The sequence below is a fragment of the Hippopotamus amphibius genome, chromosome 15 (genome assembly GCF_030028045.1).
Source record: "Hippopotamus amphibius kiboko isolate mHipAmp2 chromosome 15, mHipAmp2.hap2, whole genome shotgun sequence".
Taxonomy (NCBI): Eukaryota; Metazoa; Chordata; class Mammalia; order Artiodactyla; family Hippopotamidae; genus Hippopotamus; species Hippopotamus amphibius.
In genome coordinates this window covers 20,637,672-20,709,760 of record NC_080200.1, presented here as the reverse complement: position 1 = coordinate 20,709,760, position 72,089 = coordinate 20,637,672, and the positions used below count along the sequence as shown (strand labels likewise).

General features: G+C 42.6%; 2 protein-coding genes across 2 annotated transcripts in view; one reads left to right on the top strand and one right to left on the bottom strand.

Moving 5' to 3' along the window:
* LOC130836680 (olfactory receptor 2M5-like) overlaps positions 1-76 on the top strand; it is a 933-nt gene extending 857 nt beyond the window's left edge. Inside the window, exon 1 of the mRNA XM_057709106.1 lies at positions 1-76. This exon is cut by the window's left edge and continues 857 nt beyond it. Within this exon, the coding sequence (XP_057565089.1) occupies positions 1-76 (76 nt within the window).
* A 32,803-nt stretch (positions 77-32,879) lies between these two features.
* BTNL9 (butyrophilin like 9) lies at positions 32,880-70,871 on the bottom strand. The gene is made up of 13 exons (XM_057709082.1): positions 70,842-70,871; positions 60,278-60,336; positions 50,225-50,345; positions 47,458-47,592; positions 45,344-45,691; positions 42,659-42,940; positions 39,630-39,758; positions 39,416-39,448; positions 39,119-39,139; positions 37,921-37,941; positions 37,636-37,662; positions 34,915-34,941; positions 32,880-34,035 (listed from the first exon to the last, which is right to left on the bottom strand). Exons 4-13 carry the CDS (start codon positions 47,564-47,566, stop codon positions 33,410-33,412), a joined length of 1,623 nt encoding a protein of 540 aa, XP_057565065.1. The 5' UTR covers positions 47,567-47,592; positions 50,225-50,345; positions 60,278-60,336; positions 70,842-70,871; the 3' UTR covers positions 32,880-33,409.
* Positions 70,872-72,089: the final 1,218 nt, after the last annotated feature.

The window sequence follows — 72,089 nt, the reverse complement described above, 5'->3', positions numbered from 1 at the left end:
CCCACTCATTTACAGCCTGAAGAACAAGGAGGTAATAAGGGCCCTGAAGAAGGTGCTGGGGAGATGGAGAGTGTAGACATGCCCACCCTTCTGGGGCTTCCTCTCTTGTTCTGGTCCTTCCTCTTCAAGCTCGGGTTCTCTTGAGGCTCATCTTCTTCCTCTGTACTCATTGGACCCTTCTGGATGGTGGGGTGAGGCTATAAGCTGAGCAACCTCAAAGCATTTGGATGGAAGTTGTCCAGGAAACAGATGCTAGTGATCAGTTTCACAATGAATCTTTCCTCCATGAGCAACCCTATTTCCATCCAATGAAAGCCCATAGGTACATTATTTACTTTTCCCCCAGAATTGCTACGGGCAGTCTTTCTTCTGAATTGCATGTTAAAAGTGAGCCATGCATTAGAACCTATTCAGAACTCATTGCTCACTGAAATGTGGTGCAAAGGTGAGAAGTGGAGTGTGACATTTAGGAGCTGTGTGACCTCGGACCATGTTACTTCATTCTCTGGGCTTTACTTTATCCCCATACCATCATAGCTACCAATAAAGTAAATCCAACATTTCCTGACACTAACTACTAGTTACTTACTGTAGCACAAACTCCGTTTCAATCTCTTTTTTGTTATTAAGCAATGTAAAGAGTTTTGTGCCTTCTTGAAATTGTACCTTAAATATGTGTCAAAGTATAAAATCTCAGAGAAAAACAGCCAGAACATTTTTATATTCTGTCTCTCAGTATAACACTGTCGAAGGAACAGAAGACACAAAGGTGTCACTCCATGCAATCAGGGAATTTGTGGAGCCCATTAATTCTTGATCATTGAGACCAAAGGTGGAATGGGAGTGAAGTCAGTGTAAGATCCTAGCAGAAATTGGCTTCTATCAGGTTTCCATCACAGGGGCTCTGGAGAGTTTTGGGAAATAATCTCTTGACCCATGTCCCCTACAAAGATCTCCTTGAACACACTGGACCAAAAATCACTCAATCATTCAATCACGCTGTTCCCAAGAGACCTGAACTCATATCCTGAGAGCCTGTATGGTTTTGGGCACCAAGTGGGTGTGCACATAGAGTGGTGAAGGACAGGGCATGTTCCAGCCCTTGGAAATTTTGAAGTCTGGCTACCGATACAGAGTGTTGCAGGCAGAGGGGACAAGTAAGCAAAGACTGAGGACAGTGTTCTAAAACACAGAGACTCAGTGACAGCGTTAGAGCTGGCCAGAAAACGGAGCCCACGTCTTGTAGAGCCTCATTGGCTAGTACGAAGAGGTAAGGCTTTGCCCTTTTTGGGGGGCGGGGGGAGTTTATTTATTTATTTATTTATTTATTGGCTGCATTGGGTCTTTGTTGCTTCACACAAGCTTTTCCTCTAGTTGCGACAAGCAGGGGCTACTCTTTATTGTGGTGCATGGCCTTCTCATTGTGGTGGCTTCTCTTGTTGTGGAGCATAGGCTTTTCGTGCATGGGCTTCAATAGTTGTGGCATGTGGGTTCAGTAGTTGTGGCACACAGGCTTAGTTGCTCCACAGCATGTGGGATCCTCCCAGACCAGAGATTGAACCTCTGTCCCCTGCGTTGACAGGTGGATTCTCAACCACTGTGCCACCAGGGAAGTCCCTGCTCTTTTTTTTATAGAACTGAAAAGAAATGTACAACCTAAAAGCTGAGAGTTATGTTTTATTTGGTGGACAAAGCTGAGGACTTATGCCTGGGATACAGCAGCTCAGATAACTTTGCAACAAAGACCAGGTAGTCGGAATATCAAAAGATTACTGTTAATTAAAGAAAAGCAGATATCTCAGTTTAAGGAACTTAGTACTTTTCTATGTATGGGAAGATGCAAATTCTGGACTCACAGAAATCATTCCTTTCATAAGCACCTCAGCTATTTGGGGCCCGTATCCTGTGCTTCTGAGTCTCCTCAGGGTGCACCTTCAGGCTTGACTGCAGTGGCTGACTGCTAGATGGTGGGCAAAGCCTGCCTATATCCTGAGTTCCCTCAGGTTTACCATTGGGGCAGCTATAATGTGATGGCTTGATGACTCCAACATCCTTTGTTTACTGGTGTAGCAGGTGGCATTTTTAGTTCACGGAACCACCCTGGCAGCTCTGTAGGGTCCACCCCTAGGCTACTACAGTAATTCATGTGAAAAATGATGGTACTTGGACCACAGTGGAAATAAAGGAGGTAGCAGAAGTGGATAGGTTCTGGATACATTTTGAAGGTCAAGCCAACAGGATTTTCTAGCTTTCAGTGGAGCTGATGTTATTAGCTCACATGGTTTTAGGAGGGATAACATGAGAAACTGCACTTACCCTGTTTTGCACTTTGAGCTCTTTGTTAGCTCTTTCTATTTAAAAAATGCATATATACTTGAGTAATCAAAGCATTTATTAAAAAACAATATTGTAAGCCATTAATGAAGCAAGTTTTCAAATGATTCCCTATAATGTCAATGAGTTTGGGGGTGGATGCATTATATACCAACACAAGTGTTGCCCACATCCATATTGGAAACTTTCCGGGATCCTATCTGGTTAGGGTGTCTTCCAGGTCCAATCAGACCTCTGACCCTTGTTCGCATCTCTCTGGAGCCCAAAGTCTCACATACCTTTCTCCTTAGGGACCAAGGCAGTGCAGCCTGGGCCAGACCCTCCTCCCGTTGTTTGCAGTCTTAAGGGCACAGGCCACCCCACCCTGGATCTCCTCTTGTGCCCTCTGGGGCTCTAGAGGTAGGGGTTTCTGACCCCTGCCTAGGGCTAAAGCTGCAGTGTGCCTGAAGATAAATGGGTGGCCTAGGGGCTCCCCGCCATCCTAAAGCAGGCAAATATATCTCCAGCCCCCCAGGGCCAGGCATAGGGCAGAGCGGGTAGTTCTCCAGCAAGAGGTGCTCTCTGACTTAGTCAGGAAGGTGGGGGATAGGAGTGGAGACCCAAGATGTGGTCTCTGCCTCCTCCTCCTCCCTGGGGCCCTGAGCCTTGCCCAGGTATGAGTGTCTGGGGGCTTCGACCTCTGCTGACCTCCGCTGGAACTGAGGCTGCAGCTTCACCAAAGGGTGGTGTTCCCTTGGACAGAAAGGCTTAGGTGTTTATTTATGGGTAATTAGACGATAACCTAATTACCCTTAAATAAAGTATCAAGTGGTTTCCAGGCACCAAGAATCATGGGGAAACTTCCTAACATACCTTGTCTGGTATCACCTCAGTCTTGGTGGTAGAGAACTGACAAGACAGTGGAGTGGTAAGAATTTGAATTTGGGTTCTACATGTTCCTCATTTCATTTCCTTCATGTTTTCTGAATATAAGAACCCCATTATGTCTTTTTTTTTTTTTTTTTTTTTTTTTTGTGGTTGAATATGATATCCATATGTGTGGGTTTGAAGATATCTTTTCTGCTTGGTATTCTCTGAGCTTCTTTGATCTCTGACTGTTTTGGTACCTGATGTTAATTTGGGGAAATTCTTGGTCATTACTGCTTCAATTATTTCTTGTGTTTCTTCTCTTGGTACTTCCATTGTGAGTGTGTCACAGCTTTTGTGGTTGTCTAACAGTTCTTGGATAGTCTGTTCCTTTTTTTCTGTCTTTGGTTTACTTTTCAGTTTTGAAGTTTCTATTTCTTGACCTATCCTCAAGGTCAGAGATTCTTTCCTCAGCTGTATCCAGTCTATTAATGAGACCATCAAAAGCACTCTTCCTTTCTGTTAGTGTTTTTGAATCTGGTGTTCACTTTTGATTCTTAGAATTTCCATCTCTCTGCTTACACATTACCCATCTGTTTGCTCTTGTCTGTTGTCTATCTTTTTCATTAGAGCCCTTAGCATCTTAATCATAATTGTTTTAAATCCCTGTCTGATAATTCCAATGTCTCTGACATAGCTGAGCCTGGTTCTTACCCTTGCTCTCTCTTCAAGCTGTCTTTTTTACCTTTTGGTATGCCTTGCATACCAAATTTTTTGTTGTTGCTGCTGAAAGCCATACATGAGGTACTGAGTAAAAGGAACTGCTGTAAATAGGACTTTAGTGATGTGATCTTGAGGTGTGGGGAGGAGAAGCATTTTATAATCTTATGATTAGGTCCCAGTCTTTTAGTGAGTCTGTGCCCCTGGGCTATGTATATAGTCCCTAGTGCTTCTCAGTGTTTTCCAATCCTTAGATGGGACTGGATGGCTAGAGGGATGGGATTGTGTAGTTACCTTCACCCAGGTTGGTGAGACTCTGGTAAAATTTCTCTTCAGGGCAGCCTTTGAAGAACAGACTGTTGGGGTGTATTTCAAAGTGGTTACTTTTCTCCTAACCCCAGCCAGGATTAGGAGGGAATTTTTCTTGAATCTTCACTGTGAGAATCTGGTAGAGCTCCTGGAGGTAAAACTTACAAAAGTGTGGGGGCCCCCTATGACTGGAGCCCCTGCAGTTTTTAACTTCCAGACTTGACCTCACTGGGCCTCCAACAATTTGTCAATTACATTTCAGGTTTTTCTACCTCAGTACCAGTGCCTAAGGAGGTTTCTGCTTGTGAGGAGGTTTTTGGCTTCATTAAGTTGTGATTCTCTGAATCTGCCTGTCTCCTCAATTTGGGGGGCAGTGGTTTGCCCTGTGACCTCACTTCTCTAACAGATCTAAGAGGAGTTGTTGATTCTTCAGTTTGTTCAGCTTTTTATTTGTTGGAATGGAGTGATGACTTCTAAACTGGAAATCTGGAAATCTGGCTCCACTCTCTCTAGTCAAGGTAAGACATCATCACCAAAGGCTGAACTTCAGGAGGGTCTGAGGGTGAGGTGAGCAGAGTCCTGGGACTGTCAGAGCATAAGGTGGACCCTGCCTTCCTCTGGGTTTGGCTATAACAAGTTTTGTTAGCACAAATGTGTGAAGTGTGTATATGGGGAGGAGGGTTGCAGGAATGAGTGTTCTAGGGGGTGGGTACAAATATCTTGCTTTTTCCTTCTTTTATTTCAGTATCAGAGTGGCCTTGTCTAATATTGGTATTCTGTGAAATTGTTTATGTTCAACAGAACACCAAGTCCTTGTTATAAGCTGGCTGATGGTGTCAGACGACTTTCAAGTTCTCAGGGGCTGCGTTTACCTTTCCTGGCATTTTTCACCATAATGAATGTTTTGTTTTGTTTTGTTTTAATCTTTATTTCATGTTGGAGTATAGTTATTTTTTTATATTTATTTATTTATTTGGCTGTGATGGGTCTTAGTTATAGCACATGGGATCTTTCACTGTGGCAAGTGGGCTCTTTGTTGTGGCTTGTGGGCTTCTCTCTAGTTGTGGTGCATGGGCTCCAGAGCACGGGTTCAGCAGTTGAGGCACGAGAGCTCAGTTGCCCCACAGCATGTGGGATCTTAGTTCCCCTACCAGGGATTAAAACCACGTCCCCCGCATTGGAAGACGGATTCTTAATCACCAGACCACCAGGAAAGTCCCTAGAGTATAGCTGATTAACAATGTTGTGTTAGTTTCAGGTATACAGCAAAATGATTCAGTTAGATATTTACATGTATCTATTCTTTTGCAAATTCTTTTCTCATTTAGGTTATTACAGGATATTGAGCAGAGTGGCTGTGCTGTACAGTAGGTCCTTGTTGGTTATCCATTTTAAATATAGTAGCATGTACATGTCAATCCCAAACTCCCAATTTATCCCTCGCCCCCCCACCCACCCCACACTTCCCCTTTGGTAACCATAAGTTTGTTTTCCAAGTCTGTGAGTCTGTTTCTGTTTAATAAATTCATTTGTATCATTATTTTTCAGATTCCACATATAAGAAAAATCATATGATATTTGTCTTTCTTTCGCTGACTTACTTCACTTAGTAAGATAATCTCCAGGTCCATCCATATTACTGCAAATGGCAATATTTCCTTCTTTCTTATGGCTGAATAAAATTGCATTGTATATACAAGAGTGAGTCAAAAATTATCCGCACTCTGGCTGTAGAATTTATTTTCATTAACTTTTAGAAAAGACAAATACGTCATTTTCAACATAATCTCCTTGCTTTTCAGTACACGTTGCCCGTCTGTCAACAAGCTTTTGTATTCCCTCATTAAAAAAATGCTTTAGGCTGAGCTGTGACCCATGAATGCTCTGCTGTCTTCACTTCTTCATCAGAAGTGAATCTTTGTCCTCGTAGAGCTGCTTTCAGGGGACCAAACAGGTGAAAGTCTGATGGAGCAAGATCAGGACTATAGGGAGGATGCTTTAACACCTCAAAACAAAGTTTTTGCGGAGTGTCAACAGTGTGGGCAGAAGTGTGTGAACGTGCATTGTCATGCAAGATCACAACATCCTTGGATAGCAGTCCTCAGAATTTAATCTGAAGTTTAGGCTTCAGCTCTTCAATAAGCATCTCACTTTAACAAGCGTTGTTGACTGTTGAACATTTTTCCTGATAATGTTCCAATACTGGCCCTTGAGAATCCCAAAAAACTATAAGCATCAATTTTCCAGCTGATGGTTGACATTTGAACTTTTTCTTGGTCAGCAATTGAGGATATTTCCATTCCATACTCTGTCATTTACTATCAGGATTGTAGTGATAAATCCATGTCTCATCACCAGTAATGATCCTCTTTAAGAAACTTTCACCTTCCTTAGAGTGTCAGTCCAGATTTTGTTTGCAGATATCCAAATGCTTCTGTTTATGCTCTTCTGTGAGTTGTTTTGGTACGCATCTCGCACAAAGTTTTCAAAACCTAAGTCTGTCATGGATTACTTCATTTTGAGGTGTTAAAGCATCCTCCCTGTAGTCCTGATCTTGCTCCATCAGACTTTCACCTGTTTGGTCCCCTGAAAGCAGCCCTACAAGGACGAAGATTCACTTCTGATGAAAAAGTGAAGACAGTTGTGCGTTCGTGGCTTGCAGTTCAGCCTAAAACATTTTTTAATGAGGGCATACAAAAGCTTGTTCACAGATGGGCAACGTGTATTGAAAAGCAAGGAGATTATGTTGAAAAATAATGTATTTGTCTTTTCTAAAAGTTAATGAAAATAAATCCTACAGCCAGAGTGTGGATAATTTTTGACTCACCCTCATATGTGCCACATCTTCTTTCTCAATTCATCTGTCAATGGATATTTAGTTTGCTTCCATTACCTTGGCTATTGTAAACAGCACTGTAATAAACATTGGAGTGCATCTATCCTTTCAAACCATGGTTCTCTCCAAATGTATGCACAGGAGTGGGATTGCTGGATCATTTGGTAGCTCTACTTTTATTTTTTAATTTGTATTATTTTTTATTTTTTTAAGCTCTTTATTGGAATACAATTGCCTTACACTCTTGTACCAGCTTTTGAGGTACACCAAAGTGAATCAGCTGTATTTATACATGTATCCCCATAACCCCTCCCTCCCACAACTCCCTCCTGCTCTCCCTGTCCTGGCCCTCTAAGGCATCACCCATCATCGAGTTGATCTCCCTGTGTTATATAGCAGCTTCCCAATAGCTATCTATTTTACAGTTGGTAGTGTATATATGTCTATGCTACTGTCTCATTTCATCCCAGCTTCCCCTTCACCTCCTGCCCCCCCAACCCCATGTCCTCCAGTCCATTCTCTGCATCTGCATCCTTATTTTTGCCCTGTCACTGGGTTCATCAGTACCATTTTTTTTTTTTTTTTTTTTTAGATTCCGTATGTAAGAGTTAGCATACAATATTTGTTTTTCTCTTTCTGGCTTACTTCACTCTGTATGACAGACTCCAGGTCTATCCACCTCATTACATATAGCTCCATTTCATTCCTTTTTATAGCTGAGTAATATTCCATTGTGTATATATACATGCCACATCTTCTTTATCCATTCATCTGTTGATGGGCATTTAGTTTGCTTCCATGTCCTGGCTATTGTAAATAGTGCTACAATGAATATTATGGTACATGTTTCTTTTTGGATTATGGTTTTCTCTGGGCATATGCCCAGTAGTGTGATTACTGGATCATATGGTAGTTCTAGTTTTAGTTTTTTAAGGAACCTCCAAACTGTTCTCCATGGTGGCTGTACCAACTTACATTGCCACCAACAGTGTAGGAGGGTTCCCTTTACTCCACACCCTCTCTAGCATTTATCGTTTGTAGACTTTTTGATGATGGCCATTCTGACCAGTGTGTAGTGATACTTGTAGTTTTGATTTGCATTTCTCTGATACTTAGTGATGTTGAGAATCTTTTCATGTGCCTCTTGGCCATCTGTATATCTTTGGAGAAATGTCTATTTAGATCTTCTGCCCATTTTTTCATTGGGTTGTTTGTTTTTTTGACCCAGAGCTGTATGAGCTCTTTGGATATTTTGGAGATTAATCCCTTGTCTGTTGCTTCATTTGCAAATATTGTCTCCCATTCTGTGGCTTGTCTTTTTTTTTATTTACAGTTTCCTTTGTTGTGCAGAAGTTTTTAGTTTAATTAGGTCCCATTTGTTTATTTTTGTTTTTATTTCCATTACTCTAAGAGGTGGATCAAAAAAGATCTTGCTGCAATTTATGTCAAAGAGGGTTCTGCCTATGTTTTCCTCTAAGGATTTCATAGTGTCCAGCCTTACACTTAGGTCTTTGATCCATTTTGACTTATTTTTGTGTATGGTGTTAGAGAATGTTCCAATTTCATTCTTTTACATGTAGCTGTCCAGTTTTTGCAGCACCATTTATTAAAGAGACTGTCTTTTCTCCAATGTATATTCTTGCCTCCCTTGTCATAGAGTAATTGACAAGTACCATGCTGTTTTCGTAACTATAGCTTTGTAGTGTAGTCTGAAGTCAGGGAGCCTGATTCCTCCATCTCCATTTTTCCTTCTCAACATTGCTTTGGCTATGCAGGGTCTTTTGAGTTTCCATACATATTTAAAATTTTTTTGTTTTAGTTCTGTGAAAAATGCCACTGATAGTTTGATAGGGATTACATTGAATCTCTAGATTGCCTTGGATAGTACAGTCATTTTGACAATACTGATTCTTCCAATCCAAGAAAATGGTATATCTTTCCATCTGTTTGTGTCATCTTCAGTTTCTTTCATCAGCATCTTAAAATAGTTTTCAGAGTACTTTTGTCTCCTTAGGTAGTTCTATTCCTAGGTATTTTATTCTTTTTGATGTGATGGTAAATAGGATTGTTTCCTTAATTTCTCTTTCTGATATTTTATTGTTAGTGTATAGAAATGCAACAGATTTTCGTGTTTTAATTTTGTATCCTGCAATTTTGCCAAATTCATTGATGAGCTCTAGTAGTTTTCTGGTATCATCATTAGGATTTTCTATGTATAGTATCATGTCATCTGCAAACAGTGACAGTTTCACTTCTTTTCCAGTTTGGATCCCTTTTATTTCTTTTTCCTCTCTGGTTGCCTTGGCTAGGAATACCAAAACTATGTTGAATAAAAGTGCCATTCCAAAATTTACAAACAGGGACTTCCCTTGTGGCACAGTGGTTAAGAATCCACCTGCCAATACAGGGGACATGGGTTCAAACCCTGGTCCGGGAAGATCCCACATGCTGAGGAGCAACAAAGCCCATGAATCACAACTACTGAGCTGGCACTCTAGAGCCCATGAGCCACAACTACTGAGCCCACATGCTGCAACTACTGAAGCCTGTGTGCCTAGAGCCTGTGCTCCACAAAAAGAGAAGCCACTATAATGAGAAACCTGTGCACCACAACAAAGAGTAGCCCCCACTCTCCACAACTAGAGAAAGTAGCAATGAAGACCCAACACAGCCAAAAAATAAATTTATTAATTAATTTAAAACAAAAACAAAAACAAAATTTACAAACAGATCATGTGGCTTAATATCATCAAAACAAAAAACCCAAGCAAAAAATGGGCAGAAGACCTAAATAGACATTTCTCCAAAGAAGGCATACAGATGGCCAAGAGGCACATGAAAAGATGTTCAACATCACTAATGTTTAGAGAAATGCAAATCAAAACTACAGTGAGATATCACCTCACACCAGTCAAAATAGCCATCATCAAAAAATCCACAAACAATAAATTCTGGATAGGATGTGGAGAAAAGAGAACCCACCAAACAAAAAGTGGTGAGGGGGGACATCCTTGTCTTATTCCTGATCTTAGAGAAAATGCTTTCGGCTTTTCACCATTGAGTATGATGTTAGCTGTAGGTTTGTCGTATATGGCTTTTATTATGTTGAGGTAAGTTCCTTCTGTGCCCATTTTATCATAAATGGATGTTGAATTTTGTTGAAAGCTTTTTCTGCATCTATTGAAATGATCATATGGTTTTTATTTTTTAATTTATTAATATCATATTGATTTGTTAATATCACATTTAAGTTATTAATATCACATTGATTTGCATATATTGAAGAATGCTTGGATTCCTGGAATAAATCCCACTAGATCATGGTGTATGATTCTTTTAATGTGTTGTTGGATTCTGTTTGCTAGTATTTTGTTTAGGATTTTTGCATCTATGTTCATCAGTGATATTGGCCTGTAATTTTCTTTTGTGTGTGTGTGTGTGTGTGTGATATATTTGTCTTTCTTTGCCTAATTCATTTTTAAAAGTTATTCATGTGATGGATAAAGAAGATGTGTTGTGTGTGTGTGTGTGTGTGTGTGTGTGTGTGTGTGTGTGATGGAATATTACTCACCCATAAAAAGGAATAAAAAATTACCATTTGCAGCAACATGGATGAACCTAGAGATTATCATACTAAGTGAAGTGAGTTAGGCAGAGAAAGACAAACATATATCACATCATTTATATGTGGAATCTAAAAACAGTAATACAAATCAACTTATTTACAAAACAGAAGCAGGCTCACAGATATAGAAAACAAACTTATAGTTACCAAAGGGGAAAGGGGAGGTGGAGAGGTGAATTAGGAGTATGGGATTAATAGATACACACTGCTATATATAAAATAGATAAGCCACAAGAGTTTACTGAGTAGCACATGGAATTATATTCAATATCTTGTAATAACCTATAATGGAAAAGAATGTGAAGCTGCATACCTGAAACTAACACAATATTGTAAGTCAACTACAGTTAAATACAAAATTAGTAAATACAAAATATTCATGTGATTCTGATATGCAGCTAAAGTTTGGAGCCACTGCTTTCAATGAACTCTTCTTCATCCCCCTCAAATCCTGGGGCAGAGAGAGCAAATTGAAATGACCCAATAATCCTACTGGGAAAGCAGCAGAGTACAGTGTAGACTTCTCTCCCCAGTACACTGTTAACAAACTGGAGAAAGGCCCAGACAGATGCTCTGGGCCTTGATCAGTGGGTCTTTTCAAGTTGATTGCTTAAAAGTCACCCAGGTTGCTTGTTGATGAAGCAGACTTGGTGGTCTACCTTCAGAGCTTCTGATTTAGTATATCAGATGTGGGATCAGGAAGTCATTTTTCCAAAAAGCTGCCAGGAGATAGTGGTGCAGGTGAGCAGCCCTTATTTGGAGAAGCACTGTTTGGGGGTGCTTTTCTCTCCCTTTATGCTTGGTTCAGCTCCCCTGCAAATCCTGCCCAAGTGCCTGCTACTAAGTAGGCACCTCTCACTCTCACTTGGAAGCTGAGTCCCTCCCATGACCATGCTGACTCAGTTGTCTCTCGACAGCTTTTGGCTGTCTTAGGGTATGGGGTGCCTGGAGAAAGGAAAAGTACTAAATCCCAAGGGAAAAAAAAACCCATTCACCACCCCTAACTTTTAGTAAATGTTAAGGAAGGTACAAAACTAAGTTCTTCTATCCTCTGACCTCTATCTAGCCCAGCTGAATAGCTCCTTGTCCTTTGCCTCCAGCCCCTCCCATCTCCTCCAGCCTTGCACTCAGTGACCACTATTCCACCCTCTTCCCAGTGGCCCTGTGATCTGCCCTCTACTGTCTGCCATGTAACTGGCACGTGTCTTTCATCGGGCATTGCCAGTCCACACTGTCAGTGACCTCAGTTTCCTCCACCTTTATCTTACCTTCCACTGTGTGGCTGCAGAGCCGTGTTCCCTTGCTGACTAGCAGGAGCAGTGGGTATCCTTCCCAACTGTTTTCTGGAGAAGAAAACTCATCAATGGGGCAGTGGAGCTGGGGAGGGGAGGAGTCAGCTACTATCCCTGGAGTTTGAGATCCAGTAAGTTTTGGTTGTTGGGTTTTCTTGTTTGGTTTGCTTTTTCGGATTTTTTTGCTGCATTATGGGGCATGTGGGGTCTTATTTCCCCAACTATGCATCAAACCTGCACCCCTCTGTAATGGAATCGTTGGGTCTCAACCACTAGGGAAGTCCCACATCCAGCAAGTTTTGACTTCATCTGGCCCTGGGGGTGTCTCAGATTTTTCTATTCCTTATTCTGAACCTCTCCATACAGGTTAAAAAAAAAAAGTTAAAATCTTGAAGGGCCATCATCTAAGTCCTTCTTGTAGCTCAAAGAGCAGCAGCTGGTAGTTCTAAGGGTGAGGCAGGACCAGCTTTGGAAGTCAGTGAGCCTCATGTTTGTGCTGAAGTTGGGAAGCCAGTGCAAATGGAGAGCTGATGAAAACTGAGCACTGGACTGTTGGGTCCCCAGGAGGGACATGAAGGAAGAATTAATCTGTTCTAGAGAAGTGATTGGGAGATCAGGTGTCACTGTCTCCTCTGGAAGGTGTATGGGACTTTCACTCCTAGAGAACATTTGGGACAGTATTCTCCTTTTACACCCACCTTGGGACCTCTGTTGAGCACAGCTGCCCTTTAGCCTCTCCTGTCCTTCCCCATCTATACTCCTTGCACATCCCATATGCAGCCCAACCAGAGCTGCTAGGAAATATACTGGGGCTCCAAATCTTCCCTGGCAGCGGTGAAGACCATCAACCCATTGCTCCCCTCCCCACAGCAGTCTGCTTCTCCAGGCTTCTAAAATAGATTCACCTGTGTCAGAATCACCCAGGCCCTGTTAAACCTGTGGGTTCTAGAGCTCCTCTCCCAACTTCCTGAGTCAGAGTATTTTGGGGTGGGGCTTATGAATCTGCATTTATGACAAGCCCCTGAGAAGTTCTGAAGCATCCTAAAGGGTAAAGACCGGCTCCAGCACTGCCTGCAGTGGGGGCTTCCAAAGCTCTGCCTGCCCTGCCTTCACCTGTCTTGGAGCCTTGCCTACTGATTTGCGATTGTTTCCAGCTGTCTTTTTGTAGCTCGGCCTCCTTGAGAATAGCATTCATCTTTGGTCTGCAGTGCCTGGCCCTTAGTGAGCTCTGATCCATGCTCCTTTCCACCCACACCAATGGTAAATGCCTGATAGGGTCTCTCATGGAGGCTTGTAGAGGAGGTAGGAAGAGAGGGCTGCAAGAGAAGCACAGGCCACGTATTTGTCACTGGTTGATACACACAGTGGCTCAGGGTCCCTCTGAGGTGGAATCTCCAGGAGCCCCATCCACTTCCAGAGTCTGGAGGAGCTGCTGAGCCTGCCAGTAAAATGTGAGTGACCATAACTGGGATGGGCAGGGCCCCTCTCAAGAGCAGAAATAGAAATCCTGTGAAAACGGTTCAAGTTGGAGATAGGATGTGATAGGATTCAGTTCGAGGGTCCACGTGGCCAAACACCACCTGAACATCTCCAGGGTGGTGGGAAGACAGCTAAACAGGGGCCAAGGTAAGCTTTGGTATACAAGCTGTACTTAAGCTAGGTGACATGCTTCACTATTCCCCAGACAAAGCACAAAGCTTCCCAGTGTAAATCTGGCTGCATTGGCCAGAGCACATTCTGAATGGTTTTGGAATGAAGTGATGGTGATCTTACTTTATCCTAGAGGCTGCAGGGGAGGAGCAGGCATTGGGCTCTGCACTGTTTTTCAGCATCCTGAGGGACAGCTTGTCAAAATGGACAAGCCCTAAAGGCAGGCTAGGAGACAGGGGGAGCTACTGCCACAATCCAGGTGCCAGTAATGGTGTCTCAGATCAGGTGATAAGAAGTGGTGCAATTCTGGGTTTATTGGTGGGGAGGTAAAGCTGACAGAATCTGCAGAAAGACTAGGCTGAAATGGGACAAAGATGGCACCAAGGACTTGAGCAACAGGAAAAATGAAGTGAGTGAGCATTACCTGCAAGGGCAGGGAACAAGCTGGTTGGGGAGAGGGTGGGACATCAGAGGCCCACTTGTCTTCAGGTTATGTTTGCTGTGCCTCTCAGGTGTCCTGGTTACTCTCACCACCCATCCATGCCACCATGCCCTTTTGCCTACACCTGAGAAATGATCTCCTGACCTGTCTCCCTACCTTCATGTTAAATTTAATTATTTATTTATTTATTTATTTATTTATTTATTTAATTGACTGTTTTGGGTCTTCGTTGCTGCATGCAGGCTTTCTCTAGTTGCAGCAAGTGGGGCCTACTCTTCATTGTGGTGCACAGGCTCCTCATTGTGGTGGCCTCTCTTGTTGCAGAGCATGTGCTCTAGGTGCATGGGCTTCAGTAGTTGTGGCACACAAGCTCAATAGTTGTGGCTCACGGGCTCTAGAGAGCAGGCTCAATAGTTGTGGTGCATGGGCTTAGTTGCTCCTTGGCATATGGTGTCTTCCTGGGGCAGGGCTTGAACCCATGTCCCTTGCATTGGCAGGTGGATCCCTACCCACTGTGCCACCTAGGAAGTCCCCCACCCTCACTTTAAAAAAATATTTTTTAATGTACAGTTGATTTAAAATGTTTCCTTGGTTTCAGGTATACAGCACAGTGATTCAGATATATATATATATATATATATATATATATATATATACACACATACACACACATATATCTATATTTTTTTCAGATTCTTTTCCCTTATAGTTTATTTCAAAATATTGAATATAGCTCCCTGTGCTACACAGTAGGTACTCATTGTAATCTATGTTATATACAGTAGAGTGTATATGTTAATCCCAAACTATATTTTATATATAGTAGTGTGTATATGTTTGTCCCTCCCCCCCTTTCCCTTTGGTAACCATAAGTTGGTTTATATGTCTGTGACCTACTCTCACTTTATATTTTCTAACTTACCCTGAAAGAACACTTAAAATGAAAAACTTGCTTTTAATTGTGGGTATGACCTATGCACCATTGTCTCCTATTGCCCCTTGGGGAACACCTAGCTCTCTTGTTATGTCCCCAAGACCTCTCTGTCCTGCCCCTAAAGCTCCTCTCCCTCATCTTTCCCCAGCCCTGCTGTAATTTTCAAGTTCTTTTCAACCAATTTTCAACCAAGGGCTCCCTCGGTTCTGTGGCACGGACTGGGCCTTTCCTTCTCACTGACCCTTTCTTCTGGGCCTTGATGAGACATCTTTAAAGCCTTTCTTCCTTTCAGATGTCTTCCTTGTCCCTGCCCCACCCCCATGCTTAGGTAGGGATCCTGTCATGCACCCATCTGGCTCCTCAGTTTTCCAGTTCCTAGCTCTCATGCTCCTGCCACATATAAGTGGTTGATGTCTTCACCACCTGCTAGGCCATAGACCCAAACTGGATCCTCAGCCCTCAGCGTAGCACCTGACATCTTCTAAGCTTTGAGCACATTAGTCAAGCACCTGCAGCACATGAAGCTTCCTGTTCTCTGAAAGTAGGACCACAGTGGCCAGAGACCTGGTCCATCTGTGCCTCTGTGAGGTCTTCTGAAGGGCCAGAGGCACTCCACGTCTATTTATCCTGCCTGATTTTGCAGAGGTCCTTGTGCTGCCACATGGGTCTCTATTGTCCCTCACTTCTTTTCTTTTCAGTTAAGATCACTGCCATCTTTCTCTAGGAATTCTGCTGTGGCTGCCTCACCCCATGGTTCTGGAGCTACTAACTGTGCATGAGTGTGAGGCCACAGGTCCTAGCCCTCCTTTCTCTGAGTTTTTGGAAACCTACTTTCTCCAAATCTAGGCTATCTTTTCCCATTTTCTTTTTCTTTTTTTAATAGATTCCACATATGAGTGATATCATACAGTATTTATCTTTCTGACTTATTTCACTTAGCATGATGCATTCAGGATCCATCCGTATTGTCACAAATGGCAGGATTTCCTTATTTTTTGCAGCTGAATAATATTCCATTTTCTTTATTCACTCATTGATGGATGCTTAGGTTGTTTCCATATGTTGGCTATTGTAAATAATGCTGCAATGAACAGGGCAGGTGAAGATATCTTTTTGAGTTAGTCTTCTCATTTTCTTTGGATAAATACTCCAGAAGTAAAATTGCTGGATCATATGGTAGTTCTGTTTTTAATATTTTGCGGATCCTTCATACTGTTCTGCATAGTGGTTGCACCAATTTACACTCTCACCAACAATGCACAACTGTTTCCTTTTCTTTACATCCTTGCCAACACATTATTTTTTTTCTTTTTGATGATGGGAATTCTGACAGGTGTGAGGTGATATCTCATTGTGGTTTTGATTTGCATTTCTTTGATGGTTAGTGATTTTGAGCATCTTTATCAGATATGATTTGCAAATATTTTCTCCCATTTACTAGATTGCCTTTTCATTTTGTTGATGGCCTGTTTTGCGCTACCTTTTTTCTTATTAATTTATCTTCTAGAGCAGTTTTTTATTTTGTATGTGTATATTTTTATTGAATAAATTTGACATATAACATTGTGTGAATTTAAGGTATGCAACATGTCACTGATACATTTATATATTGTAATATGATTGCCATTGTAGTGATACTTGTCACATTACATAATTATAGTATATTACTGTCTATATTCATTATAATATGCATTAGATTTCAAATGCTTATTTACTACTCATTGCAAGTTTGTACCCTTTAAATAACATCAATCTTATGCCCCTTCCCACCCCCCCATCCCCTGGTAATCACCATTTTACTCTCTGTTTTTTACCTATCAGACTTTTTTTAGATTCCAAATATAACTGATTGTCATATAGTACTTGTCTTACTCTGTCTGATTTATCTCACTTAGCATAATGTGGTCAAGGTCCAATTATATTGTTTCAAATGGCAGGATATCTTCCTTTCATAGCTGAATGATCCATGTGACTATATACCACATCTGTTTTATCCATTCATCCATTAATGGGCACTTAGGCTCTTTCCATATCTTTGCTATCATGAATAATGCTGAGATAAATGTGGGAGTGCATATAGCTCTACAAAATAATAATTTTGTTTCCTTTAGGTATATACTCAGAAGTAGAATTGCTGAGACTTATGGTAGATCTACTTTTAATTTTTGAGGAAACTCCATATTGTTTTCCATAGTTTTTGGATGAGTTTACATTTCCACCAACAGCAGGATTTCCTTTTTACCACATCATCACCAGCACCTGTTGTCTCTTGTCTTCTTGATAAGAGCTATTCTAACAGGTGGGAGGCGATATCTTACTGGGGTTTTGATTTGTACTTCCTTGATTATTAGTGATGTTGAGTATCTTTTCATGTGCCTATTGGCCATTTTGATGTCCTCTTTGGAAAAACACCCATTCAGTTTTTCTGTGCATTTTAAAATTGGATTGTTTGGGGGGGATTTGTTGTTGTTATTAAGTTGTATGAGTTCCTTATATATTTTGGATATTAACCCTTTATTTAATATATGGTTTGCAAAAATTTTCACTCATTCTATATGTTGTCTTTTCACTTTCTTAATTGTTCCTTTTGCTGAGCAGAAGCTTTTGAGTTTGATGTAGTTCTATTTGTTGATTTTTGTTTTTGGTGTTTGTTTTTGGTGTCATGTACCAAAAACAAAATCATCGCCAGGACCAATATTGAGGAGCTTCTTCCTTACACTTTTGTTTCCCCTAGGAGTTTTGCAGTATCAGGTTTTATGTTGAAGTCTGTGATCCATTTTCAGTTAATTTTTGTGAGTGATGTGATATAGGGGTCCAAATTCATTGTTCTGCATGCATTTCTCTAGTTTTCTTAGCATGATTTGTTGAAGAGACTATGCTTTCCCCATTGGGTGTTCTTGGATCTCTTGTTGAATATTAGTTAACCATGTATTCAGGGATTTAATTCTAAGCTCTCTATCCTATTATATTGGTCTATGTGTCTATTTTTGTACTAGTACCATATTGTTTTTATTACTATGGCTTTGTAATATAGTGTGAAATTAAGAAACATGATACCTCTGGCTTTATTTTATTTTCTCAGGATTGCTTTGGCTATTCAGGGTCTTTTGTAGTTTCACACAAATCTTAGGATTATTTTCTCTATTTCTGTGAAGAATGCCTTTGGTGTTCTGATGGGGATTGTGCTGAATCTGAAGGTAGCTTTGGGTAGTGTGGCCATTTTCATAATATTAATTCTCCCAATACATGAACATGAAAAGTCTTTCCATTTGTTTGATAACCTTTGCTTTCCTTCAGCAAAATCTTGTAATTTTCATTGTAGAGGGCTTTCACTTCCTTGGTTAAATTTACTTCTAAGAACTTTATTGTTTTTGGTGCTATTGTGAATGGGATAGTTTTCTTTATTTCTTTTTCAGTTCCTTCATCATTAGTATAAAGGAATGCAACTGATTTCTGAATATTGATATTGTACCCATAACTTTACTGAAACTATTGATTAGTTCCAATAGTTTTCTCTCTTTTTTTCAGTTTTTGTGTTTTGTTTTTATTTTTTATTGAAGTATAGTTGATTTACAATATTAGTTTCAGGTATATAACATAGTGATTCAATATTTTATAGATTATACTCTTTTTAAAGTTATTATAAATTAGTGGCTATATTCCTTGTGCTTTACAGTATATCCTTGCAGCCTATTTATTGTATATTACATAGTAATTTGTACCTCCTAATTGTATATGTCTATCTTGCCCCTCCTCCCTTCCTTCTCTCCACTGGTGACCACTAGTTTGTTCTCAGTATCTGTGAGTCTGTTTCTGTTTTTATATTCATTCATTTGTTTCATTTATTTTAGATTCCACATATAAGCAAAAATATACAGTATTCATCTTTCTCTGTCTGGCTTACTTCACTAAGCATCATACCCTCCAGGTTGATCCATGTTGCAGTTGACAAAAATTCATTCTTTTTTATGGCTGAGTAGACCACTTTTGCCACTCTTATTCAATGTAGTACTATAAGTCCTAGTTAGAGCAATTAGTTTTTTGATTGACTCTTTGGGTTTTTCTGTATATGAGAACATATCATCAGCAAATAGCAACAGTTTTTCTTCTCCGTTTCCAGTTTGAATGTCTTTTATTTCTTTGTCTTGCCTAATTGCTCTAGCTAGGACTTCTAGTGCTAAATGGGAGTGGTGAGATTGGACATCCTTGTCTTGTTCCTGATCTGAGAGGAAAGCTTTCAGTTTTCCTCCATTGAGTATGTAGGCTTGGTATATATATAGCCTTTATTATATTGAGGTATGTTCCTTCTATACCCAATCCATTAAGGGTTTTTATCATGAAAGAATGTTGTATTTTGTCAAATGCTTTTTCTGTGTCTATTGAGAAAATCCTGATTTTATCTTTCATTTTGTTGATGTGATGTGTTACAGTTATTGATTTGTATATTGAACCATCCTTGCATCCCAGGGACAAATCCCACTTGGTCATGGTATATAATCCTTTTTATGTGTTCTCAAATTCAGTTTGCTAATATTTTGTTGAGAATTCTTGCATCTATGTTAATCAAGGATATTGGCCTATAGTTTTCTTGTGGTATCCTAATCTGGCTTTGGCATGAAAGTCATGCTGTCTTTGTAAAATGAGTTTGGAAGTGTTCCCTCCTCCATAGTATTTTGGAAGAGTTTGAGGAATATTGCTGTTAATTCTTCTTTAAATGTGTAGTAGAATTCACCAATGAAGTTGTCTGGTCCTAGAGTTTTCTGTGTAGGGAGTTTTTTGATTACTGATTCAATTCCTCTTTTCTCATTATTGCTCTGTTCAGATTTTCTATTACTTACTGAGTCAGTCTTGATAAAAATTATCCATTTCTTCTAGGTTATGCAATTTGTTGGAATATAATTGTTCATAGCAATCTCTTATTCTATGTATTTCTGTGGTATCAGTGGTGATGTCTCCTTTTTCATTTCTAACTTTATATATTTGAGTCTTCCTCTCTTTTTCTTAGTATAGATAAAGCTTTGTCAATTTTGTTTATCTTCTAGAACAGTTCTAGGTTTACAAAAATTTGAGCAGAAAGTATAGCTATTCCTGCATACCTCTTGCCTCCCCTACTCACAGTTTCCCCTATTTTTAACACCTTGCAATGGTGTTGTACATTTTTTACAACTGATGAACCAGTATTGATACTTTATTATTAACTAAAGGCCATAGTTTATATTAGGGTTCACTCTTGGTGTTGTATATTATATAGGTTTTGGCAAGTGCATAGTCATGTATCCTCATTACAGTATCATACAGAATAGTTTCACTGCCATAAAAATCCCCTGTGCTCCACATATTTATCCCTCCCTTTCTCCCCCCAAATGCCTGATAGCAATTTTATCTTTTCCCTGATTCTATATATTTGCCTTTTCTAGAATATCATAATAGTTGCAATCTTACAGTATATTGCCTTTTTAAAAAAAATTTATTTGGCTGTGTTGGGTCCTCATTGTTGCATGCAATGTGGGTGAGCAGGGGCTACTCTTTGTTGCAGTGCATAGGCTTCTCAGTGTGGTGGCTTCTCTTGTTGTAGAGCATGGGCTCTAGGCATGCAGGCTTCAGTAGTTGTGACACGGGCTCAGTAGTAGTGGCCCACAGGCTCTAGAGCACAGACTCAGTGGTTGTGGCGTACGAGCTTAGTTGCTCCACAGCATGTGGGATCTTCCTGGACCAAGTATCAAACCCATGTCCCTTGCATTGGCAGGTGGATTCTTAACCACTGCACCACCAGGGAAGTCCCTATATTGCCTTTTAGATTGGCTTCTTTCACTAAGTAATATGCATCTAAGGTTTTTATGTCTTTTGTGGCTTGATAGGTCATTTCTTAAAAGAAATTGCTGAATAATATTACGTTGTATGGATGTACTACAGTTTGTTTATCCATTCACCCTTTTAGGAACATCTTAATTACTTCCAGATTTTGGCAAGTATGAATAAAGCTTCTATAAGCATTCACATTCAGGGCTTTTTTTTGTGTGTGTGTGTGGACATAAGTTTTCGATTCATTTAGGCAAATACTGAGGGGTGTGATTGCTGGATCATATGGTAAGACTGGATCATATGGTAAGACTGGATCATATGGCAAGGCTGGATCATGGTTGTAAGACTGTTTAGTTGTGAAAGAAGCTGAACTGTCTTTCAAAGTGACTACATCATTTTTGCATTCTCAACCAACAGTGAATGAGAGTTCTTGTAGCTCCACATCCTTGTTAGTGTTTTGTGTTTGTCAGTATTTTGGATTTTAGCCATTCTAATAGATGTGTGGTGATATACTGATTTTTTTTTTTTTTTTTTTGCAATTCTCTAATGGCATATGATGTTGAGCATGTTTTCATACACTTATTGGTCATCTGTACATCTTCTCTCATGTGTCTGTTTGAGTCTTTTGCCCATTTAAAAATTGGATTTGTTGCTGTTGAATTTTGAGCATTCTTGGTATATTTCGGATACAAGTCCTTTATCAGATATGTATTCTGCAAATAGTAATATTTCCTACCAGTCTGTGGCTTCTATTTTTATTTTTAACAGTGTCTTTCACAGAGCAGAAGTTTTTAATGAAGTCCAGTGCATTTATTTTTTCTTTCATAGATCATGCTTTTGGTGTCTATCTAAATCTTATTACCAAACCAAAGTCTCCTAGATTTTTTCCTATGTTATCTTCTAGAAGTTTTGTAGTTTCACATTTTACATTTAGCTCTATGATCCATTTTGAATATTTGTGAAAGGAGCAAGGTCAATGTCTAAATTCTTCTCCTTCTTCTCCTTCTTATTCTCCTGCATGTGGATGTCCAGTTGTTCCAGTACCATTGCTTGTCAAATATCAGTTGGCTATATTTGTATGGGTTTACCTCTGGATTCTATATTCCTTTACATTGATCCATTTATTCTTTTGCCAATACCACACTGTCATAATTAAAATTATAGCTTTATAGGAAATCTTGAAATTGGATAGAGTCAGTCTTCTGACTTTGTTCTTCCTTACGATTGTGCTGGCAACTCTGGGTCTTTTGCCTCTCCATATAAGCTTTAGAATTAGCTTTTTGATATTCACAAAATAATTTGCTGGGATTTTGATTGGGATTATATTGAATCTATAAATCAATAGGAAAAATTAACAGTTTAACAATATTGAATATTCCTTTCCATGTACATCACATATCTCTCCATTTATTTAGAGTTTATTTGATTTCTTTGATCAGACTTCTTAGATTTCTTCATATAGATTTTATATCTATTTTGTTAGGTTTATGCTTAAGTATAATACTTCTCTGTGTGTGTGTTTGTGCTAATGTAAATTGTATTGTGGTTTTAGTTTCAAATCCAACTTGTTCATTGTTGGTATATAGGAAAGCATTTGACTTTTGTATATCAACCTTGTAAACTGTAACCTTGCTTTATTCACTTAGTTCCAGGAGTTTTTCATCAATTATTTGGGATCTTCTATAAAGATAATTAGAAAAAATGTCATCCTTGAACAAAGACATTTTTATTTTTTCCTTCACAATCTGTGTACCTTTTATTTCCTTATCTTATTGCAGTAGATAATTTTACTGGCTATGAATTTCTAGGTTGATGGTTTTTTCTTTCAATATTTTCAATACTTTACTCAATTCTTGCTTACATGCTTTGTGACAAGAATTCAATGTAATTCCTATCCTTGTTCATCTATAGGTAATGTTTTCTTTTTATCCTTCTGACTTTTTTCAAGATTTTTTTTCTTTGTTTTCTGCAATTGGATTATGATATGCCTAGATGTAGGTTTTTAGTACTTTATCATGTATGGTATTCTCTGAGCTTCTTGGATTTGTAGTTTGCTGTCTGTTATTAATTTAAAGAAATTTTTAGCCATTATTACTTCAAATACTTCTTCTGTTCCCTTTTCTCTTTCTCTTCCTTTTGGTACTCTTATTATGTATATGTTACACCTTTTGTAATTGTCCTATAGTTCCTGAATATTCTATACTGTCCATTTTTTTCTGCATTTTTCTCTTTTATTTCAGTTTGGGCAGTTTCTATTGACATATTCTCAAGCTCAGAGATTCTTTCCTCAGCCGTGTCCAGTCTACTGGTAAGCCCATCAAAGGTATTCTGCATTTCTGTTATAGTTTTTTTTTTTTTTAAGCTCTTTATTGGAATATATTTGCTTTACACTCTTGTACCAGTTTTTGAGGTACACCAAAGTGAATCAGCTGTATTTATACATATATCCCCATATTCCCTCCCTCCTGCAATTCTCTCCCACCCTCCCTGTCCTGGCCCTCTAAGGCATCACCAGTCATCAAGTTTCTCTCTCTTTGTTATACAGCAACTTCCCACTAGCTATCTATTTTACAGTTGGTAGTGTATTATAGTGTTTTTTATTGCTAGCAATTCTTTTTGATTCCTTCTTAGAGTTTCAGTAGCCCTGCTTACACTAACCATCATTCTTATGATGTTGTCCACCTTTTCCATTAGAATTCTTAGCATATCAATCATAGTTATTTTAAATTCCCAGTCCAATCACTCCAAAATCATTGTCATATCTGAATTCAGTTCTGTTGCTTCCTTTTTCTTCCCAGACTATTTTTTTTCTCACCCTTTAGCATGTTTTGTAATTTTTGTTGAAAACTGAACATGATGTATTAGGTAATAGAAACCAAGTAAATTGGGTTTTGTGTGGTGGTGTGTGTTGATCTGCCTTGGAGTTACACTGTGTTTGCTGTTTGCTATAGCTGTAGTTGTCTGAGATGTCAGCTTCCTCTAGTGTCCTTGTTTTTGTTTCTCCTAGCAAGTCCTTCTTAGAGTCTGAGACTTTCAGTTTTTTTCAACTATAACCCTCTGTTAGTGTGCAAGGCACTGGGGAGAGGGAACATTCTATAGTCCTATGATTATATCTCAGTCTTTTTGTGGGTCTGGGATATGATCTTCACAAGTACTTCTTAGCTTTTGCCTCCCCCCTTCTATGTGACAGGAAGGCTAGAGGGGCTGGAGCTGGCTAATTGCCCTTCTGCAGGTTAAAGTAGTTTCCCTTGAATGCTGGCCTTTGTTACAGAGATTTGGAGGAAGAACAGAGTGCTTTGGCAGATTTCAAAGTGGTTGCTTTTACACTGTTCCTGCTAGAAGCATGAGGGGATTTTCCTCCAATTTTCACAGTGAGAACTTGATGGGCCTCCTGGAGGTAAAACTCAAGAAAGTGGGTGGAGGGGGTAAAACTGGTGCCCCCTGGAGTTTTGAACTCTCAAGCTATTACATACTCTGTCTCTAGCAGTTAGTTAATTACACTTTGTGTTCATGCTGGTTACTGGCTCCACAAACAGGCTTCTCCTCCTGGGGTCCCTGTGAAACAAGAGGGAAGGGGGCAGGGCACAACCTTAAAGAATGACATAGCTGTAGAGGTTGTGACATAAACTGGTTAAAACAAACTAGGCCCAAGATGGTAGAAGATTCAACTTTCAGTAGACCTTGAGCCTCATTAGATGCTCATTGTAATACCTTAGCATTTAAATTATACACCCACAGGCACCTTGACACTTCCAAGGCCAACCATAAAAGGCCAAAAAGTGGGTGGTGCCCCAGTTCCTGGAAATCTTCGCCCCTTCTCCAAGAGAGTTGGAATAATCCTCCAATTTATCAATCTATGAAATTATGCAGCCCATAAAAATTGACCACCCCATATTTCTGGGCCACACTCACCTTTTTTGAGATGGACTGCATTCTGTCTATGGAATGTGTATCTCTAAATAAATCTGTTACTGAGTCCAAGCTTGCTATGCTCACTGCACGACAGGGAATAAATCAGGAAATGAGGAGATGAGGCAAGGAATATGACTTCATGCAGAAAACCAACAGACTGAGAAGATGGCAGACTAAAGTCCACCCCCCAAAAAAAATCTTATCGGGGTCTGGATGTCAGTTTCTTTTATAGAATCAGAAAAGAAAGGAAAGGAAAGGAAAGGAAAGGAAAGGAAAGGAAAAAGGCAGAATTGAGAAGGAGAGGTGGGGTGGAAGTAAAGTAAAAAAGGCCATCAGTCTTGCAAAACATCTCCTGGAATGGCCAGCCTCCGATTCTTTCTTGCAGCCAGTCACAGGTAGGTAGGGTTCCCTGAGGCAGGCCATTATGTATGATTATAATAACAAAAGCAACAAAAAGCAAAGGCTAAAGCCAAAGAAACAGATCCAACACGGAGTCAAAATTGGCTCTTCCCTTTATCAATCCACTTCCTTTTTTTTTTTAAGCTCTTCATTGGAATATAATTGCTTTACACTCTTGTACCATTTTTTGAGGTACACCAAAGTGAATCAGCTGTATTTATACATATATCCCCATATCCCCTCCCTCCCGTGACTCCCTCCCACCCTTCCTGTCCTGGCCCTCTAAGGCATCACCCATCATCGAGTTGGTCTCCCTTTGTTATACAGCAACTTCCCACTAGCTATCTATTTTACATTTGGTAGTGTATTTCTGTCTATGCTACTCTCTCACTGCATCCCAGCTTCCCCTTCGCCCCTCACCCTATCACTTTGTCTCTCACTGAATTCCTTCCGCGTTGAGACATAACCTAAGCTTCAGTAAGTCCTGACACTGAAACAGAGTGGGGCCCTGTGGGGCTCCAAGGCACTGAAACCAAATGGAGCCTGGGCACAGAGTCCTCCTTTTGTCCATCATTTATTATAGGCAAGATTCCAGCATCCATGACCTTCCCTGAGTTCCAAAGGGTGGATTTGAACTGTTGCTAATCAAGGAAAGAGCAACCAAAAAACCACCCAAAGCAAGATTAAAGTGACCAGAGAAGCTCATCAGAGAGACCACCTGAGACAAGATTAAGGAAGTGCAAGCCCTGCTCATACCCTCATCTTGTCAGAGACCCCCCCACATTTGAACCACTGTTATAAAGCCCCTCCTCAAATCCTCTGGGGTTGAGACCCACAGTTTTTTGAGGCAGAAGCCCAGCGTGTCTCTCTTTGCCTGGCAAAGCAATAAACCTATCCTTTTCTACTTCACCCAAAAGTCTGTCTCCAGGATTTGATTCAGCACCGGTGTACAGAGAGGCCAAGCTTTTGGTAATAACACCAGGTGAGTTATTTAATCTAAAAGACAGTGAATTCAAGTCCCAGCCCAAGGGTTCAAGTCCCAATCAGGGTTTTGGCTAAGTAAAAGTCTCAGCCTGTGGGTTTAAGACCCAATCTGAGTGTTGGCTGAGTTTGAATCTCATCTGAGTTGTGCAGTTTCACCTGTAAGCAGTGATTCTCTGTAACTACCTTTCTCTCTAGCTTTTAGGGTAACAGTTTGCCTCATGACTTCAATTATCTGTTGGACCTAAGAAGAGATATTGTTTTTCAGCTTAGTCAGTTATTTTCTTATTGTAAGAATGGGAATCATGCTTCTAAGCTTTTTATATTGCAGAGCAGAAATCTGAAATCTAGGTTACTGTGCCCAAGATTCCTTACCATGGCCACCAACAGAGGTACCTAATTCCACCCAAATGACCCATTTCTTTTCACTGACTTTTTTTTTTTTCATACTACTGTGTCTTCTCTTGCTTGTTTGACCTACGGAGAGCCCCAAGAAGGTGACAATTAAAACTGTGCTCAGTATCTGGCCCTACAATGAGGTTGTAAGCTTCCAAATTAGTAGAAGGCAGATGACAGGTGGGCTCCAGCTTGTGTGGGGTTTACTATTCTAACACCAGCTGCAGGTCCAACAAAGACTCTGGCCAGCACCCCCATGCTACTCAACTCACCTGCTACTTCTCTGTTTCCCAGTCCTAGGGTTCTCCCAGGTCTCTCACTGACAAGATCTTCTCCAAGGGCCCCCTCCAGGGAAAGTCTAGAGAACATCTAGGGAGGCAGTAGCAGTGACATAATCATAACCAGAGTGCCAGCAATGATGAGGTTTTGGACCTTCATCTACAATATCTTCTCCAAATTATTTCTGGGAAAGAAGGTAACGGTGAGATTTCCTCGGCCTGATGTGGACTGTGGCAACCAGTATACAGGGGTCCAATGGCTGGAGGAGGAGGCCCCAAAGTTTCATCAGTGTTGGGGGGGTCCTGAGCCTTGGCCCCAGCAGGACTGAGTTTCGGACCAACAATTTGGGAGCAGGCACAGTGACTAGACACAAAGCTGCCTGGAGCCAATATGGAACTACAAGTAGAAGAACCAGGGAAGGATACAAGCAGAGTGATGGGAGTGTGGTGAAGGCTTAGCCCAAGGTTGCAGATGCAGAACCAGAGATGCCCATGCTGGAGTAAGGCTGGGAGAGCAACAGCATTATCGTTTGCAATAATTCTTTTAAATTATTTTTGAAGATACTTGTTTAACCTTTAAGAATCAGAATAGTTACATTTGGAACATTTTCTGTATCAGTTAGTTTTTAGGTATTAGAAACTGGCAAGAAGGCTGAGAGGAGGCTTAATTCTGGGAAGTGCATCTTTTACAACAGTTTCAATGTGAGAAACATTTTTACAAATGAATTTTGGCTCTCGTGGTGAACACACACTGATAAGCTGAGGCATTCTAGTATCTGATATGGGCACAGTCTTCAAATGAAAAAGCAAGCATTTGCTGTTCTTTGAAAAATCTGCTGCATCGCGTGTTGATATGTGAACCTGCTTTTGTGGTTGTATTTTTTGAGTTGAATATCTATTTTGAATTTGCATGATTATGCTTTGATTATGATTATTCATAATTTCTCATTTTATAGAACCAATACGTATTGACAATAAACTGTAAATACAAGAAATAAATATGTGGAATAAGTGGTTAAAAGAGATCATTTCCTTTGGGTGACAGAGGACGGGAAGGAAATTGGAGAGGGGGGTCATCGAAGTCTTGGGAGTTTGAATACATATAGTGAGAGGCAATTACCCTGTCTGAGGGTGAAAGTACTTGCCATTCCCCTAAGCCAACCCTCAAAGAATCATGTAATTTTCAGTGATGCCTGCAAAAAGAGCTCGGCATCTTGTTTGTTAGGATCGTTGGTATGCCCAGAGGAAGAGGAAGCTGGCAGATGTGGTCCCTGAAGAGAGCATACCCAGACTGCACTCAATATGCACACACATGTGAATTTCCAATGGGTCAAAAGAACACCTGAGAAGTTAGCCACATTGAGCCAGTTTGCTGCATCCTTTCCAAGCATGCTGTCTCCCAAGTGAGTGGATCCAGAATCAAAGGAGCACTGGGCTGTCCTGGCATGAACAGGATGGAGCAGAGATTAGGGGTTCAGCCTGAGCTGGGGGAACTGAGGAATAGGGAGGATCTGGGGAGGCTGTGGCTGCACCATTTCTCTCACCTCCCCTTCTGGCCTCAACGCTGAAGAAACAGCAAGAGCCTGTGAGATGGAACAAAAGGAAGTTTCCAGAGGAAGAATAGGCCCTTCCCCAGGGCACACCCCCAACCTGCTGGGGTCAGAATTGGATACAAGCTCAGAGTTTGCAAGCTGAACAGTATAATAAAAGTTGCTTTGGACTTCCATGGTGGCTTAGTGGTTAAGAATCCGCCTACCAATGCAGGAGACATGGGTTTGATCCCTTGTCTGGGAAGATCCCACATGCCATGGAGCAACTAAGCCTGTGAGCCACAACTATTGAGCCTGCACTCTAGAGCCCATGTTCCACAACAAGAGAAGCCACCGCAATGAGGAGCCCATGCACCGCAACGAAGAGTAGCCCCTGCTTGCCACAACTAGAGAAAGCCCACATGTAGCAACGAACACCCAACACAAGGCAAAAAAAAAAAAAAAGTTGTATGAAAACAATGTGCTCTGTTTAACATGCTATTGAGGGACAAAAAGGAAGGATTCCACAGAGGAAATCAAAAGAAGTGATTTGAAAACTCTAACAGACATGACATGTCATGTTACTACCTTGTGGTGTTAATTAAGACTGTTCAATCAGGTTGACTCAATTGTACATTTAAAAAATCACATTTCTTGTGATTTTTTTTCCCATTGAGATGAGGCAGAAGGAAAAGAATCATCAGTTTACTTTTCAAACTACAGAAGCAATATATGCTCCCTGTAAAAATTTACAAGTATGTACACCATAAAAATTTATAGTTGCCATAGTCCCCCATAGTATGAATTAATTATATATATCTGTTCTCCTAGTAACAAGTGGGTGGTTCCAAACCTCTGCTTTCACACTGCTGCAGTGAGCATCCTCTGGTATCATTAGATATTGGCATGAATATTTCTGTAGAACAGATTCCTGGATGTGGAATTGTTGGTCAGAGGATGTTCATGTTTAGACATTGGTAAATGTTACCAAACTTGACCTCAAAATGGCTGTGTCAATTTATAACCCATGGGAATCTTTGTCTTTTCATGTAAGACTCCTGTGGACCCAATGATGACTTATATGATGCTGTCAAAGTCTAGTCCTCTCTCAGTTCTGCCAGTCTTTGTGAGCTAACCATAACAAAGGCTGCCTCAGGTAGGGAGAGCCTCACATCATAGGTGTATTTTGTACACTGGATTGGGATCCAGACATAAGTACTGTGTTCAGCCTTTCCCAGGTTTGAGGGATAGCTGCATAGACGATGTGAACAGTGGGGAAAACTAAATATACCATGTCCTATTTTTAGAAACTTGCCAGAGGATCACTGGGTGTGGGCTGGAAGGAGATGGGTGTGTATTCTGAATGTTCAAGCCTGCTAGGTGGCCTACAGCATTGCCTTTATGGGTCACAAAATATGTAGCTGAATGTCTAAGATCCCTTTCAACCTTAAGTTTGGGCTTCCCCATTATTTATAATGGAGCTGATGGAACTACTGGTTTTTTAAACAATTTAATATTGCCTTTTGTACCAGCTATATATTTGCTTTTCTTTAATACACAAAAATCTTTTAAAGGAATAGATAATGATTGCATATGGTCAAGAAACATATTTTTAATCACAAAACACCTGTGAGTAGGACTCCAAAATATCTGCACACTAATGTAAATGATTAAAGAAAAAACTTCCTCTCTCTGAATATCACTCATGGTATGTAAATAAGGCTATCATTTTATTATAACAGGGGACCGAGCATATTTTCATAAGCTCAAAGATGTTCTACTTGTTAGAGAAACCACAATAGGTGACCAAATGCCTTATGCGAAATTGTATAAACTCAGTGATGTGCTAGAGCTGGTGTCTCATGAGAGCTGATTGAGGGCATCTCTTCCCAACTCCACCAATGAAGTCACATCAGCAGCTTGAAATCAGCCACAGTGGGAGTCAAAAACTGCTAGATTTTCCCCCAGAAAGTCAATTATTAAATATTTATCAGACACCACTGCATTCCTTTATCACTCTCTATATATTACTATATTTTTAAATAAGGCATTTGGGAATAATTATGTTCCTTTACTCCTTAATACATGTGTGTATTTTCTTAAAATAAGGATGCTCTTCTACATCAAAATCAGGAGATTAATATTTGTCCAACATTAACATCTGTTCCATAGCCATTTTTCAAAATGTTTCTTTTTCTCCAAAAATGTCTTGTGTAGGTCTGGGATTCCACCCAGAGTCACCTATTGCAGTCAGTTGTCATGTCTTAGTCTCCTTTAATCTGAAACAATTCCTTAGTCTTGCTTTATCTTTTTTATGACTTTGACATTTTTGAAGAGTATCAGCCAGTTTGTCTGATGTTTCCTCCTGATTTACGAATTTGGGGGGGGGGGGGAAGAATACCTTGAAAGTGATGCTGTTGTGTTCTTCTCACTATATTGTATCAGGAAGCACATTGCGGAAATTTATGTCATATCTGGTGATGTTAACTTGCCACTTGGTTAAGATGGTGTTTGCCAGGCTTTTCCACTGTAAAGTTAATAATTGTTTTGTACTTCTAAAATAATTAGTATTTTGTGTTGAGATACTTTGAGATTTCTATTGTTGAGTAAAGCTATCTCTTCTCCCCCATTTATTTACTCATTCATTTATTTTATGTATATCAATATAGATAAACCTAATCTTGGATTCCATTTTTCTCAATCTGTAACTCCTATTAATTACTTTGATGTTCAAATTTGGCTAATGGGAGTCCCTTCATACTGGCATTGCTGTCCATTTGATATCGCCCCACTATTCTTTGAAGATTTCCTTGCATTCCGGTAAAAGATGGTTTAGACTCATTCTGCCATGTGTTTATTCAACACCCTCAAGCAATTAACTCAATTCTGACACTATTTACCTAGAGATATTGTCAGATCCCACAGTGATTTTTCAACACCCTCAAGCTCTTAATTCAATTCTGACACTATTTACCTAGAGATAGTGTCAGATCCCCTAGCTCAGTGCTACAAGACTCCCCTCTCTCTTCATGTCAATTGCAAATCCAGGTTGCCTGTGTTTCTGACCCACCCACAATATATTGGTGATTCCCAAGACCCCTGTGGTTCTGTCAATTTGCGAGAATAGCTCACAGAACTCAGGAAGAGTTTACTAACTAGATCACAGGTTTTTTATAAAATGATATAGCTCAGGAACCAGATGGAATAGATGCATATAAGAAAGTATATGGGAAGGGGCACAGAGCTTCCTTGCTCTCTCTGAGCACCTCTCTCCCTGCATCTCCAAGTGTTCACCAACCTGAAAACTTTCTGAACCCAGTCCTTTTGTGGTTTTATGGAAAAGCTTCATCACATAGGCATGATTGGTTACATCATTGGCTCTTGATGATTGAACTCAATCTCTAGTCCCTTTCCCCTCCTGGGGTGGGGGGTGGGGGCGTCGCTAAGTTACAACCCTCTGGTCATACAGTTGGTCCCCCAGCAACCAGCCCCATTCTTACTGGCTTTCCAAAAGTTATCTCATGAACATAAACTCAGGTGTGATTGAAAGGGGCTTCTTATGTATATCCAAAGACACCCTTATCATTCTTATCGCTTAGAAAATTCTGAAAGTTTAAGAGCTCTGTTCTAAAATCTAGGTCGAAGACCAAATAAATATTTCATAGTGGAAATCAGAATATCATACCTATCTTGTATTTTCCTTGCTCCAGTCATGGAGTCCACCGTTTCTCCAAGGAGACTTGGTTCCTTTCAGTAGTAAACAGTACTAAGTTCTTGGTGCTGGTGCTAGTGCTAGTGTCTTCATTGGTACAGGGGTGTTATTGTTTTTCTAAGCCCTCAAAGCAAACAGAGCTAGGAACTACATATATGTGCACACACATCTATCTATCATCCATCATATGTGTTTCATCTATTACATAGTAAAAGCCATGAGTTCATAATTATTCTTTGATTCTCTCCTTTCCCCTGTCTGTTTTATTTATTATTATTATTATTTGCATTTGTATTTCCTTTCTCTGACTGAAGAAATCTCTTACCACACAGTGAATTTTCTTCTTTGATCACCGCTTGTTGAGTAATTCTTGTCATTATTCATTTTAATGTGCAAATTGTCCCATAATTGGTCAGTGGAGCCCCTTCGAACTAGCTCCTATGTCTTTTTGCTATGTCCCCATCAGTTTCTGAGCACGTTTATAGATTACAGCAAAAGATGTTTCAGATTTACCTGTACTTTTCTACTCCAGCCCTAGAACCCACCACTTCTCCAAGTTCATTTTAGTGGGACTTGACAGTGAAAACTAGGATCTGAGCCCTAAATGAACTCACTGCTTATGAAGTGTCATTGTTTCTAAACCTTTCTAGAGCTAGAAAATATATACAAAACTATTAAAATACACAAATTAACTGATACCTCTAGTCTTATCCAGTAAGGTTTCTCCTCGTTTTCCCCCATTCCAGTTTCTTTCACGTCTTCCACAGTGAACACCCTGACTCTTGGCAACACGGATATATTTTTACTCATTAGCTCAATCCTACAACACACACAAATAAGCTTTGGAATTGCCTCTTTTTTTTTTTTTTTTTTTGCTTGGGTATCAGTGTTTTTATTTTTTAAAGAACTTTTGAGATACAGTTGACATACAATAAACTGCATATTTAGAGTGTACTATTTGGTATTTTTTTTCTTATTAGTAATGTATATATAGCAATCCCAATCTCCCAACTCATTCCCCTCCAACCCTCCCCACTTTCCCCACTTGGTGTCCATATGTTTGTTTTTTACATCTCTGTCTCTATTTCTGCCTTGCAAACCGATTGATTTGTACCATTTTTCTATATTCCGCCTATATGTGTTAATATACGATATTTTTCTCTTTCTGGAATTGCCTTTTCTTCAAAGAAAATCATATTCATACACGTGCACATACACATCTGCATAGACAAAGGTCTCTCTTTGCCCCCCTTCTGCAACACTGAGCCTTTTAACCTTTGCTGACATTTTTGCGCAGACACTGGGATCGGTGTATTTGTTTGCTCTAGAGGAAGCAAGAAGTGGGAGAGCAAAGCACTGAATGGGTATCCAGAAAGCCGCCCAGGACCGAGTCCTGTGGCCATGAGGGAGCCTCACCACAGGCCCAGGGCGGGGTCCGAGGGCTTATAGGGCTGTAACCAGGTGTCACTGCCCTCCTCTTCAGAGACGCGTTTCTCTCTCACTGGCAATGGGCAGATGGTGAGTGGATCCGGGTGTTTGCTACCGTCGTGGGCTCTAGGCCTGAAATACGCGCAGAGTGCCCCCGAGAAGGTGTCAGTAAAGGTGAAGATGTGGGAGCCGTCGGATACGTTGAAGAAGGACAGCTTTCCCGCCTCGCAGTCCAGAAAGATGCCCACGCACCGGGGCGGCACGCGCAAGGTGAGCGCGACGCGGTGCGGGTCCAGCACGAAGTACTCGCAGCCGTTCCACAGCCCCATCACCCAGTATCCACACGCCGGGCTCAGGCGCGCCTGTCCTGAGCGTGGCACTGCTGCCAGGCACACGCCCAGGAACCAGCGGCTACGGCGGCCCACGTGCACCTCCCAGTAGTGGCTGCCCGAGGAGAAGCGCTCCCGGCTCAGCACGCACATCTGCTCAGAGAACCGCTGAGGGTCACCCGCCGCCGAGCCTGGCACCTCTCTGCAGGAGGACACGCTCTTGCCATCCTCCGAGACCTCCAGGCTGGGGTGGGCGGAGCCAGGATCCAGGGTCACATTCACTGCATAGAGGCACAGGGTTAGTGCCTGCGAAGGACGGTTCTGCCCCCACCCTGTCCTCTGCCCCCTCCCCCGACAGGCAAACCTCTAATTCTCCTGATGGACCACTCAGTGGAGTAGTCACCCCCTGTCCTGAAACCTCCCTCCCACCACCCCGGGACTGAAGGGGCATGGAAGTCACTCCCTAGTTTTTGAAAGTGATAAGTGGAATTCCATTTCTTTCCTGAACCAGAAAGTTCTTGAATTCCACGGTGCCACGCAGAGCAGAGACAGCAAATGAGGTAGGTTTGTGGGGATGGAGGCAGGCTCACTTTCCCCAAAACCTGGTCAACAGGAAGGAGCTTAGGGCTGGTCCTGTCCTGGCTGCTCTCACCACCCTGTGTGACCATGAGATCACAAGTGAGCTCGGGGCCTCTTTTACAGCCATTTTAGGATTTTAAAACTGAAGGAAACCTCTAAGATCATCTAGTCCAGTATCTTGCACTCCAACACCGCCCAAAAACCCACACCGATTTGATGGATAGGATCCCTAAGGATCCTTCTGTCAGATGATGTGGGAGGTTCCTTGCAAGCTCTGTATTCTCTCCTTCAAAGAGGCCCTAGTAGCAATCTTTCTGCCAAATGGACACATTTAGTAAAACCCAGAAAGTGATGTGTGTGTGGGAGCATGTGTGTGCAAGTATATGTGCAATCATATTTGTGCATGAGAGAATGTATGTGTTCAGGCACACGTGTCATGTCATGTGTGTGCAGGTGAGCTCGTGCGTCTGTATGCAGGCTCCTGGACAGACCCTTCCTCTGATCTCAATTCTAGATACCTCCCTTCTGATTAAGATCCAGCCGACCTAATTCATAAGACACAGTTCCTTGCCGTCAGTTACCTGCATGTTGTTGGGCTGCCTTCCACTCTGAAACCAAACACAGAGAAAAATGAGGCTCAGAGATCTGAGTCGGTAACCCTGGAATCTTGAAGGAGGTTCAAGATGCAAAAGGGATGCCAACAAAGTAAATAACCTCATTCCCACTGTGATAGCTGGTTTGGATGCAGACTGGCCTGGGTCCACCATGTCATCTTCCCAGGAATTTGGGATTGGATAGGGGGCTGGTGTCAGTGCTGGCTTGTACCAAAGCTGTGTACAGGCTGAAGTTGTGCTGGGAACAGTGGGATGACAGAGTAGGGGCAAAGAGAACCAATACAAGCAAGTGGGATACCTTGAAGAGTGGAAAAGAGCCTCAATTTCTGACTGGCTTAGTCCCCAGGAGTCCCTGCTGAGCTTGGCTCCTGTCCTAACACATCCTCTAGACACCTGTCTTGCCCTCTTTCTTACCATGAACAATTCTGTGTGAATTTCTGTTTTGTTTTATGTTGTTCTCTTTTACAACAGAGTACCAAAGCCACAAAATGCACAAGCAGTAGAAGACATTTTCAGAGCTCCATAAATTTACAGCAAGGCCTTTCAACCCTGATTTTGCATCAGAAAACCAGTAGAACTTTAAAAATATAGAGCTCTTGCATAGAATAACCCAATTAGATAGAGATGTCAATTCTCCCTAAATTTATTTATAAATTCAATGCAGTCGCATGTAAAACTACTTTTGGATTTTTTTAGGAACTTCATAAATTTATCCTCAAACTTATATTTTAAAAAACTCCATTAATTTTAAAAAGGAAGGGGAAATGGAGGAGGACTTGTACTTTCAGGTACTTTAAAAGCCACAGTAACTGAATATGCACTAAAGGTGATGCCCACATCAATGGGGAAATCACAGATGGTGTAGTAGGTGCCATTGGGAAAACTGACTTTTTATATGGAGAAAAATGACTGAATTCTCACCTAACACCACATAGAATGGTGAATTTCAGATGGATTAAAAACCTATACATAACACATATAAGTGAATAGAAGAAAATGTAACAGAATATCTTTGTGACCTAAATGAAAGAAAGATCTTCTTCAACAGAGCTTCAAAAACACAAGCCATAAGGTAAAAATGTGATGAATTAGATTTTATCAAAATTATTTCTTTTCAATAAGGGGCACCATTGGACAAAGCTAATAGCAGGTGACGGAAGAGAAGGAATTCACAATGTGTACTAACAATGAGGGATTCATATCCTGTATGTATATATCATATACAATAATAGTAACAACATTGCATGAAGGAGGCCTACAAACCAAAAGGCTCCATTCCCCAGCACTGACACCAGCCCTGCCTTGTGAATCAACAAGAAAAAGATAGCAATGCCATGTGGAAAGTAGGCAAAGGACAGGAACTGGCAATTTTCAGGAGAGGAAGCCCCCAAAGCCAGCTAGCATGTAAAGAGATGCTCAAACTTGTCAGTGTCCAGAGGATTGCAAACCAAAAGAACAGCTACTTATCCCCATTGACTGGCAAACTTAGAAAGCTGGCTCACATGGGACGTGGGCACATGGAGCCTCCATGCCCTGCTGGTGCAGGATGATGGCACTACCTTCAGGGGATCCTTCTCTCCCACTTAGGGACACATCCCCCATGGGCCAGCAGTTCCCCTCTTGGGAATACATCCCAGAGAAATCTCCACACAGGGCCAGAAGGCAACACATTTTTTGGCTCTTTATTTAGCATTGCTTGTGGTGGTTTAGAGTTAGAAGCAGGCTGGACGTCTACTCCAGGAGGGTGGCTGGCTCAAATGGAGTGCTCTGAAGCAAGGAGATATTGACTAGATTTACATGCAGAAGCAGGGATGGATATTAAAACACAGTGCTGAGTGAGAAAAGCAAGGAACAGCATGAGACTGTAAATGTCTTTACAGAAACTAAAGTGCATGTGCACAAAACAGAAATTCACCTCTTGCATAAATACATACGAAACAAAGACATGCATTAGACTGTTCACTTTCTGGGGGAAATGGAAGAAGGTATACGGAGAAATATTTACATATAAGGTAACATGTCATATTTACATTTAAGGTAACTCTCACCAGGAGTAGTGAGGGTCTTTGAGGGTGGGCACCGGAATCTACATGATTCTGATGTGCAACCGGGATCAGCACCAAAGACTTACCGTATGCTTACACTTCAGGATAATATAAAAATAAACATAAAAATAGAACTCAAGGGACTTCTTAGGTGGTACAGTGGTTAAGAATCTGTCTGCCAGTGCAGGGGACACGGGTTCGATCCCTGCTCCAGGAAGATACCACATGCCGCGGAGCAACTAAGCCCATGTGCCACAACTATTGAGCCTGCGCTCTAGAGCCCATGAGCCACAACTATTGAGCCCGTGTGCCACAACTACTGAAGCCCACATGCCTAGAGCCCATGCTCCACAACAAGAGAAGCTACTGCACTGAGAAGCCTGTGCACCACAAGGAAGAGTAGCCCCCACTTGTCACAGCTAGAGAAAGCCCATGTGCAGCAACAAAGACCCAATGCAGCCAATAAATAAATAAATAAATTAAATAAATAAATCTCAAATATAACTTATACCAAATGACATAGATTAATACATGTGTGTAGCAATGGAATAAACCAGAATGAAGCATAGTCAGTTAGTCAGAGCAGGTGACAGGGATGCTGAGATGTAAAGTGGACAGTGGGAGGAAAATTGGCTTCACTCACCAGCCTGGCCTTCAGCCCTTCTCCACTCTGAAGCAGCCAAGGAAAAACAGAATTAGAACACCAGAAGTCCCTGCAGCTTCCTTGTTCACATGTCAAATTTTGCACCAACCCCCCACTCCTTTCCCCTTTCTCCTGCCACCCACACAGCCAGCAGAGTTCCAGCCTGGCCATCATACCTGGTTGGGAGATGAGAAGAACATATAACCAGATGCTATCAATGGATAACCAGATGCTACAAGGTGGACAAGAAGAAATAGTTCTAAAGGAGGAGGGGATGTCACTTACCCAGCTCCACTTGAAGCTTCTCTGTAAGCAGAACACACAGAGAAAACAGCAGCCTTTAGATGAGTGGAACCACCTTCCCATGGCAGTTAGGCCACTGGGAAGAGGTTTCTTAGTTCTAAACCACTGCTCACCCCAATCCCATCCTAGATGCTGCATCAGCCATCTGCAGGATTCTTATGCCTCATCCTATTCTTTGCTCTAAGGTAGAAGTCTGCGCAGGGCTGGGAAGGGGAAACATGTCTCGATACTGAGGAGCCTCTTTCGAGGGTTCTGGTCTGGTTCGAAGAGGCTACCGCTCACTTGCCCTGAAATACAAGTTTTTCCTGGGGAGGAAGTCCCATGTAAGTTCAGGCACTGAGATACATTATTTACTGGGTGCATTATTTACTGACCTGGGAGGACATCACACTCAATTATTTCCCCTGGCCAGATATCAAAACTGATATTTTGCCACTAGAAATGTATTCCTCTGATTTGTCTAATCTTTATCCTCTTCTAAAAGTAGGACTGGGAAAGGCAACAATAATACACTAATTCAGACTATGGTGTTAATGACTTATTGTGGCTATTTTTGTTGTTTGGTTGACTACCTTTCTTATTTGTGTGTTTTCCCTTCCATGACTAGGTAGACTGCAAAGCTTCAACTTCACTATTTTGTCTGGTGTTTTACTGAGCCAGGCAAGGTGGTTCTCAAAGTCTTCCCCCACCTATGGTGGCCTTCTCTTGTATCCCCTCTTCCTTTAGATTCACTCTTCCCTCCTCCCCCTACATGGTTTCAAGGTGCTGAGTTTCCCTGGGGAGAAAAGTGGATTTGATAAATTACTTTTACTTTGGTGCAAATTAAAGATGTCTTCCATCCCAGTGACATTTGCATTAAAAAGAGAAGGCTATCCTAGGAAGATAAATGAGAGGGCGTAGACCTTTAACAGTACAATTGTAACTGAATCGTATAATTTGCAGGAGACAGCCTGGCAGAGTCTATCCAGAGGGTCTTAGGTCAGACTTCCTTGGTAGGTGCACACAAGTTGGTTTGGGAGTGGAAAGGCGGGAGGTGCAGAGGGATGGATTTAGAATTAGATTGCTGCCATCCTTTCCTCTCCAAAGGGGGCTTAAAATCACTGAACCCCTGCTTATGCTGTGCGCCAGGCTACCCACCTAGCCCACAGCCAGCACTGTGGGCATGGCACCCAGAACGTACCCAACTCCGCTTTGAGTTTTCCTAAAGAAAGAAACAAAGAAAACAGGAAATTCTCCATTAATCACTGAGGCCTTGCTTCTCCAAAGTACACAGACTTGGAACCCCATGTGCTCTGGAGAGCCAGTTTGAGCTGGATGCAGGCTCTGAGGCAGGAGAGGTGGAAGAAAACCTCTGTCGCACCCCCTCTCTGCCCTCTTCCAAGCCCCCCAGTGTGACCTCAGGGTCTTCTTTGACCCAGCGCCCCCACTTCTGCTAGTCAGTGATGTGGGCGAAGAGTGTGTCTTTCCCCCTGCTTACCTTTGTCCTTCTCTGCCTGCTTCTTCAGCTTCTCTGAAAGGAAGGAAAAAGTGGAGTGCACGTGAGTATGTGCCCTCCCCTGCCTCTTTCCACCACCCACTCCAGCCCTGCCTCCGCAGGTTGCCCCTCAGCAGTGCCCCACTATGGCCGCCTCCACCACTTTCCTCTCGCGCAAAGCCAGCTCCAGGAGGGCAGCCCCCAGCCTGCCTGGTACCTTGGGATCTCCGTTGCTTCCGAAAGAAGTACAGCACCAGCATTGTGAGGGGAGCCAGGAGGAGCAGCAGTCCTACCAGAGTCCCGAGGAAAGCTCTCTTCCAGGGGGAGGTTCCCGGTAAAAATATGTCTAGGAAACACCCCACATGGAGTTGTCTCGATTTAGTCATCACTAGACACTAAGTGAGAAGACTAGTCTGGACACTGCGTGTCAGAAAATCTTCCCGGTGATTGGTTGTCCTTTTCTTGCCCCCACCATAGCCATCTGTAAAACGGATATAAGAGCACCATTGCACAGTGCTCATGAGAGGTAGCATCCGAGGAACAGAGGGAACTTGAACTTGCTCGGCCCAAAGGGGAAAAGACTGCAAACTGAAGGATGTGAAAAGAAGGAGCTGATGGGCTCTGCCCAGTCCTCCAGCTTAGAACTTCTGTGACCACGGCCCTGACCTCCCTCTACTTCTTCCCACTCTTGCTTTACATCTAATGACATGAGAATCCAAGGTGTTGATATCTGAAACCCAGTGAATAATTGCTCTCTACTGCTCTGATGAATCCACACGTCCTCTCCTGTTTCTTGCAAACGCCTGGCTTCTACTTCTCGACATACCTTTGGAAGAACTGATAGCAAAGCCTTGCAGGGCTGACTGACAGTTCCCCTCTTCCCTCTCCAGGCTTCCTAGTGAGGATATGCCTGGAGGCAGAATGTGGTGCAGGGCTCACAAGGACAATGGTCGGAGAGTAAAGAAATAAATGCAAAATACAGAGCAACCTTTTAGAAACTCTTGTGGCAATTTAATAGCCACAAGGGACTTCCCTGGTGGCACAGTGGTTAAGAATCTGCCTGCCAATGCAGGGGACACATGTTTGAGCCCTGGTCTGGGAAGATTCCACATGCCTTGGAGCAACTAAGCCTATAAGCCTGTGATCTAGAGCCCACGAGCCACACCTACTAAGCCTGCGAGCCGCAACTACTGAAGACTGTGTGCCTAGAGCCGGTGCTCCAAAACTAGAGAAGCCACTGCAATGAGAAGCCCGCACACCACAACAAAGTGCAGACCCCACTTGCTGCAACTAGAGAAAGCCTGCACATAGCAACAAAGACCCAATGAAGCCAAAATAAATTAAGTAAATTTAATTTAAAAATAAAGAATAGAGAATAAAAAATTTAATAGAATAATTTTGTGTTTGTTGAAGATAATCATAAGAAATTGGTGCTTTTATCTCAGTGGTGTTTAAATTTTTTTCTCTTTTTATCGTACTAAAATATACATAACATTTACCATCTCAATCGTTTTAAGCTTATAGGTCAGTGGTATTAAGTACATTAACAATGTTGTGCAACCATCACCACCAGAACTTTTTTCATCTTCCCAAACTGAGACTTAGTACCCATTAAATACTAACTCCTCATTCCTCCCGCCCCTCCCCCCCCTCCGGTAACATCTATTCTACTTTCCCTCTCTATTCTGGTACCTCATATAAAGAGAATCATACAATATTTGTCCTTTTGTGTCTGGCTTATTTCACTTAGCATAATGTGTTCTTTTGATTTTTAATTTTATTTTTCTAGCAGTGCATTTTCATTGTCTTGGTTAAAAGTATTGAGCCACAAAGGACTGGTCCTTCACTACAGATGTTTTTGAAGCACTGACCTAGGAGTTAAGAAGCTTGGGGTCCTATGCCTCCCTGACCTGTAATCTCCACCTTGCCTTTCTGTTACAGCCTCTCCTGCATATTTCCAGCTAATCAAATAGCTAGACACACTTCCATCTCAGGACTTTTGCACTTGCTGTTCCCTCCACCTGAATGTCCTCTCCTTGAATGGACTCCTTGGAGATATCCATGTGGTCCACACCCTTTGTCAGGTAGACACAAATTTAAAAATTGGGTTTCTCCTAGTGCAAAAGGGGAGGGAGATTCCCTTTCCCTTCTCTCAGAGTATTTCCTTTAGAAAATTTGTAAATTCTTTCTTTATCCCCTCGGGACGTATCTAAGTCTTTGTGAAAGTTAAATAAGCCCCTTCCTTGCCAGTTTTACAACCCAGGAATGTTTTTTCTTAAGGAGCTCAGAGCCATCTCTTTGAAATGGAAACATCAAGGATAAAGTACCCCTCTCTCCAGGTCTCCTGGGAGTTTCACTTAGGCACCTGGCTCCAAGTTGTAAATACATGCTTGTCATAGAGATAAGAGATATATTATTTCTCCTTTGGATAAAGACAGCTAACACAGATGTTACTAGTTACCCAATTACCAGGTGAATTTCAGGTGAACTATGTGTGACATATGGTGCTATGAAGTCCTCTTACCTGAGGACAAGTTATCACTTATAAGGGTGAGGTTTCTTTCTGTTATGGTAATATAATTATTGATTTGGACTGATGTGAAACATGGCCCATAGATTGGGTTTGTCCTCAAGACTTAAAACAATTAGAGCCATGAACATCAAATCCTTCAGATGCCTCACAATAAAACTTTGATCCTAGATAATGGCCTCACTTTCAACTCAATGCCTAATGGCCTTCTTCCCTGATCCACCACTTTTAAATCCATAAACACATCCCACCCCACCTTAGCATGCTTCCCTGTTTCCTGTTTCTCTGTCTCACCTAACACCTTCTAACGTGTGCTGTAATTTACTCTTTTGTGTATCTGTTCCCCCCCACTGGAATGTGGACCTGAGGACAGGGGTTTAGAGAATATTGTGGGTGCTCAATAAATATTGTTTGAGGGATAAAATTAGGAACACATGGGCTCTCATGATGCCCTCCAATCACTAGAGTTTCTGGATTTTAATGCATGGCCATTGGTTCATAATGTTGGCTTTCTGGGGCTTCCCCCGATTACTGCTTAGGTTATCAGTCGTACTCTCAGTAGGTTCCTGATATTATGGCTTTGAAGGTGTCAAGTTCAGCCCACCCCATACACAGCCAGGCTCTAGTGCCATTGTGCCCTAGTAGATGGTCTTTGGGATAATGGGCATGAAGAACTTGAGGACCAGGAAGATGAGGGTGAGCTGGCACCCACTGACCTGCTATCTGGACCACAAACTCTTTCTTCTGGCTCAGAAGGAGGTTCTGGATGGAGCAGGACACGTTGCTGTGGGCTCCCTCTTGGACGACCACAGAGGTTTCCAGACTGAACAGGCCTTGGGCATCCTTGACGATGGCTTCAGTCTCTGGAGACAGGCAGCGTCCCTGATGGTCTCTCCACTGAGCCTGTGGCTTGGGGTACCAGCCACTGGAGCTGCACGTTAGCTGAATGCCTCCCTCCTTGAAGCCCTCAAGGGAGATGTGAGGGTCAGAGCCCACCCCTGGGAGAGGAAGGAGGAGTGGGAAAGATCAGGCTCCTTCCCAGAAGTTGTATGTGAAGTTCATGCCACCATTCACCATTTGCAGTCATCATAAGGCATTGTGACTGTGGCCACTCTTAACACACTTGTGGGCTTGCAGCCCTCCACCATGGACTATAAATGACAGGCTAAATCATTGGTGGCATGTGGGGACAGCACTTACCTCTGAAGGGCATTTTAAAATAGGGAAGGGCAGCTGATATTTAGTCATATAATGCAAGGGACAATCCCCTTAGAATGAAGAGCAATCACCCCAAATTTCAATAGATTGTCTCCTCTCTCTCTTGAATCCCACCAACACTCAAGTGCCTCTGCTATATATACTTCTTTATCTCTCTATCCAGGTAAGCTAGCTTTATACGAGGATGAGTCAAAAATTATCTGCACTCTGGCTGTAGAATTTATTTTAATTAACTTTCAGAAAAGACAAATGCATCATTTTTCAACATGATCTCCTTGCTTTTCAATACACTTTATCCATCTGTCAATAAGCTTTTGCATGCCCTCATTAAAAAATGTTTTAGGCTGAGCTGAGAGCCACAAATGCACTGCCATCTTCACTTCTTCATCAGAAGTGAATCTTCATCCTCATAGGACTGCTTTCAGGGGACCAAACAGATGAAAGTCTGATGGAGCAAGATCAGGACTATAGGGAGGATGCTTTAACACCTCAAAATGAAGTAATCCATGACAGACTTAGGTTTTGAAATGTTTGTGCGAGATGGGTACTGAAACAACTCACGGAAGGGCATAAACAGAAGCATTTGGCTATCTGCAAACAAAATTTGGACTGATACACTAAGGAAGGTGAAAGTTTCTTAGAATCATTCCTGGTGATGAGACCTGGATTCATCACTACAAGTCTGAGAGTAAATGGCAGAGTATGAAATGGAAATATCCTCAATTGCTGACCAAGAAAAAGTTCAAATGTCAACCATCAGCTGGAAAATTGATGCTTATAGTTTTTTGGGATTCTCAAGGGCCAGTATTGGAACATTATCAGGAAAAAGGTTCAACAATCAACAGTGCTCATTACAGTGAGATGCTTATTGAAGAGCTGAAGCCTAAACTTCAGATTAAAAGCAAAGGACTGCTATCCAAGGGTGTTATGATCTTGCATGACAATGCACACTTCTGCCCACACTGTCGACACTCTGCAAAAACTTCGTTTTGAGGTGTTAAAGCATCCTCCCTATAGTCCTGATCTTGCTCCATCAGACTTTCACCCGTTTGGTCCCCTGAAAGCAGCCCTACGAGGGTGAAGATTCACTTCTGATGAAGAAATGAAGACAGCGGTGCATTCGTGGCTTGCAGTTCAGCCTAAAACATTTTTTAATGAGGGCATACAAAAGCTTGTTGACAGATGGATAAAGTCTATTGAAAAGCAAGGAGATTCTGTCGAAAAATGATGTGTCTTTTCTAAAAGTTAGTTATAATAAATTCTACAGCCAGGATGCAGATAATTTTTGACTCACCCTTGTATTTTGAATATGCAAAACATTAAGATGGTTTAAATGTCAATACTGTAAAAAGAAAAAGTAGATCCAAAAAGCCCCAGCTCTTACTCCATCCTTTCCATTCCATTGCACCCTCTCCTCCCTTAAGTAACCAATGTCATTAGCTTCTAATTTATCCTTTCTGTTTCTTTTGTGCCATGTTTCTCCTTTCTTACACAAAATTTACCATGCTATAGAACCTATTTTGCATCTTGCTTTTGTCTCTTAAAAACATCCTAGAAATCACGTCACATCAGCTTAGAGCTCTTTCTCATTTTTTCCACTCCATAGTATGCTTGGATATTTAGGGAGTCTCCACTGTTGTATAATGTAAACTTATACATATGCCTTTTTTCATATTGGAGCTGTGGGAGGTATATCTTCAGGGTTAACTCCTAGAGATGGCATTGCTGTTCATAGGGTAGATACATAGGCAGTCCTGTTAGCTATTGCCTAATCCCCCTGACCTGCAGCTGTAGGACTTTGAACCCCATCAACAAGGTAGGAGGGGGCCTGCTTCCCCACACCTCCAAGAGTGTGTGGCCCAACTATTGAATGTTTGCCAATCTAATAGGTAAAAAAAAAAAAACAAAAAACAAAAAACAAAAAAACTGAATCTCTGTAGCTTTCTCTTTTTCTCACTAGGAGTAAAAGTAATCACCTTTTCTTATGTTTAAGGGCCATTCGCATATCTTTTCTGTGTGAATTCCTTTTGTTTACTTTCTAATGAATCTTTCTTTTTAATACTTTTTTTTTTTTAATTAGAGATATTTCCCCTTTTTTCTGTGCTTTTCTATCTATCTACCCTTGAGCTCTCTCCAAATGGAAACTTTTCTCTGCTCTACTGGGCCTTGACCAGGTCGCTCACCTGCTACCTCCAGCTCCCAGACGGCTTCCTCAGCGAAGTCGCTGGAGAGGAAGCGGCACCCGTATGGACCCTCGTCAGCGGGGACCACACCGCGCAGCCGCAGGGTCACGCTGCCATCAGCGATATTTTCAGTGAGGAGTTCGGTCCTGTTCTGGAACTGCGCCATCTGCTGGTCGTAGAACTCCTGCCGCTCCCGGTACAGGTGCACCACGTCTGAGGTCTGGCTCCGGAACCAGAGGATCTCCATGTGCTCGGCGTCCCGGTACGGCGACAGGTGGCACGAGAATTCCACCTCATCCCCGACGTGTGCCAGAATAGGTTCCCCAAGGCCTACCACCCTGACCTCCTCTAGGACGAGAACCCAGACAATGGCCCAAATCAGCTCTTCACAAATATGGGGGTGGGGGTGTTTTTGTTTGTTTGTTTGTTTTTTTGTGGCTCAGAAATCCACAGTAAACCATTCAAATGTCAAAGGTGAGACACTCTAAAGGACAACGGGTCCGGCTGCTTGAACAAGTAATTGTCATGAAAAAGTTGAATGTGCCACTTAAAAAATACACAAGGAACATTAGAACCAAATACAAATGTGTGGTGCTGGACTGGTAGCTGGTTTGAACCAACCAACTGCAAATATTATTTTGGGGACAGTTATGTAAATATGGCCAAGGCATTAAATTAAATGGGATCTTGGCAAAAAAAAAAAAAAAAAAGGAAAAAAAAAAGCAAGTTTCAAAATCATATATACACTATCCTGTTATTTGATTTAAAATTGACATATTTGCATAAAGGTGCAGAATAAAATATCTGAAAGGAGAATGACCAAATTATTGATGGTGATCATTTCTGCATGGTGGGAATAGATGTTTTCTTCTTTTTGCTTTGTCTGATTTCCTAATATTTTATAATGCACATGGACAGCTTCTGTAATAACACAGGGCATTAAAATAATCTAGAGGGGCTCCTTGCTTCATGGGTTTTCCTATCTAAGGCTAAATCTTGCTTTCAAGATTTTAATTTATCTGGATCTTTCACCTTATTTTCCTCTGCAGTGATGTCTCCTCTACTCCCTGTTTTCTGCAGTTTCCTTGAGAGTTGCTATTCCTGCTGCAGCGCCTTTCTTGTCCACCCTGCATGCCTTCATTTTTTTTTCTGGCTTCTGTGCACCTTCTTTCCTTCTTTCCAAGCTCAGCTCAATCCCACCCCAAATTCTTCCTTTATGAATCCCTCCCATCCTTCACTTTGCCCATATAGCATGGGGGCACCTTTCTTCGTTCCATTTGAGACCTCTTGTTGCACACTGGGTGTAGCTCTGACACGGTCCCTACCAGCTTCCCTCTCCAGGTTCTCTCCATCTGTCACTGCCCCCATGCCTGATGTCTGGCCCTCTTCCTGGGCACACCCTGCCTCAGTTTACTGCCCATCTGTCATCTTCCTGGATAATATGCATCCTGAAAGGCTCTACTGAAATAATATCTCTTCTCTATGGCCTTTCTTGGCTTTCTGGGAAAAACAAATTGGCCTCTTAGCTGTGCTCCCAAATTTTTGGATACATTTCTCTTGCAGCTCTGGTCATACAGCTGGACAACCGTGTATGTCATGTCTCTCTCCTTCCCTTAAATGACTGAGGATCTGGGCTGTGCCTGGCCACCTTGATATCGCTGGTTTCCAGCTCAGGGAATTACGGAATTGTATTTGCATAATTAGTTTCCACTTTCAGTTGCTTCTTTCATGAGAGATGGTAAGACTGGGATCCTTCCTGTCCGTCAAAAGCTATGGCTTATATGCAGGACAGGAGTTAAAAATATTTTCCAACTAGTTCAGCCTAAGCACAGATAGATAAGAATTTCCTGGCACCCTCCTGCTATGCCTTCTGCCATGCTTGTGAGCTGTGGGGTTGTGGGTGGCTGCAGGGATAGTGGGGGAGCACTGTGGGGCTGGATGGTGTTCGGGGCAGTGGCTCTTTAACAACTAGGGTAGAAATCTTATATTTTAGCCCCTGGCATGGCCTGGTACAAGGCTACAAGATCTCAGCCCTGGGATCACCTGCAGGAGGGATGGGCAGAAGCTGAGGTGCTCACATCCTGGCTGTCTGGGCTGCAGATTAGACATGTTACCTGAGTGCATCTCCCCAGGCTGAAGGAGGAAGAGTAGGTGAGTGAGGACGAAGAGACTGCTGAGCAGATGTACTCGCTGGTAGCGGTCCAGGAAGACTAGGAAATCCATCGCTTTTCCTCAGCAGTGGGGGCCACCTGGAGAGGAACAAAGAGGTACTGGAGTGACGCAGGAGAGCTGGAACTCCACGCATCAGGCCTGACGCCTGTCACTGCCCCAATTATTTTTTGTCTGGTTCTTGCAAGCTCCAGTGCCTGGCTTCTTTTCAATCATAGCCAAATGTGAGAGCTGCTTCTAATTTTAACAGGCAGCACTGCTTATGGTGTTGTTGGCCCTGCTTGGACTCACAGAGTTGAGAGAGGACAAGGCCAAAGGGTCCCAGAGGAAGCAGTTTCAGAGCTTCTCATTGTTTAGAGCCAGGAATAGAGCCATGCATTGTGTGGAGGCTGAGCTAGGATTTAGTGACTTTGTCCAAACAAAGGGAAATCTATAAGGACTCCCAGATGCCTTTCCCTTCTCTCTGCCCAAACTTGCTCCCAATTCCCTTTGACCTGGAACATCAAGTCCACAAAACAGAGAAACAAACATAGAGTTCTAATCTTCCCAATGTAGGATGCATGCCTGGCTGCCTTTTAACTCCAACCACATCTAGGACAGCTTCTTCCAGCCATGAGACCTCAGGTGGCGCTCCCAGGAGGTCAGCTGGTGACTGTCACTGAGTCAATAGCATCTTTAAGACCATACTGATGGTGGTGTCCCAGCTGGCCCTCCCCATCTGTGGCCCTGGAGACCCAGCCCCAGTGTATGCAAGGGCTGTTCCCTCTTCATTCCTGACGCCCCTTTGGGATCTGAAGTAATGTCTTGCAGTGTGAGAACCAGTAAGCCTGGGCAGCTGATACATTTTGGAAGGTATACAAGCCTCTCCACATTTCTCTTCTATTTAGCTGTGGGAATTTAGACAGATTATGCAATGTGCTGAACCTTAATTTCTTTGCTTAAACAAGGAAGAAACCAATCTAACCCAGAGGTTTGTTAACCCTCCTATGGGTGGGATTGGTGGTCTTTAAAGAAAATTCAGTCTTTTTTTTTTTTTTTTTAAGAATTGGTTTAGTGAGGGTTTTTTATTTATTTATTTATTATTTATTTATTGGCTGAGTTGGGTCTTCATTGCTGCGCACTCTCTCTAGTTGTGGCGAGTGGGGTCTACTCTTCATTGCGGTGCACAGGCTTCTCATTGTGGTGACTTCTCTTGCTGTGGAGCATAGGCTGTAGGCATGCAGGCTTCAGTAGTTGTGGCACATGTGCTCAGTAGTTGTGGTTCGTGGGCTCTAGAGCGCAGGCTCAGTAATTGTGGCACACAGACTTAGTTGCTCTGTGGCATGTGGGATCTTCCCCGACCAGGGCTCGAATCCGTGTCCCCTGCATTGGCAGGCAGATTCTTAACCACTGTGCCACCAGGAAAGTCCCAAGAAAAGTCAGTCTTAACCCTGGTGGTCCAGTGGTTAAGACTCTGCACTTCCAATCCAGGGGACCCCAATTCGATCCCTGGTCAGGGAACTAGATCCCATCTGCATGCCGCAACTAAAGATCCCACATGCTGGAACAAAGATCCCACGTGCTGCAACTAAGACCCAGTGCAGCCAAGTAAATAAATATATTCAAAAAAAAAGAAAGAATAAAAAGTCAGCTCCTCTCTCTGCCTCCATCTTCCAAACATCTGCTCTCTGCTCTCCATCTTCTTCCAGAGGCTGCATCCCTCTCCTTTCACTCCATCATAGCACCCCCAGAGCAGAAAGGGCCATGGCAATTTCTACTCTCCAGATCCCCCAGTCTCCCTTCTCCCTCTGCCTGCCTCCCCACTCCACTGTTTGGTTTTCCTTTTCCCACAGACCTATGAGGTGGCACACGTTCCTGGGATCCTATGGCTGCAGAGCCTCAGCCACACCGTCAGCAATATCACCAGCAGGGTGTAGATGAAGGACTTTATTTTTTTGTTGAAGTAAAGTTTATTTACAATGTTGTGTTAATTACTGCTGCACAGCAAAGTGATTCAGTTATACACATATATACATTTTTTTAATATTTGTTTCCATTATGGTTTATCATAGGATATTGAATATAGTTCTCTGTGCTATATAGTAGGACCTTGTTTATCCATTCTATATATAAAAGCTTACAGTTAAAAAAAAGAAGAAGTTGAACTCAAAAAGAATAGAATGAGGGAGGCCAGCGGGGGACCTGAGACCCAAGCAGGCGGCAGGAACCCCAGAGCAACCGGGTAGGACCTGGGGGAAGTCAGGGGGGTGGGGAAGGGGAAGCCAGACTGGACCGGCACCCCTGGGGGTTGGCTGGGGGAGGGGGGAGGTTCCCACCTGGTGGGACCGTTGGGGGCTGGGGAGATCGGGGAAACTGCAACTGGGTATCTTCTGCCCTGGAGGCCAGGAGTCCTGCCGAGCTCCCTGGCTTGGGGGCCTGCTGGGCTCCCCAGCAGGGTCCTCCACCCTCCAGGGTCCCCTACGGGCTGCCTGGGTCCTGGGGGTGTGGGAAGGAGGAAGAAGGGGCAAGGAGGTGGAGAGGCAGACAGGAGGGGGTGGGGGCTTTGGGATTGGGGTACCAGGAGGCAAGAGGGGTGTTTCGCCTGCCCTCTTGGCTAGGGAGGCCAACTAGGCTGCCGGGCCTGGTCCTTCACTCTCTGGGCACCCTCCAGCTGCTTAGAACCTAGGAGGGGGGCAGGTGGGGGAGAGGAAGTGAGGCAGAAAGGGACCTTACCAGACTGGGAGATCTGGGGAAGTGCCACAGGCGTTTCCCTAGCCCAGCTGGCCCTGGGAAGCCTGTTGGGTGTCAGAGTCTGGTCTCCTGCCTTTCAGTGCCCCCTGCAGCTGTGAGGGTTCTAGGGTAAGAGGAGAGAGGGGGTGAGAAAGAAGAGAACCCAAGGGGGAGGGACCCTCCGAGACTAGAGGACTAGGGAAGGTGCCTAGCATCTCTCCCACCAACTCGGGCCCAGGGAGCCCGCTGGATACCTTGACCTGGTCCTTTGCTCCCAGGACCAGAGGCATTCCTGGGCCCCTCTGCCTCATTGGGCCTAAGCCCCATTCCCCACCACCCCCAGGGCCTTTTCTAAGCATAGGCCCTGCCCATTGCCTAACTTCCCCCCCCCACTCCCACATTTGTCTAAGCCCCGTCCCCACAGCCAAGGCCTTTTCTGGCTTTTCTTTTTCTTTTTTTTTCTTCCCACCTCCTCACTTAAGCTATAGCTGTTGTTTTACCTTCCAGTTGTTGCTCCATCTTTTTTTTTTTTTAATTTTTTCTAACACATCTGTTAGTTTTCTATTATCATATTTTTTATCTGGCTATTTTTCTGCTGTTCTCCTACTTTTTAAAAAAATTTTTTTTTCATTTTCCCTGCTCCACACGGCTTGTGGGATCTTGATACACAAGCCCAGTGTCAGGCCTGATCTCCTGAGGTGGGAGCTCTGAGTCCAAAACATTGGACTAACAGGGAAACCCAGTTCCCAGGGAATATTCTTTACAGTGAGGTCTCCCAGAGGTTCTTAGCTCAGCATCAAGACCCAGCAATACTCAACAGCCTACAAGCTCCAGTGCTTGAAACCTCAGGCCAAACACCCAGTGGGACAGGAACACAATCCCGACCATCCAATGTTGGGGGGAAATGAGATGATAAAAAAATATGTCACAGATGAAGGAACAAGGTAAAAATACACAAGACCAAATAAACGAAGAGGAAATAGGAAAATTGCCTGAAAAAGAATTCATAGTAATGATAGTAAAGATGATCCAAAATCTTGATAACAAAATACAGAAAATATAAGAAACAGTTCATAAGGACTCAGAAGAACTAAAGAACAAACAAACAGTAACAGATAACAAAATAACCAAAATTAAAAATATTCTAGATGCTATAAACAGCAGAATAACGGAGGCAGAGTTGGAAGATAGAATGGGGGAAATAACTGCCATAAAGCAGGAAAAAGAAAAAAGAATAAAAAGAATGGAAGACAGTCTCAGAGACATTGGTGACAACATTAAGTGCACCAACATTTGAATCATAGGCATCCCAGAAGAAGAAGAAAAAAATAAAGGGTCTGAGAAAATATTTGAAGAGGTTATAGTGGAAAACGTCCCCAACATGGGAAAGGAAATAATCAATCAAGTCCAAGAAGTGCAGAGAGTCCCATACAAAATAAACCCAAGGAGAAATACACCAAGACACATATTAATCAAACTAACGAAAATTAAACACAAAGAAAATATTAAAAGCAGCATGAGAGGGGCAACAAATAACATATAAGGGAAAACCCATAAGGATAATAGCTGACCTTTCTACAGAAACTCTGCAGGCCAGGAGGGAGTGGCAGGATATACTAAAAGTCCTGAGAGAGAAAAACATACAGCCAAGAATACTCTACCCAGCAAGAATCTCATTCAGATTTGAGGGAGAAATCAAAAGCTTTCCAGACAAGCAAAAGTTAAGAGAATTCAGCACCACCAAACCAGCCTTACAACCATTGCTAAAGGAAATTTTCTAAGCAGGAAACACAAGAGAAAGAAAAGACCTACAAAAACAAACCCAAAACAGTTAAGAAAATGGTAATTGGAACACACATGTCAATAATCACTTTAAATGTAAATGGATTAAATGCTCCAACCAAAAGACACAGACTGGTTGAATGGATACAAAAACAAGACCCTTACATATGCTGTCTACAAGAAACCCACTTCCAACTAAGGGACACATATAGACTGAAAGTAAAGGGATGGAAAAAGATATTCCATGCAAATGGAAGTCAAAAGAAAGCTGGAGTAGTAATACTCATATCAGACAAATTACCTTAAAGACTATTACAAGAGACAAGGAAGGACACTACATAATGATCAAGGGATCCATCCAAGAAGAAGATATAACAGTTGTAAATATCTATGCACCCAACATAATAGCATCTCGATACATAAGGCAAATGCTAACAGCCATAAAAGGGGAAATCGACAGTAACACAATAATAGTAGGAGACTTTAACACCCCACTTACATCAATGGACAGATCATCCAAACAGAAAATTAATAACAACATACAAGCTTTAAATGACACATTAGACCATCTCGACTTAATTGATATTTATAGGACATTCCATCCAAAAACTACAGAATACATTTTGTTCTCAAGTGCACACAGAACATTCTCCAGGATATATCACCTCTTGGGTCACAAATCAAGCCTTGGTAAATTCAAAAAAATTGAAATCGTATCAAGCATTTTCTCTGACCACAATGCCATGAGACTAGATATCAATTACAGGGAAAAAAATGTAAAAAATACAAACACATGGAGACTAAACAGTTCACTATTAAACAACCAAGAAATCACTAAAGAAATCAAAGAGGAAATCAAAAAATATCTAGAAACCAATGACAATGAAAACACAATGACCCAAAACTTATGGGATGCAGCAAAAGCAGTTCTAAGAGGGAAGTTTATAGCAATACAGTCCTACCTCAAGAAACAAGAAAAATATCAAATAAACAACCTACCCTTACACCTAAAACAATTAGATACAGAACAAAAAAACCCCAAAGTGAGCAGAAGGAAAGAAATCATAAAGATCAGATCAGAAACAAATGAAAAAAAAATGAAGGAAACAATAGCAAATATCAATAGAACTAAAAGCTGGTTCTTTAAGAAGATAAACAAAATTGATAAACCATTAGTCAAACTTATCAGGAAAAAAAGGGAGAAGATGCAAATCAACAGAATTAGAAATGAAAAAGGAGAAGTAACAACAGACACTGCAGAAATACAAGAGATCATGAGAGACTACTACAAACAACTATATGCAATAAATTGGATAACCTGGAAGGAATGGATAAATTCTTAGAAAAATACAATCCTCCAAGACTGAACCAGGAAAAAATAGAACATGTGAACAAACCAATCACAAGTATGGAAATTGAGACTGTGATTAAAAATCTCCCAACAAACAAAAGCCCAGGGCCAGATGGCTTCACAGGCAAATTCTATCAAACATTTAGAGAAGAGCTAACACCTAAGCTTCTCAAAAACCCTACCAAATTATAGCAGAAGGTGGAACACTGCCAAACTAATTCTACGAGGCCACCATCACCCTGATACCAAAATCAGGCAAAGATGTCACAAAAAAAGAATATTACAGGCCAATATCACTGATGAATATAGATGCGAAAATACTCAGCAGAATACCAGGAAATAGAATCCAACAGCACATCAGAAAGATCATACACCATGATCAAGTGGGGTTTATCCCTGGAATACAAGCATTCTTCAATATACGCAAATCAATCAATGTGATACTTCATATTAACAAATTGAAGGATAAAAACCATATGATCATCTCAATAGATGCAGAAAAAGCTTTGGACAAAATTCAACATCCATTTATGATAAAAACTCTCCAGAAAATGGGCATAGAAGGAAATTACCTCAACATAATAAAAGCCATATATGACAAACCAATAGCGAACATCGTTCTAAATGGTGAAAAACTGAAAGAATTCCCTCTAAGGACAGGAACAAGGCAGGGGTGTCCACTCTCACCATTATTATTCAACATAGTTTTGGAAGTTTTAGCCACAACAATCAGAGAAGAAAATGAAATAAAAAGAATCCAAATTGGAAAAGAAGTAAAATTGTCACTCTTTGCAGATGATATGATATTATACATAGAAAACCCTAAAGACTCTACCAGAAAACTGCTAGCACTAATCAATGAATTTAGTAAAGTAGCAGGATACAAAATTAATGTGCAGAAATCTCTTCCATTCCTATACACTAACAACGAAATAGCGGAAAGAAAAGTTAAGGGAACTCTTCCATTTCCCATTGCAACAAAAAGAATAAAATACCTAGGAATAAACTTGCCTAAGGAGGCAAAAGATCTGTATGCGGAAAACTGTAAGACACTGATGAAAAAAATCAAAGACGATACAAACAGATGGAGGGACATACCATGTTCTTGGATTGGAAGAATCGATATTGTGAAAATGACTATCTTACCCGAAGGAATTCACAAATTCAATGCAATCCCTATCAAATTACTAATAGCATTCTTCACAGAACTAGAACAAGAAATCTTACGATCTGTATGGAAACGCAAAAGACCCCAAATAGCCAAAACAATCTTGAGAAGGAAAGATGGAGTTGGTGGAATTAGGCTTCCTGACTTCAAACTATACTACAAGGCCATAGTGATCAAGACAGTATGGGACTGGCACAAAAATAGAAAGGTAGATCAATGGAACAGAATAGAGAACTCAGAGATAAACCCAAGCACATATGGGCAGCTTATCTTTGACAAAGGAGGCAAGAATATATAATGGAAAAAAGACAGCCTCTTCAATAAGTGGTGCTGGGAAAATTGGACAGCAACATGTAAAAGAATGAAATTAGAACACTTCCTAACACCATACACAAAAATAAATTCAAAATGGATTAAAGACCTACATGTAAGGCCAGACACTATAAAACTCCTAGAGGAAAACATAGGCAGGACACTCTATGACATACATCAAAGCAAGATCCTTTTGGACCCACCTCCTAGAATCATGGAAATAAAATCAAGAATAAACAAATGGGACCTCATGAAACTTAAAAGCTTTTTCACAGTGAAACAAACCAAAACAAGACAAGAAGACAACCCTCAGAATGGGAGAAAATACTTGCCAACAAAGCAATGGACAAGGGATTAATCTCCAAAATATACAAGCAGCTCATGCTGCTTAATACCAAAAAAGCAAAGAACCCCATCCACAAATGGGCGGAAGACCTAAATAGACATTTCTCCAAAGAAAACATACAGATGGCTAACAGACACATGAAAAGATGCTCAACATCACTAATTATCAGAGTAATGCAAGTCAAAGCCACAATGAGGTATCACCTCACACCGGTCAGAATGGCCATCATCAAAACATCTAGAAACAATAAATGTTGGAGAGGCTGTGGAGAAAAGGGAACCCTCCTGCACTGTTGGTGGGAATGTAAGTTGGTACAGCCACTATGGAAAACAGTCTGGAGATTCTTTAAAAAACTAAAAATGGAACTACTATATGACCCAGTAATCCCACTACTAGGCACATACCCAGAGAAAACCATGATCCAAAAAGAAACGTGTACCGTAATGTTCATTGCAGCACTATTTACAATAGCCAGGACATGGAAGCAACCTTAATGCCCATCAATGCCGAGACCAGCTCGGCGACTCGAGGTGAGTGACGGGTGCCGCAAGCTTGAAGAAGACACAGACACAGACTGAAGAGAAAAGTGGGACTGGGGGGCTCAAGACCTCTGGGATCAAGAGCCCTGCTGACTCATCCCAGGTTGCTTTTGTTGAGTTCTTCGGCTAACATTCTCAGGTTACACCCATAAACAATCAAAGGCCTCACATGACTGAGGCAATTATCTTTGTTTGCCTCCTGGGTCCGAGTTGAGCAGGTGTGGATTTGAGCTGGGCGTGGAGAGCAAAACAGCCCTGGGGGCAGGAGACCTCTCTCAGATATTGGGGGTCTGTTCCCCACCCCTGTTGGCCCCTCTGCGACTGTGCCTGTCTTAGGTTGCTCCTCCCTTGAGGAATCTTACCCGTCTTTGGCTAACCAGCCATCCTTCAGGGCCAAACAGGGTGATATTAGTCTCCACGCCCCGCACCCTCAGCTCCTCCACTGCTCAAGCAGGACATTCTGAGTCCCATCGCTCGGCCCACATACTTTAACATTTTCAAGGTTTCAGAAAGGTTCCCGAATGTCTTCCCACACATCAACAGATGAATGGATAAAGAAGATGTGGCACATATATACAATGGAATATTACTCAGCCATAAAAAGGAATGAAATTGAACTATATGCAATGAGGTGGATGGACCTAAAGACTGTCATACAGAGTGAAGTAGGCCAGAAGGAGAAGAACAAATACCATATGCTGACACATAAATATGGAATCTGAGGAAGTGGTACTGATGAACCCAGTGACAGGGCAAGAGTGGAGATGCAGAGGTAGAGAATGGACTTGAGGACATGGGGCTGGGGTGAGGGGGCTAAGGGGAAGCTGGGATGAAGTGAGAGGGTAGCATAGACGTATTTACACTACCAACTGTAAAATAGCTAGCTAGTGGGAAGTTACTGTATAACAAAAGGAGATCAACTTGATGATGGGAGATGCCTTGGAGGGCCAGGATGGGGGGGGGAGGGAGTCGCGGGAGGGAGGGGATATGGGGATATATCTATAAATATAGCTGATTCACTTTGGTGTACCTCAAAACCTTGTACAAGAGTGTAAAGCAAATACATTTCAATAAAGAGCTTTAAAAAAAAAGAAAGAATAGAATGATTGTTACCAGAGGCTAGGAAGTAGAGGGGAGGATTAGGATAAATATTGGTCAAATGATACAAACTTTCAGTTATAAGATGAATAATTTCTGAAGAGCTAATGTACAGCATGGTGATAATTAATAATATTGGATTGTATACTTAAATTTTGCTAAGAATAAATTTCTAGTGTTCTCACGACACACACAAAAAGGTAACTATGTGAGATGATGAATATGTTAATTAGCTTGACTATGATAATCATTTCACAAGTGCATGTATCAAATATCACATTGTATAATTTCAATATATACAATTTTTATTTGTCAATCATACTTCATAAAGCAGAGAGAAAAAAAGTATTAGCTTTTAGTAAATTATTTTTCTTCAACTATTCAGGTGGTCATATGTTTTTTTCTTCTGTATTTCCTTTCATCTGTTTTTCAATTGATTTATTTAATTTACCTAAATTGACAAAATTCTTAGAATAAAATTGTTAACAATAAAAAAAGAAAGCTTATGGTAGGTGAAAGCTGCTGGTCATGCAGCAGAAGAGCGGTCTGAGGAGGTGTGCAGGTGAGTTAATGGAAGGGAGGCTCCCTCAGTGAGCTCTGGGATGGAAGGACCTTGGCTGACGGTACTACAGAGGGAAGGAGGGGCAATGGACTGTGAGTCAAGAGGGCCAGGGCCTGCGGGCCCTGCCCTTCCACATGCAGGTGGGGAGGCAGAGGGGCACGTTGGGGCGGCTCCATCCATTCATGCTTCAGAAGGGACCCCTCGGGGAGGAGATCGGAGTTCCCTCTAAAGGGGGCTGATAGCCAGCAGCTATTGGAATCACTATTCACACAATGACCAGCAGAACGGAGGCCTTGGGTCAGGCTCCAGGCTCAGGCTGGACAGTCCAGCCTCTTGACCTTTTGGCCGATGGCAGGAATGTGTCTATAACAGGCCCAGAAATTAGCAGCAAAGGACATAGAGCCCCATGGGGGTGAAGCCATGAGGCTATATCAGCACCAGCTGACACCTTCCAAAACAAGACAGGCTCAGAGAGTATTTATGGATCTATTTGGATTGACCAGACTCTGTTAGCCAAGACTTGTGCTAGGTGGTAACTTGAGTCCTTCCCAAGGCAGCAATGGGGCATTAGACAGGCCTATAGCTGGGCACCTCATAGCAGGAGCACGTGCTCCAACATTCCCAGGCAGGCGGAGGCTGCCACATGTCAGTCAGTGTGTTCCAGACGCTGGAATTACTATCAGGACTGCAGTTCTCAGTTGTGATACACTCATGTGGTTTCAATCACTGAGGCTGCAGAGGGAGAAGGTCACACACACACACACACACACGCATACGCACACACACACGCACACACGTATGTGCCCACAGTAATAAAAACTAATATACTGTATTCTACCGTATGATAAATCCCATGTTAAATCCTTTAATCTATACCTTGAGAAATAATCAGATGAAAAATGCCATTAAGAAACTGTGTAGCAGAAAAATGATTTCAGATGATCAATAAAATGTGTGTAGAGCCCAACATTCATTAAACTTATGCAAATGTCAAAAGGACATTGTTGGTGACCTCAGCCAAGAATATCTATGAGATAAAGAAAAAAATTAACCCTTACAAATGATAGGTTCTGCAAGGGGAGAAGAAGAAATGGATGTAATAAAAGAGAGACAAAACTAGCCTGGAACTACTCTTTATATATTCGAAAAGTTCTGCCAAATTGGAGCCTACTTTTACTAGCTTCATCATTGTATATGGATTCATAAGCTTTCGTCTCAATAAAATGAAATAAAAGAAATTTTAAAATAAAAAAACTAATATGAATTGAGCGCTTACTATCTACCAAGCACTTACCTATATCAGAAGTATTATTGATATTATTATAGGACCAAATTACAGACAAGGAAACTGAGGCACAGGCAGGCTAAGTGACTTGCCCTGCACACACAGCTTCAAGGTAGTGGAGTGGGGGTTCCTCCCAAGCTCTGCACTTCTCTAAATACAGACTTCTCACCAGCTGTGTCATGTGTCAAGGCTGGGTGCACCCTCAGTTTTCCTGTCCCCCAAATCGTGACCCCCTATTAGGGACCACCTGGTCACAGACTGCTGTGCTCACTCTGACAGCATCTCACATGCACTGAAGAAGTAGTTTGAGTCAGATGTCAGCCACGAGACCAACCAACCAGCACATGAATAAAAATCCAAAAAATCCACTTCGGATAAAACAATTTAAACCTGGAATTTCCCTCACACCTTGTCAACAGCATCTTCTCCAGCAGGAGGTAGTGCCCTGTGGTACCTTTGCTTCCAACACTCAAGGACCTGAATTTAAAGACTTTAATTGGAGGGAGGCAATCTGGCAAATTCTTAATAGGATTTCATAGGGGCTGAATGCCCCTTCTTGCTCTAAAGGGCACTCTCTTTCCTACTTGCTGCCTGAAGTTCGCCTTTTCCAACTTCCCTCCACAGTTGAAAGTCTCTGGTCCTTACCCCTCTGATGGGAAACACTTTCTGATTTCAGCTATTCACATCACAGTGTGAATGGATTCCAGATTCTTTTTCTGATGACGAGGTTGTGCTGGGGAAAGGTGAAAGACTGGACATGTTGCATATTTGGGGAAGACAGAGGACCCAGTGAGGGGAAGCATGGCCAGAAAGGGGGTCTTGGGCTGGAGCTAATCTTTGCTGGTAGGGTACATGCTCCCTGCTCTCCAGGGAGCCTCTGAAGACGCGAGGAGGAATAAGGGACATGCACACCAATGCCAAAGAAATGCTGCTGAAATGCCACTACCCTTCACCCAGGCCTATCTTTACTCTTCCGTCTTCTTTCCTTCTCATTTTTCCCTGGCCCCACACCCATTCCAGTTTTCTCCTGCATCTCCAATTCCTGAACAACACTTATTTTCTCTTGATTTCCAGTCCTTCAGCTCTTGAGTTTCTCTTTAAAGATTATTATATTTTGCTTTTGCTACTTTTGTAAGCTTGAACTGTGTGTGCTTTCCCTCCCTTCTCCTATTCCCTGTGTCCTAAGCTATAAGCCCCCAGGGATAGGGCTTTTGCACTCTTGCACCCTCTCTCCTTCTAGCACCTGCTGCAATGTTTTGCCCTCCACAAGCTGTCAGTTAACGCTGACTGGCTTGCATTGGTTTTATTTCAATAGGTCCACAAGAGGGTTTCCACCCCTAGTCTCTAAGGGAGATGAATTGCCCCAAGGAAGGACCCTTGATGAGGCTTCACATGGCTTGAGGGGGAAATGGGATGTGTCAGAATCCTGCCTCTTCAAGTGGAGCTGCCTGAACCATCATCTCCCCTTAGTCACACTGACATCCCTATCCTGCAGCCAGGCTCAGCTGATGAGATGGTGCCAACCCATCTTGTGCCCTCTCCTAAGCCCTCATTTTCTCATCCCGTTTCTGAAAGGTGGAGGCATAGACAGGCATTGAAAATGAGCCACATACCTGGCAAATAGCAGCAAAGGGTCCAAAATGGCAAATGAATCCTGGTGATCTTAAGTTCCCTGCAAGGGAGACAATTGTGAAGTATCCTGGTCCCGGATGCTAAGGTCCCCTAGACATAGGCTGGCAGTTCAGTTGAGAGGGACCAACTCATCTTTGACAGAATTACCCACCCACCTTCCACCTTAAGACACACGCTGCTTGCTCTGCCCTTTGCTATAAAAACCAAGATAGATAGAACAAAACGAGGAAATCTCTGTCACATCCTGCCTGTGTGATGAATTGAATTTCCTTGGAAAATGTCCCTCCCTGGTCTTAGAAGGAGTGGAAAGGTATCTGAGGGGTTTGTAGAGACTGCAAACTTCTGAGGCTCATAGCAGGGAGAAAATACTTCCAGGATCTCTGGGGCTCCAGGGAGGCAGGATAACCATGTCTGGCTAGCCCCTCTCTCTTCACTGTCATAGCAAAAGTTAGAGAGACAAGACAGGAATATCCACTAACTAAGGGTTAGGAAAGGTCTGGTGCTCAGCTCTTAAGCAGCTATACTCTCCTCTGCAGGGTAAGGACAGTAAGAAAAACAATCTGGGAACTTTGCCATAAATAAAACTTGCAAGAGCTGTTCACATACAACTTGGAAAAACGGTGGGGTGCAGTACTGAGATTTCTCTAATGGAGAGGAACTCGAAAAAGAAGCAATGGCTACCCCACCCCACCCCGTTTTGCCATATGCCACTGCACAAGTTTGGTATTGGGGGAGAGAAGCACAGTGTACCAAGGTGCCAGCCACCTGGCTGTACCCCCACACTGACATCCTTCCTAGGGGACAAGGCAGGGCTGTGGCATGGGGTAACTCAAGCACATGGAGGACTCCCAGAAATTCCTGATGTCTGGGGAGGGACCTGTGCATGTTCTAGGTTAGTGGATAGGTGAAAACAGTGAGATCTGGGGCACCAACTTGAAGGTAACAGTCCATATTCAGGCAAACTGGTACATACGTCCCAGGCTCATGTATGCATTGCGACATCCCAAGACAGCAAAGGGGGCTGAGTGGTGAGCTCAAATGGTGGGCCCAGGTCCCCCGGGCTGGGGAGACAGAGGAGGTCTCAGGGATAGATTAAACATAAAATTGGCAATGAATAAAGAACAGGATCAGGGAAATGATGGGGGCGAGGCGAGGGGGACCAAAATGCTGAGTGGAGGGAGGTGGTTAGCACGTACAGGGCAGGAAAAAGCTAAGGGCTTGCCACGAGTGTTTAATGAAACTCATCAGTGGAAGGGAAGGCTGGACAAAAATAGGTGGGACCAAATTGCAAAGGACCTTTCATTCCACACAGAAAAGTAGAACTTTGATCTACTGGGCAGCCAAGAGCCATTTGGAAGTTCAAAGGACCTGAAGTGATTCAGGCTAAAGAGGAAAATGGTGGCTGTACAGAGGGGCTGTTTGGAAAGGTTAATCCTGAGCTTTTCATTGGCTTTCCCCTGTGGTCCTCCACACCACCTGGGGAGAGGTGAGAACATTACAGCAGGAATGCAAAGGCAGCAGGCAGAGCTCACTTCTGTGACTTCCAGACACAGCACTGCTGGGACGTGGGAGGGAGACCCCACCTGCCACTTTCTACACCTCAGGGTGCATCCACCAGCAAGGACAGGGCCAAGTGCCCCATCCCACCAGCTGCATGTAGGCACCTCCACTCCAACAAGGCCTCAAGAAATGCATAAGTGCCTGTACCCAAAAAGAGGGTGAGCTCCAGACTCCTGGAGAGCTGAAAGTGAAAAGGGAAGCCTCCCCCACCTGCCCTTGGACAGTGGGGAACTCGCCTGTTACCGTTACTCCATTGAGTCACTTAGACCAATTCTCCTCGATGTATACCAGCCCTCACCATGAGATTGTCAGGGGTAGGGAAGCAGGAGAACACCCCAGCCCAAAGGCCATTCTCACCTACAACATAGGGAGGTGGAACAAAAAGTAATGCCAGGGGCTTCCCTGGTGGTTCAGTTAAGAATCCACCTGCCAATGCAGGGGGACACGTGACTGATCCCTGGGCCGGGAAGATCCCACATGCCGCAGATCAATTAAGCCCATGAGCCACAACTACTGAGCCCACGTGCTGCAACTTCTGAAGCCTTCATGCCTAGAGCCCATGCTCCGAAACAAGAGATGCCACCGCAATGAGAAGCCCATGTACCGCAACAGAGAGTAGCCCCTGCTGGCCACAACTGGAGAAAGCCCACGAGTAACAACAAAGACTCAAACACAGCCAAAAAAATTAATTAATTAATTTTTTAAAAAGTAATGCCAAACTCACAAGCAGTTGAATTAATCATTCTCTTCTGCTAGGGAAAGACAGAAAAAGAAATGGCGGAAAGAGCAGCTTAAGAAACTTGTGAGCACAGATGCAGGTTTGGGGGATAGGGAGGAGTCACCTTCTCTCCTGAGTTTGAAAATACATAATATGTTTTCCCACATCTTCAGAGTCCATGCAGGAAATTGTATCAACTCTCTCTCTACCTCTCAGTGCTCATTCTAGATTTTCTGGCCTTCTCTCTTTTTATTCTTCGCCCCTAATCTTCACCAGCCAAGCACCTGTGGTGGTGACTTCCACCCCCTTGCATTTTCACCCGGCATCCTACCCACCTCTTCTCTCTGACAGTCTCTTTCCCCAAGATCCTGCTCAAAATCTCTTCTTCCAATGTCTTCATGGATGAATTCCTCCTCCTCTGTGTACGCACTTCCTCTTTATCATTCTTCAAGTTGCCCCATATAGTTTGAACTCGTATAAATGTCTCATGGGACCACATTTACAAATGTCTTTGTGTGACTATATTTTCTTTTCCTCTATAATTCTGTCTCCTGGTGTTCAGTGGCCAAGTCTCCTTGACCCTTGGCATATTCTTGGGTACCAGCAGAGATTCCTCCTCACAAAAGATGTTAGCCAATTGCATGAGTTAATACACAAAAGAGGAGACAGTCATTAAGGGAGATGATTTTTGCTCTGCACTGCGCACAGGCAGAAAGATTTGCTAATTTCTCACCAACCTTCCCCCAGCTCAAGGCGTGACCCCCTGAGCTTTCCTCATTACATACCTTCTTTTGTTGTTTTCCAAGAAACTCAGACTGAAAATCCTCTGCCTGTCAGCTGGCAGGGTGCCCTCTATTGTGCTTTTGTCACACAGATGGTGAAGTGCACACACGCATTGAGAGAGGGGGAGAAGCACATGACCCACTCTCTGAGCTGCAGGCTCTCATCTTTAGCTGGGTCCTGGGGGGTGTAAAGAGGCTGCACACACCTTTCCACTGCACAACCACCAGTCTCCAAGGTCAACAGGAATTTCTGGGGTGACTTGAAGATCGTTGTCCAAAGGCATCGGCATTGGGCACTCCAGCCTCAGAGGAATTCCTTTTTAGTAAAGAGTTAGCCAGGGCTTCCTAGGTGGCACAGTGGTTAAGAATCCGCCTGCCAGTGCAGGGGACACGGGTTCGATCCCTGCTCCAGGAAGATCCCACATGCCGCGGAGCAACTAAGCCCGTGTGCTACAACTATTGAGCCTGCACTTTAGAGCCTGTGAGCCACAACTACTGAGCCCATGTGCTGCAACTACTGAAGCCCATGAGCCTAGAGCCCGTGATCCATGACAAGAGAAGCCATGGCAATGAGGAGCCCGTGCACCACAATGAAGAGTAGCCCCCACTCACTGCAGCTAAAGAAAGCCCACGCACAGCAAAAAAAAAAGACCCAACACAGCCAATAAAATAAATAAATTTATAAAAAAAAAAAGAATTAGCCAGTGTCCTCTTATAATGTGTAGAACTATGTAGAATGAGAATTGGTTGTAAAGGAGCCACCAGCTGAATACAGGCCCTATTGAGAACAGTGTTCACACAAGGGGGAAGTGAATAGGCTCTGACAAGTATAACTTGATTATGCTTTTGCATTTTTTTTTCTTTTTTTTAAATAACACAAATCTACTTTTATTAATTAATTAATTTATTAATTTATTGGCTGAGTTGGTTCTTCATTGCTGCACACAGGCTATCTCTAGCTGCAGCGAGCAGGCTTCTCATTGCCGCGGCTTCTCTAGTGAAGCACGGGCTCTAGGCACGTGGGCTTCAGTAGTTGCGGCACATGGGCTCAATAGCTGTGATTTGTATGCTCTAGAGCACAGGCTCAGTAGCTGTGGTGCACAGGCTTAGTTGCTCCGTGACATGAGGGATCTTCCCAGAGCAGGGCTCGAACCAACGTGCTCTGCATTGTCAGGCGGATTCTTAACCACTGCGCCACCAGGGAAATCTCTGATTATGCTTTTTGGAACAGCCAGTTCAAACTTAGAATTTGACAGAGATTGAGTTACATAAAGAGGTTTTCATGGAAAAAAATGATTGGGCTGTTTCTTAAACATGTTCCACACTCATGGGTATTAAATCTGCACTTCCTTCCCCAGCATGGGGTAAGCTCCTCTGTGTCATCCATGCCGTCTCCTGACTCCTCAGGCTACAGTCCCTGCCCTTGTCCCCCAGTATTGTCATGACTTTTCTGAACTGAAAGAATGTAAAATATTGGGACGTTTCTGAGCTGGGAGCAGGCTGCCTGCCAGGGAAAAGGGGAGGGTCACTGACACAGGATAACAGAATCCACTTGATGAGGACCTACTATGTGCTGGGCTCTGGGCTGAGAGCTTCCCGTGTCTCCAAGCAGCCGGAATCATCCCCATGGAGTAAGACTGGTGATGTCTGCCCATTTCACAGCAGAGCAAATTGAGGCTCAGAGACAGAAGGGATGTACAAGCATTCACATAGCGTGGGACAAGCAGAGCTGGTTATAGGACCCCAGATTTGACTCAGCTCATTTCTTAATTCATCCATGCATCTAACAGATACCTATTGGGCTGCATTGGGTTTTTGATGTTGCACACAGGCTTTCTCTAGTTGCAGTGAATGGGGGCTACTCTTCATTGTGGTTCACTGGCTCCTCATTGCACTGGCTTCTCTTGCTGTGGAACTCGAGCTCAATAGTTGTGACGCACGGGCGAGGAGGCCTGTGTGTCTGGAGTGGAGTGAGCAAGGGGAAGAGTGGGAGGAGGGGAGGGCAGGGAGGGGATGAGGCAGATAGTGCAGGGCCTTGTGGGCCTTGGGGAGAACTTGGGCTCTTACCTTAAAGCAGCTGGGGTCCTGGAGGGCAGAGGAGGGGCGGGGCCTGACTCAGGTGCTCACGGGCACCCTCTGGCTGTTGCAAGGAGAACAGACTGTGGAGGGTGAGCACGGGAGAGAGCTGGGGGACCAGGGGGAGGTGCCTATGCTGGTCCAGGTGGGTGATGATGGGGGTCAGACCAGGGTGCAGGCAGCTTAGGGGGAGAAGTGGCCAGATGGGGCCAGATTTGGGAGACAGACAGACCCTCGACCACATTTCCCTTAGCAGTTACTCATTCAAAACAGCTTGATTATTAGTTTCAAACTTGGGAAGGGACCACCATCTGCCCTCTTGAGTCCTGTGCAGGGAACATACCTGCTCAATTTTAGTTGGGGATTTGCATCTTTACTAGGTCCTAGACCTAATGATGTAAGCATGCAAGTGATGTGAATGTTCTTTTTAAAAAGTCTTCATAATGATGCTGTCAATCTTACTTAGATATTGAGAAACTGATCCTGAAAGGATGAAGAGGAAGACAGAAGGGTTTCCTACAAGGACCTTGAGTATTTGAAAGAATTTTTCTGGCAATGCTTTCCAGATGACCTCACTCTATCCTGCCTCCATTGGGGATGGACTGGAGCTCATCAAGTCAGTGATGAGCACATAGTACTGATGAGGCCAGGCCAGTGGGTCCCTGTTTGTTGAAGGCCAGGGTCAGGGCACTTTCGGGGAAAGCTGTTTCTAGTTGCTGCTTGGGGTCTGTGTTGAGAATTCTGAGCCTGAGTCCCAGTTCTGCAGGGAAAGGAGTGCTGCAGTCTATTAGTGATGCCTGGTCCTGCCTCCTTGTGAAAGAATTCTGTTATTGGTTATTGATGTCTGTTCAAGCAACTGAACAGACTATGGTGGTTTGTATGTTACATGTCTGCTGTCCAGGGTTAAGAGGCTGCTTCTGCTCAGAGAAAATTCTCCACACCCTCCTGGGAAGGATGGTAAGATGGATCCTGGACCCAGACAGACAGGGTTCAAATTTTGGCCAGACTGCATCCTCCCTGTGTGACTTTGGGCAATTTGCTTTCTAGGTAGACAACTTTATCATCTGCAAGAAATAAATTTTTCTTTATATTTAAATATTTATGGCTTTAAAGTCATATTTACATTCAAAACATTAAATAGACCACAGAAACTATAAAATTATTAGCATATTTACCTACATTAAAATTGTATATCTCTCTAAGATGAAATATCATAAATTGTTAGAACATAACAATGGGTAAAATATCTGCCATAAGAGAAAGTCTCTGTCTTTTAATAGGAGAACTTAATTTGTCATATTTATTGTGTTTACTGATTTGCTTTGACTTATTTTTGTTCTCTTATTTTATGTTCCTATGAAACATGCTTTCTTCTCTTGTATTTTCTTTCCTGTCTGGGTGAATCATACAGTTTTCTTTCTTTGTGCTCCCTCTAGTGGTTTGAAAGTTCTATAACCTATTTCTATTTGTAATAACTCTTAAAAATGTATAGACCTGTAACCTTTTGCTTTCTCAATGTCTAGAAGTACTGGTCACTTCTGAATGAGACAAAACATTGAATATGCTTTTACTTCTTTTCCCTTCCCTTCTACTTATCCTCCTTCAAACTCCCAGGTTTGATTGAAATCTTCTGGAAACTTTGTTTCAGATGCTTTTACATATAATTTTTCCTTCTTCTATTTTAGGAACTATTTTCTAAAAATTACATTAAAAATCATGGATGCATTAGCAGCAGTTATAGCAACAATCACTACTCTGGCAATTTTGTTGCATATCACTGTTTCTTGTGTTACTTGTCTCATCTACTTTATCCTTCCTTGGGTTCATTTTGCTCGAAATATCCTCCAGTATTTTATTTCCATAAATTCCTTCAATAGTATAATTTCTCCTATTTTCTTCATTTCTTAAGATCTTCTTTTACTTTCTTAGTTGAAAGATGATTGTTCAGAAATATAGATGTGTGTATGGGAGGAAATGAATCTGTTATAGTCATGTGGGAAGAGGGGTGAGAAAGTAGAGGATGTGTAAATGACTTAATCCTGATCCCTCCCAGCAGAGAGTCAATAGACAGGGACTGGTGGATATAAACACATTATTTAAACATAAGGAAGTCATTACAGAAAAACCAAAACCAAAAGCCACGAAGTTCTCCCTCTGGCAACAAGACTGGGATGGCTAGGGAAGGGATGAGGAAGGGAAGGTGGTTAAAGGACTGCTTTTTATTATGTTTTTTGTCCAGTTTTACTCTTTAAACATAAGCCTACATGACTTTGATAAAATTAAGGTTTTAAAAATACAAAGAAACTTCTTAGTTCCAACCAGATCTGGGATGTGAAGTCAGGTTCTATGTGTGAGCGACTTAGTTTATTGGCCATATAAAGAGAGAATAAACCACATAGGAGCTCACAAAATGAATCCCTCCCCTCCCCATTTCTTTTTTACTACACACAGACACACATGGATATTATGTGTGTGAGGCATGTGGGGATGTGCATGTGTGTAGCCAGGCTTCTCCCTGGCTCTCTCTCCTTTCCTCCCAGGAGATGAGTTTCTGACCTCTGCTTCCACAATGTCCCCTGAGCTGGCTATTTTGTTTCTAGACAACAGTCCCTTAACCCAGCCCACCCCCATCCCCCTCTCATTTCTTGGATTCATATTTCCTACTCCCTTTGGGACACGCAGAGAATGAGCCCTCACCTCTGCTGCCTACCAAGTGCTCCTAGACCCTCTGCTCCCTCTGGGCCCCTAGACTCAGTCCGTCCTCCAAAATCAGCTCAACTTCCTCTCTTTGAGGCTCCCCAGGAACCATGCCTCCATCCCCAGGCACAGGGTATGGGTCTGGCTCCTGATTTAGGCCCTACTACCTGATCCCGATCACTGTCCTAAGGTGGGAAAGCTCAGAAGGCTGCCCCAGGAGACAAGGTCCCAAGAGCCTCCACTAGCCTAGGTCTGCAGAGGTGTGACACTGACACCATCCTGGGTTTGACGAACAGCCCCTGGGGCCTGCAGTCCTATCTATGGCTGCTTTGTTTTCATAATAAATATGAAAAGCAAAATGGTGGTTCACATTTTGGGGGTGAGATGTTCATTAGCACTCATATTCTTAATCTGACTACCACATTACATGAACATTAACTTTTCCACTTATCCATACAAGGTTTAGACAAAGATTCCTTGAGCAAACTCAGGTTCTTCTGAGCCTTATTCTTGACTATTCCTCAACCTTGCAGTCTCCCAACCTAAACAATTTCCTCTACCATCCAACCTAAGAGACTCGAGCAAACTCTAGCATCATTTCTAACAAATCAAGGCTGTGTCCCTGGGATGACCCACCCCCCTTAAAGTTCCTGCTTGGGAAAACTCAAGGCTGACAAAAGAGTTTAATGTTTGTGTCAGTCAACACTTGAAGATAGGATCCTTGTCTCCTAGTCTCTGTAGAAGGGTAGGAGCCAACTTCCACAAGTGCCACTTCTTATAAATTTCCATTTTTCTGACTCTACTTGAGCCCCTGTTTACTCCCTCCCTACTTCCTCATCCTCCCTTTCAAACACCCAGTCATCTCTGCTTTAGTTACTGTTGAGCTCAGTTTCCCTGTTTCAATCAAGTATTACTCACTCAGGACCCCAGCTGCACAACTTTGAAGCCTCTGCCTTCACTCCTGACTTACTGACAGGGAATCCATCAGTCAGTCTGACTTCTGATCCAGTGCTCAAAAAAAAAAAAAAAAAAAAATCTGTCAAAGCTGATAATGAGAAATTTTGACTCTTCAGATTCTGAATATATTATACAAGTTGAGTTAGAATCCCAGTCAAACAGAGGCTGAGTTAGAGCCCCAGGTGTCTCTGTTCATAAGAAATGAAGCCTGGGATAAAGGCAGGCTTCTTTGCTTGCAAACGACCACTAGTTAAGAACATGGGAGATTTTTAGTCAACTGAAATTCCCCCTTTCCAAGCCCTTGCAGCCTATATGCTTCACCACAATGGCATTCATTCTGTTCACATCCTTTCTTGTGGGCTGACTTTACTAAAGATAATTTGGAATTTCAGTGGCTTCTTTGGGAACTTAATATCTCCCCCAAACTATCTCATCTGAGATGTATCCTTTTCCATCTCCTCTGCTCCTACATCCTTTTAATACCTTAAGTTTTCCCTTCAGCTCCCTTAAATCTTTTGCTAAATCTCCTCTCAAACCTCTATCTCTTATATCCCTCTGTTTACCCACTAGACCTTCCCTTCCCACTCCAGCCTCTCACTGTCCTGAGGTCAAACTTTAGGCCCCCTGCTCTCTCATCAGAGGTTCTCAAGGAACCCAGGGACCCAAAAAGCAACCATCAGAGGCTGAAAAAGTAAAAAGAACTAATTGGAAACAGACCAGATATTTTATCCACTCATACAGGGTTTGGAGATACCTAGATTGCCATTTACTGTCTCCTCTGTTTCTCACTCCAAATTTAGCCCACAGCCTCTGTGAGATTACATCTCAGGGCAAAAGAAAATCTTAAAGTCTCTGCCCCAGAAATATGGCAAAATGTTTTAGTCCCCTTATTGAGCAGGTAACTTTAACTTGTTCCATCTGCCGGAAACACAATTCTGATAAAAATATAAAGTGGGCAGAGATGAGGACCAACTCTGACATAAACTAGCGAGTTTTGTATTGTTTTTATGCCTGACTCGTAGCTAAAATTTTAGAATAAAAACCATATGATTTCTATTTGCATCTGTATGTATGTTTATGCATGTATATTATGTATATGTGACATTTTACTATCTGAAGATAGTATTACCAAGTTAATGTAAAAAAATCCCTTAAAGAAACTCTATTTGAATTGGCTTAGATTAAAAATAAGGGCTTATATAAATTAAATATTCCTAAAACTCCCAGAAATATAGAAATATTTATCAATTTCACTTGATTTTGGTAAATCTTTCAAAATACGACTAGTTTGAAATTGTAGGTTTAATTTTTTTTAAAAAAGCATGTCGAGAGAGAGACAGGAAGATGGCAGAGGAGTAAGACGTGGAAATCCCCTTCCTCCCCACAAATATATTAAAAATACATCTACCTGTGGAAAAGTTCCTACAAAAGACCTTCCAAATGCTAGCAGGGGACCTCAGAATTCTAAAAAGGCAAGAAAATCCCCACATAACTGGGCAGTGCAAAAGAAAAACAAGGGAAAAAAGAGACAAAGGAATTCTGAGGAGACATGCCCCTCTGGGAGGGAGCTGTGAAGGGGGAAAAGCTTCCACAAACTAGGAAGCCCCCTCACTGGCGGGAGGGAGCTTCGGAGCCCCCAGAGGAGAAAACAACAACAGGTGCGTGGAGGGCAGAGTGGAAAGATTCCTGCATGGGGGATCTTGGCCAAGCAGCACTCCCCAGCCAGAGACGTGGATCTGCTAACCCTCTACTCACCCTGGAAAGATTCCTGCATGGGGGATCTTGGCCAAGCAGCACTCCCCAGCCAGAGACGTGGATCTGCTAACCCTCTACTCACCCACAGGGGCACTGAGGCTTGGGCTTCAGAGAACAGACACCGGGACGAGAACTGGGGCTGGCTGTGTGAAAACAGCCTGGAGGGGGCAAGAGCGCCACAGCTAGCTGGGAGGAAGTCTGTGGGAAAGCCTGGGCCTGACAGAGAGGCAGGAGACCTCTGTTTCAGGGTGCTTGAGAGGAGCTTGCTGTTCCGCCCACTCACAGGCTGCAGAGCAGGGCCTGCACAAGCACCACCATGAGCCGCAACTGCTAAATCGGAACACAGAGTTTGCCACCACAGCCACCAAGGGTCCTGTGTGTGTCAGGTCATTGGCCACACCCATCCAGCAGCAGGTGCAGCCTGCCAATGCCAAGGGTCCTGCATTCAGGACCAACTTCCCTGGGAGAACACAAGGCACACTTCAGGCTCACGCGGACCTCTGCTGCTGCAAGCACTCCTGCAAATTTCAGTGAGACTGCCATATCCCTCTCCCCACCCCCGGCCTGAATTTACAAGTGCGCCCCAATCACCCTCTTTCACCCCCTCTTGCCTGGGCAGGGAAATGACTCCAGAGAGCAGCCACACACAGAAAAGGGACCAAAACCCAAAACTGATCCTCAGGGACTGTAGGACCAAAGAAGAGAAAGGGAAACAGCCACAGGAGGAGCAGATTTAATATCCACAATATGCTTGATAGATCCTACATCTGTGGATCACCTGAGTAGACAAGTGTTTCTATAATAGAGGCTATAGACTTAGGGGGTAACTGTGCACTGTGGGGGCAAATACACACAGGAGTAATACCAGATCACAGTCTGAGCTCTCCACAGTCCTCTCCACAGCAGGTGCAGAGACCTACTTAGAAGTATTGGAGGACTTCCTGGTATGTCTGACTTGTTACTGGTTTTATGTATTTGTTAGTTTAATCTTTAATACTGTATATATTTTTATCTGGGTTTGTTTATTGGTTTGATTACTCTCTTCTTTGTTTTCTCTCTTTTTCCTTTCTTTTTTTCTCTTCTTCTCTTTTCTTTTTTTTTTTTTGCAAGTGCAAGTGTGTACATCTCCTTGTGTGATTTTGACTGCTTAGTGTTGCTTTTACAATCTTGGGGATTTGTCTGTCCTTTCCCTTTCTTCCTTTCTTTTCTCTCCTTCTTCCTCTTTCCATTCTGTGCATCTTCCAGTGT

Coding starts and splice junctions, on each gene's coding strand:
- BTNL9 (XM_057709082.1), bottom strand. CDS start 47,566: ATGGATTTCCTAGTCTTCCTGGACCGCTACCAGCGAGTACATCTGCTC. Junction 39,759..42,658: donor GTTTGTGGTCCAGATAGCAG/GTCAGTGGGTGC, acceptor GGTGTTTCCTAG/ACATATTTTTACCGGGAACC. Junction 34,036..34,914: donor GGCAGCCCAACAACATGCAG/GTAACTGACGGC, acceptor GCCTCTATGCAG/TGAATGTGACCCTGGATCCT.